The sequence below is a fragment of the Gastrolobium bilobum genome, unplaced genomic scaffold (assembly GCF_033153095.1).
Source record: "Gastrolobium bilobum isolate Gb01-03AN ecotype WA unplaced genomic scaffold, APGP_CSIRO_Gbil_v1 utg18939, whole genome shotgun sequence".
NCBI classification, from domain to species: domain Eukaryota; kingdom Viridiplantae; phylum Streptophyta; class Magnoliopsida; order Fabales; family Fabaceae; genus Gastrolobium; species Gastrolobium bilobum.
In genome coordinates, this window is record NW_026895595.1 from 32,364 (window position 1) to 104,452 (window position 72,089).

The following is a 72,089-nucleotide window of genomic DNA, read 5'->3' on the forward strand; positions in this document are numbered from 1 at the left end:
CTCATTTTTGCAACTAACTAGACATCTATAAAATTATGAGGAAAAACTGAAGTGCTATAGTTGCATTTGATCCCTCCCAAGAGTAGCTCTTTGGCTCACAAGGATCACCCACCCAATTTTTCGAGCTCTATAATTCCCTTTTATCTTCAACAGAGCATTAATTGCAATTAATTAAAATTGTTTGTAAGACATTTGCAAGTAATACCAATTTTTAGTCAAGGTAAGTGTTAGCAGGACAAGACAGTATAACAATATTTTGGCACATTAAATTTTAGCAAAGAAAACATCGTACCATCTTGCTCAAATGTCGAAAGTGCACCGTGTGTCTGACTTCATAAATCTCCACTCCATTAAGAAAGTGGGGAACATTGAATATTTTGTCTTACGAATTAAAACATCCATGTGCCTGACTTCATAAATCTCCACTCAATTAAGAAAGTGGGGAAGGCTTGACTATTTTGTCTTGCGAATTAAAATTTGATGTTTATTTGCCATTAATGATTTTTGTTAAACATAATGGTTGCAAGAAAATAGTGTGGTATGCAAGGTTATTAAGATCGAGATCTTACGCGGGATCGATAGGGGATAATATAATCGTAAATCGTGAGATCGACACGGATCGTAAGATCCTACTACTTTACATATAAAATTATATTCAACTATATATATGCATGTAAAATAACTTATATCAATTTCAAAATTTATAAAAATAATATAAAAATTATAAGATTCATAACTCGTATAATAATTGTTGTTAAAATCTCGATTTATCACTACGATTTTACGTTTTTACGATTTTTTTTCACCAAAACGATTTTACTAATACTCCAAACGCTTTTACGTTTTTACGATATTTTTACATTACGATTTTATATTTTACGATTTTTTAATCCCCTTTCGATTTTACTTAAGATCTATATTTTAACAACCTTGCATATAATAGAATTACACCAAATAAAATATGTTTACAGTAAGAATGGTTTCAACAAACAGTGTTTATTAAATAGAAGCATTAAAAAATTAAAAAATTGCTAGAATTGCTTAAAATAAAAATATTTAAAACATAGTTACGGTTAGAATGGAATAAAATAAAAATATTTTATTAAAAAGATAGAAGACACGACTTTATATACGAAATGGTGTAAAATATATTATATCAGAATGGTTACAACACATCGCTTACATACAGAAGCATTAATAAAATAATATTATTTCTTTAAAAAAATCCAATGATCACTTCACTTGAAAAAATTACGAAGAACAGCAGACAAAGCGAAGAAGAGAAAATTTGTTCGCACAGGGAGATAGCCGAACTCAGAAGAACCATCATCCAGTCATAGCCACCTTTGTTCGTCTCAAGAAAAGGGAGATGACAGGTAGTTGTAGGACTCCCAGACGTTTGTAGTAAGAATGTTGTGTTTCGAGCAAGAAGGTGAGGAGGAAATATAGTCGTTTAGGGACTTTCTAAAGGCTTTTGTGTTCTGGGATCTAAAGCATTTTTGGGTTATGGTTATTTTCTGGATCGTGGGTTACTTTGGGACTTTTAATAAGCGCAGAAACGGAACGATATTACGAGTGTACGAGTTTGCAAGACGATTTTACACGATCCTACCAAAATGCGAATTTTGTTGCTATTTTAAACGTTGAGACAACAAAAATCGTGGGATCGAACGATCCTACGTGTAAAATCAAAATTTTAACAACGCTAGTGGAATGAATGATTCACACAATGGAGATTTATTCCATAGTATATTGAATTTTCTTCTTTGGGTTTTATGAAGTTGCCCCGCTTCAACAAAGTATAAGTGTACATAAAATCTACTATGTTGATAATCTGGGATCTAAGAATGGTGCTTTATAGCCATAGCTACTAATATCTATGGCTAAGGATGTGTTGAAAAAAATCCCAAGACGAGTAACTATAGGGGAACCAAATTCTATCATAAATATCTGGGTATCTGAAATTTCCATCGACTGACCCAATGTCTCAGTGCTTGAGAAGTAAGCACAAAGAAAGTTCCCCAAACTCGATATTGTAAATGGAACTATTAATTGATTAAACATGTATTTCTGAGACTCTAGGAGTTCTTGCTCCCTTATTCACAAGACAAATATTTGTCACCTTTGATTGTGGGAGATCATTTCCAATATAACTTCCTCTGAAGCATTTCTAAACTTCACTGATGTCCTGAGTCTGACATCAACATAAAGATCATGATATGAAGTTATAGTCAAAAGCCCATAAGGATACACAGAAAGTACTCACAGTGATACAGTTCCGGGTGGAAATGAAGTATTATAGTTGCATTTGATGCCCTCCCAAGAGTAGCTCTTCAGCTCACAAGGATCACCCATCTAATTTTTCGAGTTCTATAATTCTATTTTTTCTTATATGCCTCCAGCATATATAGTTTTCTTTAAAAATAGCAAGGATTTAATCCACTTTGAAAGAGATGAGGAGAATCCAATATATAAAATGAAAAAAACCTAATTCTAATTCATTATAAGTTCCATGAGGAAAAACTTACTGATGCGGGGATGAAAACTTTGCTTAAGCTTTAACTTCTCATGCAGGAACAATAAGAACTCTTCAAACAGCACCAACAAAGATGTGTTAAGTTGTTTAGAGGACCAACAAATGATATTCTCATGCAGGAACGATAAGAACTCTTTAAACAGCACCAACAAATGAGATAATTAAAACAGGCGATAACTAGAAATCTCAGTGCATGAATATAAAAAAGGTTTAAATCGCGTATTCAGTCCTACTTTTTTTAGTATAAAAAATATTCAGTCCTTAAACCAACCTCATTTTTGCAACTAACTAGACATCTATAAAATTCTGAGGAGGAACTGAAGTGCTATAGTTGCATTTGATCCCTCCCAAGAGTAGCTCTTCGGCACACAAAGATCACCCACCCAGTTTTTCGAGTTCTATAATTACCTTTTATCTTCAACAGAGCATTAATTGCAATTAATTAAAATTATTTGTAAGACATTTGCAAGTAATACCAATTTTTAGTCAAGTTAAGTGTTAGTAGGGCAAGACAGTATAACAATGTTTTGGGACATTAAATTTTAGCAAAGAAAACATCATACCTTCTTGCTCAAATGTTGAAAGTGCATCCGTGTGTCCGACTTCATAAATCTCCACTCCATTAAGAAAGTGGGGAACGCTTGAATATTTTGTCTTACGAATTAAAATATCCATGTGTTTGACTTCATAAAACTCCACTTCATTAAGAAAGTGGGGAAGGCTTGAATATTGTCTTGCGAATTAAAATTTGGTGTTTATTTGCCATTAATGATTTTTTGTTAGACATAATGGTTGCAAGAATATAGTGCGGAATGAATGATTCACACAATGGAGATCTATTCCATAGTATATTGAATTTTCTTCTTTGGGTTTTATGAAGTTGCCCCGCTTCAACAAAGTATAAGTGTACATAAAATCTACTATGTTGATAATCTGGGATCTAGGAAAATTTCAAAAGTATACTATCATTACTCGATCTAGCAGCAAGCTAAATGACTTAGAATGGTGCTTTATAGCCATAGCTACTAATATCTATGGCTAAGGATGTGTTGAAAAAATCCCAAGATGAGTAACTATAGGGGAACCAAATTCTATCATAAATATCTGGGTATCTGAAATTTCCATCGACTGACCCAATGTCCCAGTGCTTGAGAAGTAAGCACAAAGAAAGTTCCCCAAACTCGATATTGTAAATGGAACTATTAATTGATTAAACATGTATTTCTAAGACTCTAGGAGTTCCTGCTCCCTTATTCACAAGACAAATATTTGTCACCTTTGATTGTGGGAGATCATTTCCAATATAACTTCCTCTGAAGCATTTCTAAACTTCACTGATGTCCTGAGGACTGACATCAACATAAAGATCATGATATGAAGTTATAGTCAAAAGCCCATAAGGATACACAGAAAGTACTCATAGTTATACAATTCCGGGTGGAAATGAAGTATTATAGTTGCATTTGATGCCCTCCCAAGAGTAGCTCTTCGGTCACGAGGATCACCCATCTAATTTTTCGAGTTCTATAATTCTATTTTTTCTGATATGCCTCTAGCATATATAGTTTTCTTTTAAAATAGCAAGGATTTAATCCACATTGAAAGATATGAGGAGGATCCAATATATAAAATGAAGAAAACCTAATTCTAATTCATTATAAGTTCCATGAGGAAAAACTTACTGATGCGGGGATGAAAACTTTGCTTATGCTTCAACTTCTCATGCAGGAACGATAAGAACTCTTCAAACAGCACCAACAAAGATGTGTTAAGTTGTTTAGAGGACCAACAAATGAGATTCTCATGCAGGAACGATAAGAACTCTTTAAACAGCACCGACAAATGAGATAATTAAAAGAGGCTATGACACCTCATATTTTTAATTGTGTAATTATACATGATAATGTGGATAAAGGGGTAGGATTAGTGAAAATCCTGAAATTATGGCCAAAATACGTAAAAAGGGCAAAATAGTAATTTACCAAACACGGAACTCGAGACAAGAAAAATTGAGTAGAAGGTCTCAAATGGTAAAAATAATGCAGGAAATGAATTTAGAACGAAAAATCGAGTAGATATGTAAGTTTCGAAATTTTGATGAATAATGATTTTATGAGTGCAAAATACTGCGAAATAATTATACCGATAAGCGTGAAAATATGATCAATATTTTTAGGAAATAAAAATATGACGTGAATGAGAAAAATACGTAGGTTATGAATTTGTGGGTTAAAATGGATGATTTAAGAAAGTTAAAAGACATGTGGACCCACTTAAGTGGTTTAAGTGAGCAAGTGACCCATTTACACTAAAAAATCAGTTTCTCTCTCCTCTCTTCTCCTTTCTCCTGTCGAGCTCCTTCGCCATTATATGGCAAGTGAGCTTTTCAAACATAAACCTTGATTTAGAGCCACTTTTGAGAGAAACTTCCAACTACAAAGTTGTTCCCCTTGAGATTGTGAGTGACTTTCATGTAGAGTGCACTTTGTGGGGATCATTGTGTGAGGAGATATTCCCCATTTTCAACCACGGAAATATTAATATTTTGGGAAATTTTTGGTGTTTTTTGTGTTGAACCATTGGTTGGAGATCCCTTTGACCATTGGAGGCTATTGGTGGTAAGTTTTCATATTCTAATGAGTTTTTATGTATATCATAAAATGGTGAGGGTTGTGAAGTTGTGAGTTGAGTTATAGTAGTTAAGAACATTAAATGGTATGTCTCCTTTGAAATTAAATGCTTAGAATGATAAATGATGATGATTGATAGAATAAAAATTCTTGTGATTTGGAAAATTGTAACTTAGTGAAATTTGAGTGGAATTTCTATACTTTGTGAATTGGCATGATGATAGGAGTGAATAATTGAGTTGTGGATCGTTGGTATGAGTTAATAATAGGATTGTATGATATGTGGAAGTGTTGAATTGGATTGAATGCCCCTAGGTTGGTGGGCATGAGAAATTCGACCTATTGAGGTCATGGATGGTTTGATGATGTAAAAATGGTATAGTTGATGTTATATGATTGTGAATGGTGTTTAAAATGGGTGGTAGGTTGGTGTGATGTAGTTTAATTGGAAGGAGGAATGTTGGATGTGTTGTGTGTGTGGAATTCCAACCATATGGAACGAAAAAGGAAAATGATGTGAAAATGTGGTACAACCAATAAGTGATGCCTTAGTGCATAAATGGTGATTTAGTTTAATGACTAAAATGGTTGAAGTAATTGAATTAAATGTAGTTTGGCCATTGGGCCTAATTTGTGGGTTGAGAATTATTGTTTTGACTTGAAATGGTATTGATGATCACGTTGTTTGATCATTATAGGTTTCCTCCCACAGACTCAATAGAGGAGGAGTAAGCTTGGAGCTTACGTGGAAGAGCAATATTTGCGGAGATGAGGTAAACTCTTGGTACTTGGGTTTTATCCCTCATGTGTTCCACCACACCTAGTGGAAGGTAGTGGTTGGATTGTGTGCTCTTTGACTTGTATGAAATGTATGTTCATGTATTATTGCTTGATTGTGTGACATGCTTGGAGTATGTTGTGTGACATATTTGTGATCTCTGGTCAGTAGATGTGTGTGGTTTGGACTTCCGCTGGAGATATCCTTTGGGGATTCCGATCGGGTTTTGCCATTTGGGAGCGGCACCAGGATGATCCAAATGTGGGACTTCCGCTGGATAGGGCTCATGAGGTGTTCCAGTTGGGTTTTGCCATGGGGTCGTCTCATCTATGGGAGAGGCACCAGGAAGCTTCCCGGGAGTTATATAATGAGGTCCTTCAACGGAATCCTTATGTGGATGTTCTTAGATTTGTGCCCAGTTGTTTATGATTTTGTATGTTATGCATTTTACATGATGTTATTGTTGCACATTGAGTGAGCCATGGGGTGGAGTGATCCTCTAGTACCCTTGGTTTACTGAGTTATATTTGTATATCTCACCCCGCGTTTGGAGACATCATTTCAGGCTATAACGAGCATGGAGGAGCTTCGGGCAAGAGACCCGCTTAGTGGTAGAGTTAGATCATGATGTGCATATGGATAGCATGGCATTTTGGAGGAGTTTATTTGATGCACATAATATGACATTTAGTATATTGGACTTAGATCATGAACATATTGTATGTTGAGACTTCCATGCTTTTATGGTGTTCATGACTAGATTCTAAGTCTATGTAGTTGATGTACGTTTATGTCTTTTGATTATATTGGTATTTTGTATGAGCATGGGACTTTTCCATGGCCACCTAATTGTGCTTTAAGGCATTGGAAGACTTGTATTGCAAATAGACCATTTGATGTTTAAAATGGCTATGGTATTGCGAAACATTGTAATATTGGTTAATGAATATGCATGATGGAAGGGCCTAGAGCCTACATTAGATCTTGTGTAAGTGGTAAAATGAGTAGTGAAGTGTTAGGGATAGATTACATCACCCATTTTGTGTGTTAAATGCTGCCATCTGTCATTTTTACAGAAGGGTAATCGATTACTTTTCTTTGGTAATCGATTACCTGAAACATGGGACGCAAAATTGAGCCACTGTGTTGTAAGTAATCGATTACCATTCCTTTGGTAATCGATTACCTAGTTCAGTAATCGATTACCAAAAGATTGGTAATCGATTACCAAAAATAGGGGAGCCCAAAATTGGCTACTGTCTTATTCTGGAGCCTTTGGTAATCGATTACCCAAAAATGGTAATCGATTATCACTGTGTAAAATTTTGAAAATGTGTTTTCTAAACTCTAAAATAAATGGTATTGCTTGGAAGGATGATAATTAGTATGTTTTATGCTTCCGCGAGTTCTGCATTTACAATTATGGCGTTGTTTTAATTAGTTACGGAAATGGTTAATTGTTTAACAATGAGGATTTAATAAAGGAAAAAGTTTACCCGTAATTTAATTAACTCAATTATTGTGATTGTAACTGCGCTTAATACCATATGCAATGATAACATTATCGATACGTAATGGGCCGTTACACAGGCGATCACTAGAAATCTCAGTGCATGAATATAAAAAGGGTTTAAACCGCGTATTCAGTCCTATTTTTTTGTGTAAAAAATTTTCAGTCCTTAAACCAATCTCAATTTTGCAACTAACTAGATATCTATAAAATTCTGAGGAGGAACTGAAGTGCTATAGTTGCATTTGATCCCTCCCAAGAGTAGCTCTTCGGCTCACAAGGATCACCCACCCAATTTTTCGAGTTCTATAATTCCCTTTTATCTTCAACAGAGCATTAATTGCAATTAATTAAAATTGTTTGTAAGACATTTGCAAGTAATACCAATTTTTAGTCAAGGTAAGTGTTAGTAGGACAAGACAGTATAACAATGTTTTGGCACATTAAATTTTAGCAAAGAAAACATGATACCATCTTGCTCAAATGTCCAAAGTGCATCCATGTGATGTGCCTGACTTCATAAATCTCCACTACATTAAGAAAGTGGGGAACAATTGAAAAAAAATTTCTTACGAATTAAAACATCCACGTGTCTGACTTCAAAAATCTCCACTCCATTAAGAAAGTGGGGAAGGCTTGAATATTTTCTCTTGCGAATTAAAATTTGATGTTTATTTGCCATTAATGATTTTTTGTTAGACATAATGGTTGCAAGAAAATAGTGTGATATGCAAGGTTATTAAGACCGAGATCTTACGCGGGATCGATAGGGGATAATAAAATCGTAAATTGTGAGATCCACACAGATCGTAAGATCCTACTACTTTACATAAAAAATTATAGTCAACTATATATATGCATGTAAAATAACTTATATCAATTTCAAAATTTATAAAAATAATATAAAAATTATAAGATTCATAACTCATATAATCATTGTTGTTAAAATCTCGATTTATCACTACGATTTTACGATTTTTTTTTCACTAAAACGATTTTACTAATATTCAAACGCTTTTACGATTTTTTACGATATTTTTACATTACGATTTTATATTTTACGATTTTTTAATCTCCTTTCGATTTTACTTAAGATCTCAATTTTAACAACCTTGCATATAATAGAATTACACCAAATAAAATATGGTTACAGTAAGAATGGTTTCAACAAACAGTGTTTTTTAAATAGAAGCATTAAAAAATTAAAAAAATTGCTAGAATTGCTTAAAATAAAAAGATTTAAAACATAGTTACGGTTAGAATGGAATAAAATAAAATATTTTATTAAAAAAAATAGAAGACACCACTTTCCATACAAAATGGAGTAAAATATATTATATCAGAATGGTTACAACACATCGCTTACATACAGAAGCATTAATAAATTAATATTCTTTCTATGTACCAAAAAAATATATATTCTTTCTTTTAAAAAAATCCAATGGTCACTTCACTTGAACAAATTACGAAGAACAACAGAGAAAGCGAAGAAGAGAAAATTTGTTCGCACAGGGAGATAGTCGAACTCAGAAGAACCATCGTCCAGTCATAGCCACCTTTGTTCGTCGCAAGAAAAGGAGATGACAGGCAGTTGCAGGACTCCCAGTCGTTCGTAGTAAGAATGTTGTGTTTCGAGCAAGAAGGTGAGGAGGAAATATAGTCGTTTAGGGACTTTCTAAAGGCTTTTGTGTTCTGGGATCTAAAGCACTTTTGGGTTATGGTTATTTTCTGGATCGTGGGTTACTTTGGGGACTTTTAATAAGCGCGGAAATGGAACGATATTACGAGTGTACGAGTTTGCAAGGCGATTTTACACGATCCTACCCAAATGCAATTTTTGTTGCTATTTGAATCGCTGAGACACCAAAAATCATGGGATTGAACGATCCTACATGTAAAATCACAATTTTAACAACACTGGTGGTAGAGATGTGCAAAAAAATTGGTTCACTTGCCCTGCCCTTGATCTGACTTTGACATGACCCATAAATACTGACCCACTTTTATTTAGGTCAGTTTTAGACCTGACTTGTTTTAATAATGACCCATTGACCCAAATCTTGACCCACACCTATTATGTGAAAAAAGAAAGAAAAAGAAAACCACAATTACATTAAAAGAAAAGTTTTAACGTAAAATAATTACGTCAAATTTTTTTATGAAATCTACAGCTAACCCAAAAACTACGTCGTTTTTATTTATGAAGGGTGTTTCTATAATTTTAGGTGAATTAATGAAGGGTGTTTCCATAATTTTGGGTGTTTCCGTAAAACACCCTTCATTAATTCACCTAAAATTACAGAAACACCCTTCATTAATCAAAATGACGTAATTTTTGGGTAGCTGCAGATAGCCTTATCTAAAATGGCTGTAGAAATTGTTTTTCATATATATATATATATATATATATATATATATATATATATATATATATATATATATATATAGGGTAGGATCCTTTGACACCATTGTCAAATTTAAAGTTTGACAACTCATCTGAGAGCCGTTACATCAAAAAAAATTAATGACTCTGATTTGTAAGTATGCGACACCATTGATTTTTTTTTTATCTAATGGTTCTCAGTTAAGGTGTCAAACTTTAAATTTGAAACAGGTGTCAAATGATCCTATAATAACCCTAATTATGTAATTTTTAAATTAAAAGGGTTATAATGAGGACCTTATGGTCATAAATGGAATGAGAATGAAATTCTAAGAATTTGGATACCCATATTGAGGGTATTCCAGTCAGGTGAATTTTCATCTGCCGAGTTTGACTGCTGACGTAGTAATAGATTGTAGAATAGCTTCAATACAATGAAATTAAGTTAGAGAGCTATCCTAATGATATGAATATCATAAATGATTTAAGCATAAGATTTGATGAAGTTTGATACCTATATTGAGGGTATTCTGAACAATTGACTTTTCACCTGTTTTTTTTTACTGCTGACTTAGTATCAGTCTGTAGAATAGCTCCAATCTAGCAAATTATAGTTAGAGAGTTAATCTAATGATATGAACATCATGAATGAGGTTAGGATATGATTTGATGAAGATTGATACCCATATTGGGGTATTTTTGAAAAATCACTTCTATAGGGTATTTTGTACTGCTGTAGCAGCAGCCGGTAGAATCCCGAAACGGAAAAAAGATGAGAAAATGGAAATAAAGACCAATATATACCTAACAAGTCATAATTAGACAAAAAATTGTTAAAGTTAAGAAGATTATAAAATCCGGGTACAGTTAAGAACACCGATAAAGACTACAGTGCAATTAAACAACTGTTAGTGGATCTGTGATCTACTAATCAAATTTTTAAGTTATGAACATGATAATTAGACAAAATTAATGTTAAGTACTTAAATTTAGATTCTTGGAGGTTTTCGGGTAAAACATTTGACGACAGATCAGTTAAAAATTATACCGGGTCTCACTAAAAGACGAATGCCACTTAAGTGACATGGCACCCATAATTAGGGCACCCTTACCCTTCCCCTTCATTCTGAATCAGTAGCCTCCTCACACTCTCTCTCTAAAATTCAATTTTTGAAATCTCTCTCACTTCTCTCTAAGATTCCTCCACCAAAACCTCTTTGAAACACAAAATCTCCTTCATCGAAGTTGTTCCTTTCACTATCCTCATACCATTTTCATGGTGTGGATCAAATTTTTGAGTTCCTCACACCACCATACAGCCATGGTTTTTCAGAGTTCAAGGACCATGGAGTTGTGTTCTTGAGTTCTCTTGAAGAACAACACTTGGTTGCTTGGTTCCTTTGATTTCTAGTGTGAGTTTTCTTAAAATTTTCTTGAAAATCTCATCTTTTTCTCTTGTGTTCATGAGCTCTAACTCTTGAGCATGTTCTTGAAGGTGTGTTCATGTTTAAAGGAGCATTCTTGGCGGTAAAAGGTGGAGCTTGGAGCTAAAGGTGTGAGCTTGAAGCATTAGTGCTCATTTGAATATGCAAACATGAAACTTTGGAAAAATGGTGACAAAAATTCTACCACCACCATATAAGAACCCGCACCGTAAATTAAGGAAATTAACTAATTATATATGAGAATTAGGAAATAATTTCATAATTGACCCTAATAATTATTATGAGGCTTAATTAAGTACGATAAGTGATTAAGAATGTTGAAAGTCGCTTTTCGAAAGAAAAGTGCAGATACCGGTTCTGCTAGTCAGTATAAATGCGTACCGAAAAAGTATCCTGAAAAATTATAATAAGTGCATGATAATTCCTAAAATAATATATAGGACTTGTAAAACGAGTTTCAAGTTAAATAATAAGAACTGGTGCCAGAAACTAATACTGGCTATGAAAAGCGCGTACCGGAAAGGTGCTCCGAAAAATATAAGAAAAATATGATAATTCTTGTAAAATTGAGTAGGTTAAGAATCCAAAGTTTGGGATTAAAATGCTAAGCGTAGCAATTAAAGTTAATACTGTATGTTTTATGGTTAAGTGGCTATATATACACTCATTATTGGGCACAAAACCCTAGAACCACTACTCCTACGTGACTTATGCGGCTGAGTGCACCCTTGCACTGTTTCATTGCTGTCTTCTTCCTCCTTGAGAGCCTAGGGGCCATTTCTCCCTTATTTTTCTTGGTTTCGTCATCCTAAACACTTGAGTGGGTGTGAGTGAGACTTTGTGAGGGAGAGGAGTACCCCATTGCTGACTTCCAGCCACTGTTTTTAGTGAGGGGTGGGCTGAGTTTCCTTGTCTTGAGTTGTTGGAGCCTTTCCTTGGTTGTAGAAGCTCCAAGTGGACATCCTTGTGAAGGAAAAACCAAGTCTCGCTAGCCATTTTCGTTTTCTGTTCAAGGCAGTACTAGAAGAGTGGTTTGGTGAGCTCCAAGAGAAACCTTTGCTTCTGTTTTGAGCCTTGGGTGAGTTGTTCCACCTTTGATCTTAAGTTTTAATGCTTACAAGAGGTGTCTTTGCATGTAAATGAGTTAAGCAAGTAACCAACTGTCATATGAACCTAAATGGACCTTAAGATGCATGTTTAAGCTTCTGGAAGTGTTAAAAATGGAACCTTTGGTTTGGATTCTCGCAAAATGCAGAATCTGGGTTCTGTCGCGAAATATCCGGATATTTCGTTGTGAATATCCAGATATTGATATCCAGATATGGGTATCCGGATATTGATATCCGGATATGGGGATCTGAATATCCGGATATGGATATCCAGATATTGGAAGAGAGATATCCGGATATTGATATCCGGATACCCCCGACGAATATCCGGATATTCTGGGATTTCGAAGAATAGTAGCTGCACTGTTCATACAGTAGGCTATTGGGGGTTTGTGGACCCTAGATTGATGAAGTTGAACTTCTGTTTTAATTGAACTAAGTCAGAGTCAAGTGATTAAGGGCTTGTGGCTTTGTGTGAGCCTTAAGACGTAAAACGTAAAAGGAAAACGTAGTCCTTATGTTATGCTTATGAGCTATGAATGTTGATATGCTTGTTGGTCCTAATCAGATTGTGATCTGTTGTGTGTTGGACTTGAGCTGTGTGGACTCTTGGCATTGGATAGCGAGCTTGTGGACCCTAGATTGATGAAGTTGAACTTCTGTTTTAATTGAACTAAGTCAGAGTCAAGTGATTAAGGGCTTGTGGCTTTGTGTGAGCCTTAAGACGTAAAACGTAAAAGGAAAACGTAGTCCTTATGTTATGCTTATGAGCTATGAATGTTGATATGCTTGTTGGTCCTAATCAGATTGTGATCTGTTGTGTGTTGGACTTGAGCTGTGTGGACTCTTGGCATTGGATAGCGAGCTTGCAAGGTAAGCTTTCATGTCCTCGGTTTAGCCATGTTGTGGTTCCACCATGTCCCTTGGGGGTATGGTTATATGCATGATGTGTTACATGCTTTTGATGTTTTGGAAATGCTATTGAGCTGTTATATGCTAGTGCCTTTATGATATGCATATGGTGTTCCACCTATACGGTAAGCCTGAGTATGTAGTACATACAATATGGTGAGGCTGTGGGTGAGGTACAAGCGGTGTTCCTTGTACTATCTGTAGGTAATAGACGTATTCCTGCATTTCTCTGGCCAATAGAATAGTTATAACACACATGTCATGAATATCTGTTGCACTGCATTGAGTTTTGGAACTTATGTTGAATTACTGCTTTTAGAACTTATATTGCACATGTAAATGAGCTTGGGGTGGAAGATCCTTGAGGACCCCTTGTCTTACTGAGATTTCTGGTTTAGAGATCTCACCCCACATTTGGGGAATGCTTATTTCAGGTTCAGGTAATGCGGGGGTTGAGACCTCTAGTGGCAAGTTTATGCTGATATGCTGTTATAATTGGATGTGGATCTTGTTTACTGTCTTATGCTTTTAGCTTCAGTTTATGGATTTCTCTGTTAAGACTCTGTTGGTTATGCTATTGATTTGGTGAGCATGGGGATTGTCCATGCCACTTAGACTTGATTATGTCTTGTTTTATTTGGAGTTGTAATAATGTATCAGGATATTGTCCGGATTATGTGTTGTAATTCCGTGACTTAGATACTCACATTTATATCTATATTTTGAGGTATTTCAGTTAGATGTCTTATTGCAATTTACATACAAGCGATATTTTATGAAATTGATCAAGTAATCAACTTGGCTAAGTATAATGATGTCATAATTGAAAAGAAAAAGATATTCCGCATTTTTAATTAAGCGCAACTTAATACGATGATATGTTAACAAACTGGGTATACACAGGGTGTTACATTTTATGGTATCAGAGCAATGGTTCAAGGGAAAAGCCTGTATGTATTGCAATGATTAGGATGTTTGGTTGTGTCTGTCTTGAGTGTTTGCTCCGTTGGGTTTTGTTATGATGATGCATATGTAATCACACTGTGTGGGCCTGATCAACTCATAAATTGTGTAACTTGTGCAGAGTCATGGTAGGATCCAGGAGAACACGGGAGACTGATGATGGTCAACCCGACCCGGTCCTGGCTGCATTGGCTGAGATGCAGGCGGCCCGACAAGCCGACCAGGAGGCCATGAGGATGGCAAACCAGGCCATGCTGGACGCCGTCAGAGAGGCGAACAGGAAGGCCACTGAGGATGTGTTTGAGGCCAACCGTCTGGCGAACATGACGATGATGAGAGTCATGTTGGAGGAGTTGAGGACTGGTCCTGCTGTTGGCCATTTTCCTCCGCCACCACCTCCACCCAGTCTGCTGGACGACAGTCAGAGTCAGATGGGTGATGGCAGTCACCTTACAGGGGCCATGCAGACCATCCCTGTTTTTGTTGAGGATCGAGATGAGATCGATCGCCAGCTGAATGCTTTTCGTAAGCATAAGCCACCTACCTTTGATGGATCTTATGATCCTATTGCTGCGACGCGTTGGCTACAGGCGTTGGACAAGATTTTTCGAGTCATGCAGTGTACTGATCCGCAGAAACTGATGTTCGCTACCTACATGCTAGAGGGCGATGCCCATGAGTGGTGGACGAACACTTTTCATGTCTACGAGATGCAGGGCCATGTGATGACTTGGCCATTCTTCGAGTATTGTTTTCTGGGTCACTACTTCCCTTATAATGCACAGGAGAGGAAGCAGGGGGAGTTTGACAGGTTGGTTCAGGGCTCGTTGTCTGTTGACGAGTACCTGGCCCAGTTCAACCAACTGGTGAAGTTTGCACACTTCCGGATGGCGAGGCATACTCCGGCATTCTTGGCTGCTAAGTTCCGCAGGGGACTTAATGAGGATATTGCTGGTTACCTAGCTGGTTCTGCTTCTAGAGACTTTGGGACACTGGTACAGCAGTGTCGGGATATTAAGGACTTCTACAGCTCGATTAAGGCCAAGAGGGCCAAGGTTGTTGAGGCGACGAAGGTAGCTGGTAGTTCCACTTCTTGGAGAGACAGAAAGTTTGGGAACAAGGGCAAGGGAAAGCAGTTGGCGGCTCGGCAAGCGCCGAATCAGTTTAAGAGGACTTCTGCTCAGGGGAGTGCAGGGAGACCTCCTGCTCCCAAGTGTTCGGGATGCGGGAAGACTCATTTTGGGTCGTGTTCTACCAGCCAATTGATTTCCTTTCAGTGTGGCAAGGAGGGCCACTTCTCTAGAGATTGTCCGTCGTCGACGGCGAGAGCTACTGCAGTGCAGGCAGTGCCACTTCAGATGGTTCCCCTTCCACCTACTTCGGCATCGGCAGTGCCACTGTCTTCTAGGCGTGTTTATACCCTGGATCGTCAGCAGTCGGACCGAGCTCTGAACCTAGTCAGAGGTACTGTTACTATTGGTGCATCATCTGTTGATGTCTTGTTTGACTCTGGGGCTACGCATTCGTTTGTTTCAACCCCGATTTCAGTGGGGCTTGAGTTGCCCATGTCTGTACTTTCTCCACCGTTGCGGGTGACCACCGCCACCGGAGAAAAGTGTGATTCTACCACTGTACATCGAGATGTCGTGTTTCAGTGGGATGGTCGTGAGTATTCGGTAGACCTGATAGGATTGCCGATGGCTAACTTGGAGGTTATTCTGTGCATGGATTGGTTGTCCAGGAACTGTGCTTTGATTGACTGTTGTGTCAAGCGTGTAGTGATGTCTCTGTGTGATTCCACAGCTAGTTCCTCGCCGTACATTTCTTTGCTGCAGAGAGCCTTGAAAGCTGGGGCATTTGGATATGTCATGTTAGGAGGTCTGGTGAGTGGGACACAAGAGGATATCCCTGGCATTCCTGTGGTGAGGGAATTCCTCGAGGTGTTTCCTGAGTTTCTGTCACAGAGGGAGATAGAGTTCTCCATTGATCTGTTTCCTGGTGTGGGGCCTATTTCATTAGCTCCATACCGGATGTCGCCACCGGAGCTGGCTGAGCTGAAGAAGCATATTAAGGATCTTTCAGCGAAAGATTTCATTAGACCGAGTGTGTCTCCTTGGGGAGCACCGGTCATCTTTGTGAAGAAGAAGGACGAGACAATGCGATTGTGCACCGACTACAGGCAGCTGAACAAGGTGACGATCAAGAACAAGTATCCACTTCCTCAGATTGATGATCTGTTGGATCAGCTCAGGGGTGCTTGCGTGTATTCGAAGATTGATCTTCGGTCCAGATACCATTAGATTCGGGTGAAGCCGGAGGATGTCCCTAAGACTGCATTTCGTTCGAGATACAGTCATTTTGAGTATTTGGTGATTTCGTTTGGACTCACCAATGCACCTGCTGTGTTCATGGATTACATGAACTGGATTTTCCAGCCATACCTGGATCAGTTTGTGATCGTCTTCATTGACGATATTTTGATTTACTCCAAGACAGAGGAGGAGCATGTGGAGCATCTGAGGATTATTCTGCAAGTGCTGAAGGAGAAGAAGCTGTATGCGAAACCTTCAAAGTGTGAGTTTTGGATCAAGTCTGTGAAGTTTCTTGGGCATGTAATTTCTGCTGAAGGAGTTGTAGTGGATCCGAACAAGATCGAGGTCGTGTTGGATTAGGAGATGCCCAAGACAGTTACGGAAGTGAGGAGCTTTCTAGGTTTGGCAGGTTACTATGGGAGGTTCATCAAGGGTTTCTCTACGATGGTTCTCCCTTTGACTCGTCTTACCCGGAAGGAGACTCCATTTGTGTGGACTCACGAGTGTGAGGTTTGTTTTCAGGAGTTGAAGGAGAGACTGACTACTGCACCTGTGTTGGTCCTTCCTGATCCTGCGCTTGAGATTGAGCTTTACACCAACGCCTCTGGGAAGGGGCTAGGTTGTGTGTTGATGCAGTTGGGCAAAGTGATTGCCTATGCTTTGAGGAAGCTGAAGCCTCATGAGGAGAACTACCCTACTCATGACTTGGAGTTGACTGCTATTGTGTTTGCTTTCAAGATTTGGAGGCATTATCTTTTTGGTTTAAAGTTTGTGGTGTTTAGTGACCACAAGAGTTTGAAGTATCTCTTCGACCAGAAAGAGTTGAACATGAGGTACAGAAGATGGATGGAGTTTATAAAGGATTACGACATCGAGTTGAAGTACCATCCTGGCAAGGCCAATGTGGTAGCTGATGCTTTGAGCCGGGAGCTCATCCAGTTTGTTACTTGGTTTTCTTGATATGGTTGAGAAGTTTCGAAACCTGGCAATGACCGCTCCGTGTGGGAGTGCACTTCTCGAGATGGAAGCAGCAGATGTTATGAATGAGCTGTTAGAAAGGATCAAGGAGGCACAAGTTCAGAGAGAGTGTCTGAATTATGTGAAGAACCAAGACGGTGTGTCTTGGAATGAGGATGGACTTATTTTGTTTCAACAGAGGATCGTGGTTCCTCGAGGTTCATTGACCATAGAGGTTATGGAAGAGGCCCATAAGGGCCAGTTTTCTATCCACCCTGGTGCTACTAAAATGTATCAAGACTTGAAGAAGAACTTCTGGTGGCCGGGCATGAAGAAGGATGTTGCTGTTTTTGTGTCTTAGTGTTTGGTTTGCCAGAAGGTGAAGATCGAGCATCAGAAACCGTCTGGTGAGCTTCAACTTCTTGAAGTACCGCAGTGGAAGTGGGAAAGTATTTCCATGGACTTCGTGGTGGGATTGCCTAAGACTCAGGCGGGTTGTGACTCTATTTGGGTCATTGTGGACAGACTGACGAAGTCTGCCCATTTTCTTCCAGTGAAGGTGAGCTCCACTATAGAGCAGTTGGCCAAGCTTTATGTTCGCAAGATTGTGAGGCTTCACGGAGTGTCCGAGAGTATCATCAGTGATAGGGACCCGAAGTTCACATCTCCGTTCTGGGAGGCGCTGCAAGAGGCTTTTGGTACGCATTTGAGATTGAGTACCGCCTATCACCCTCAGACTGATGGACAGGCTGAGAGGACCATCCAGACCTTGGAGGACATGTTGCGGGCTTGCACGTTGGAGCAGGGCTTGGCATGGGATAGGTACCTTCCGTTGGTTGAGTTTTCGTACAACAACAGCTTTCATGCTAGCCTGGGCATGGCGCCCTACGAAGCACTGTATGGTAGGAGGTGTCGGACTCCTTCCTGTTGGTCTGAGGTTGGAGACAAGGAGCTTTTTGGCTTGGACTTTGTCCAAGATACCACCCAGCCGATCCTGTTGATCAGAGAAAAGTTGAAGCAGGCGTAAAATTTCCAGAAGAGATACTATGATGTCAAGCATCTTCCACTGGAGTTTAGTGAGGGTGAGCACGTGTTTGTGAGACTTTCACCTGTCACCGGTGTTGGTCGGGCACTCGGAGTGAGGAAGCTGAGCCCGCGATATATTGGGCCATACCAGATCCTTGGTAGAGTAGGACTTGTTGCCTACCGGCTTGCCTTTCCTCGAACTTGGCCAACATCCACGACGTGTTTCACGTGTCTCAGCTTCGGAAGTACATAGCAGATCCTTCGCACGTGGTGCAACCTGATGATGTGGAGGTTCAGGAGAACCTAAAGACTCCCGTCGGACCACTTAGAATTCTCGATCGTGGCGTGAAGCAGCTGAGGAGCAAGACCATTTCGATAGTCAAAGTGCAGTGGACCGGAAGAACTCCTGAGGAGTGTACTTGGGAGCGTGAGGACGAGCTTCTCCGGCAGTACCCCGAGTTTCGAGACAGGTATGTTTCTGATTTTGAGGACAAAATCCTAAAAAGGTGGGGTGAATGTAAGAACCTGCACCGTTAATTAAGGAAATTAACTAATTATATATGAGAATTAGGAAATAATTCCATAATTGACCCTAATAATTATTATGAGGCTTAATTAAGTATGATAAGTGATTAAGAATGCTGAAAGTCGCTTTTCGGAAGAAAAGTGCAGATACCAGTGCTGCTAGTCGGTATAAGTGCGTACCGAAAAAGTATCCCGAAAAATTATAATAAGTGCATGATAATTCCTAGAATAATATATAGGACTTGTAAAACGAGTTTCAAGTTAAAATAATGAGAACTAGTGCTAGAAACTGATACTGGCTATGAAAAGCGCGTACCGGAAAGGTGCTCCGAAAAATATAAGAAAAACATGATAATTCTTGTAAAATTGAGTAGGTTAAGAATCCAAAGTTTGGGATTAAAATGCTAAGCGTAGCAATTAAAGTTAATACTGTGTGTTTTCTGATTAAGTGGCTATATATACACTCATTATTGGGCACAAAACCCTAGAACCACTACTCCTATGTGACTTATGCGGCTGAGTGCACCCTTGCACTGTTTCATTGCTGCCTTCTTCCTCCTTGAGAGTCTAGGGGCCATTTCTCCCTTATTTTTCTTGGTTTCATCATCCTAAACACTTGAGTGGGTGTGAGTGTGACTTTGTGAGGGAGAGGAGTACCCCATTGCTGACTTCCAGCCACTGTTTTTAGTGAGGGGTGGGCTGAGTTTCCTTGTCTTGAGTTGTTGGAGCCTTTCCTTGGTTGTAGAAGCTCCAAGTGGACATCCTTGTGAAGGAAAAACCAAGTCTTGCTAGCCATTTTCATTTTCTGTTCAAGGCAGTACTAGTAAAGTGGTTTGGTGAGCTCCAAGAGCAACCTTTGCTTCTGTTTTGAGCCTTGGGTGAGTTGTTCCACCTTTGATCTTAAGTTTTAATGCTTACAAGAGGTGTCTTTGCATGTAAATGAGTTAAGCAAGTAACCAATTGTCATATGAACCTAAATGGACCATAAGGTGCATGTTTAAGCTTCTGGAAGTGTTAAAAATGGAACCTTTGGTTTAGATTTTCGCGAAATGCAGAATCTGGGTTTTGTCGCGGAATATCTGGATATTTCGTTGTGAATATCCGGATATCGATATCCGGATATGGGTATCCGGATATTGATATCCGGATATGGGGATCTGAATATCCGGATATGGATATCCGGATAATGGAAGAGAGATATCCGGATATTGATATCCGGATATGCCCCCGACGAATATCCGGATATTCTGGGATTTCGAAGAACAGTAGCTGCACTGTTCATACAGTAGGCTATTGGGGGTTTGTGGACCCTAGATTGATGAAGTTGAACTTCTGTTTTAATTGAACTAAGTCAGAATCAAGTGATTAAGGGCTTGTGGCTTTGTGTGAGCCTTAAGACTTGATTATGTTTTGTTTTATTTGGAGTTGTAATAATGTATCAGGATATTGTCCGAATTATGCGTTGTAATTCCGTGACTTAGATACTCACATTTATATCTATATTTTGAGGTATTTCAGTTAGATGTCTTATTGCAATTTACATACATGCAATATTTTATGAAATTGATTAACTAATCAACTTGGCTAAGTATAATGATGTCATAATTGAAAAAAAAAAGATATTCTACGTTTTTAATTAAGCGCAGTTTAATATGATGATATGTTAACAAACCGGGTATACACGAGGTGTTACACACCACCTAAACAATTCAGTCATCATGAGTTCTTAAGGGGGTTAATATGTTTAATTGATAAAAATTGGTTCTTGAGGTTGTTAAAAATACAACCTTTAAGCTTAAAAATGCTAATCTTGATTAAGGAATGGATTTAAACTCTAATGATTATATTATACCAAATATGTCCTAAATAGTATAATTAGGGTTTTATGTTTAAAATTTAATGAAATGATGGATTAGTTGACTAATTAAGTGTAGGACTTAATTAACTAAAGAAATGGTAAAGTTAACAAGTTAAAAACCTAGTTTGTATAACCTAAACAATTTGGCCACCTAAGGATCAATTAGGGTTAGTATGTTAAATTTTGGTTTAAGACCTAATTAGGACATTAATTTAGTGGTTAAGTGAAGTGGATTATGCATAATACATTAATTAATGATTAAACTCTAAGATTAGACTTAAGTAGGGTTTAGGTGCACTAATCAAGCAATTAGTGAACTTTAGATATCATGACATAATGTGACTAAGGGAATTTCTTAAAGTGAATTAATAATAGAAAACTCCAAAAATTAAAGTGAATTAGGATTTATAATCAAAAGTAATTAAGGTTTGTTAAGTAAACACATTTAGGGCTAAATAACCAATTTTTAGGCTAAATTGGGGAGAGCATATCTCCCTCCACAAAGGTCATATAAGGCTGTTCCTTATATCAAATTGAAGCTTGAGATGTTAGCTATGCGGTGTCAAAATTTGGTATAAATTGAATATGTATTCCATTCTGTATGTCCGTTTGAGTTAGGTCTGCATAGGGAGGCCATGTGCAGGGGCTGTACATGGCTGCAACTTCCACGAATTGTTTCTCCCTCAATTCTTACTCAAATTTAGCTCATAATATGTTTAATTAAAGATAAAGATGTCTAGTTGTCTGTATAAAAATTTTATAGCAATTGGTCTAGTAAATTTTCTAGAATTGCAGAAATGGTAAAAGATGTTTAGGGCTCTGTTGAGAGTTGGCAAACAGTTTTGTTTGTCCAACTTCAAATGATGATAACTGGAGCTGGGAAACTCCAAATGAAGCATGTGATACCTTGTTGGAAATTTAATTGAGTCTAGATTAACATAATAAAAGATGAGAATTTTATAACAAGTGAGTTGCGCTCAGTGACTGAAAAACAGAAGCATGTACAGTTATGGGAAAACCGTAAAAGTGATATTTAAGCTAAGTGGGCTTATAGGAACCCTTAGTAACTTATAATAATTAATTATATGACTTGGATGAGTTGAAAATAATCTAAGTTACCTAAGTGAGCCTAGAAGAGGATTCTAAGTTATGTAAGTAATTAAATAATGTGGTGGCTTATAATAATGCACAAAAATAAATAATAAGTAATAATTGGTCTAGACTTGTGATGGGCATATTATTGGCATATAAGAATGTAATGTGGAATCATTAAGTGATTGAGTATTAATAATGTAAATGATTCCTGCTCTAGGTTTGCCTAGAGAACTTGGCACTTGAGAGTGTATGGGAGCATACGTATTGACTGTTGGAGTTGGGTTGTTGATAAGCTCAGTGAGGTAAGCTCCTAGTTCTAGTTGACTCCTCTCTCTTGTGGCCCCACCATGATGGTGGGCATTATGGTTATATTTTATGAAAGTATATGGTATGATGTATATGTGCATTCATTCACATTCATATAGATGTTATATGATCTTGATGTTATGATGATGCACTGATGATATATGTTATGAGGATCCTGGCTAGTGTTTATGGTATGTAGGCTGCCTATGACTTGACTCTGGGGGCTGTATCATACAGAGGTTGTGTTGACTGTCTATGGCTTGACCCTGGAAGTCACACATGTGTAACTGTCTATGGCTTGACCCTGGAAGTTACACAGGTGTAACCTTTTATGGATTTGACCCTGGGGTTACACAAGGATGATATGATGATGCTATGTTTATGCTGTATGTTTGTATTATATGCTTTATATCTGACTTGTCATGCAGGAAGTGGGCTCAGGGCATTTTAGGATCCTCTATGAACCTTGAGCTTGCTGAGATGTTGTTATCTCACCCCGTTTGGGGACATCATTTCAGGTACCCAGAGCAGTGGTGATGCCTCTAGGGGTAAGGCCCCCGTATTAGAGTAGTTGATGATGCAACTAATGATTTGATATTATGTTTAGATTTGATGTTGGCATGTAGACTTGTTAACATGCTTAATTATTTTATGGAGATTACTGTATGTAAGTATTTAGGCTCATGATTGTATCTTTAGAGCCATGGATGATTTACTGATGCTTTTATACTTTGAATTAATATAGACTTGATGCATGTATTCAGTTAATTTGGGTATGGAGCCTTATTGTTTGTATTGACCCATTGAGGGGATTGCAGTCCGTGTGAGACTTGCAAGCTATCTGTTTAAATTATTGTATCAATTAGGTTATCTGTATGTGTGGGACCATGTTCTCAGTTATCCGAAATACAATCGTTATGTTGTCCGTGAGACTCCGTCAGGAATGACACTTGATGTCATAATCTGATGTCAATGGCCACTAATACTGGCTCATGGGATTAATTAGTAGATGTATATTTAGATTAACGCTTTCGCAGTATCTCATGTGAACGTTTTTATTAATGATTTCAAAAAATGTTTTTAAAAAAGTTTACTCGTATTTTTATAAGACGCTTTATTTATTTTTCCAATAAAGTCTTCTGTTGTGTATGCTAAATATCATGTATCTTAATAATCGGAGTACTACGGGGTGTTACAGATCCTACCTATATATATATATATAAGTTTTAATGTTTCTACGGTGAATTTAAATAAGTTATCTATATTTGCTCTCAAAATGATGTCATTTTTAAAAAATTAAAATATTATTATAATCCTGAAATAAATTATAATTATAAAAATACTTTAATTTATATCTCAAGATGACATCATTTTGAGTTCAATATAGATAAGTTATTAACTAAAAAAACCAACCCATGTATATAAGTCATAATATGGTAGAAGTGAATAAATTTTTAGTGCTACTGTTATATCAAAGATTTCGTACATCTTACTAATAGAAATATTACATGTGAACTTAAATTTTCTTTACTCTCCTACGATGTGTAATAAATCCATAGGTGAGATAAAAAATTTATTCGGTGGGAGGGGTCACTTGAGGCCAACGTGGCAAAGCTTCCTTGGATTTCGAGAAGAGATTATGTGAAGGAAAAGCGAAGATTGAACAACTTGGAGTTGAAACATAAGATAGTTTGAGACAGACAGAACCAGAACTATATCATCTACAAGGTTCCGGTGACCATGTTTAAGCATTTCCTAAGTTCATTATACTAGATTTCCTTTGTCTTACATTTCCCATGACCACACTTGTGCAACTCTCCATCAAATTTTCACACTTGAAGCCCAACTTCTCCTATGATGGCATATACAAGAGACCCGTTTTCTCTTTCTCTCAGTTTGAAACAAAGTTTTCTTCTTTTCATCAGAGTAGCTTCAAGCTGAGAGCATACAGGGAGAGATGGTCCTACATGGGAGGTACAGTGTTTAAAAATGGGGTTTTGTTGGAAGAGAAGGGGTGCAAGAGGGAAAAGAGAGTGGCTTTGGTGAAGAATAATCAGGGGTTTGGCTTCAACGGTGGTGGTGGTGATGGAAGAGATGATGGTGCTACTGCTAGGATTTTGGGAAATCTTGCTTTAGCTATTGGGTTAACATATCTTTCAGTGACTGGACAGCTTGGCTGGATTTTGGATGCTATTGTATCCATTTGGGTATTATTCTCTCTCTTTGTTTGCTTCAATTAGTCATATTTAGCTTATTCAGCTTAGTATATATGCTATATACTTCTATTCTATCTTGTTTTTGAGTACTCCATCTTTCTGTGCTGAGTGATTTAGTCCATAACTTCATATTTAAGCGATTTTATTGATGGTTGGTGCCATGTCCTTTTTATGTTTTAGTTCAATAATTAATCAGGAATTATTACCCAAATTCTTGTGTTATTTAGAAGCCATTAGTTTACCATCATACATAAAGGAAAAATGCACGAGGGACAAGGCTATGCTAGAGTGAGTTTGTTTATAAAAAAGAGTAACTAATGATGTATTCACTCTTGATGTAATTTAAAATGCATCATGATCTTAACCCACTAAATTTTTAGGGTGGATGCATCTTTACTTGTTCACTTTAAAGACAAATTCACTTTGCTTGAGGCTCCCCGCCATTGTAAATAGAGAGGCTGTTTTTGCAAATAGAACCAATTACTAACCATTGTGTCAAGGCTCACCCTCTTGCTATTGTCATGCAATATATGAGAATTTTACTATACATGAATTTTAGTTAGTACACCACCTTTGAAGAAGAAAGCAACAAGATAGATTAATAACAGATTAACAGAATAACCACTATGAGACTACTTAATCTATTATTTAACTTATCATGGCAGAGGCTGGCTGAAGTAGAGCCAACCAAATAGGTTTTCCAATCCTTGTAGAATCTTCCTCTCTCCTGGTGTGGCCTCCTGATTACAGTATTCTTCCCATCTTCTAATAGAACTTTTGTTATAAATTCAGATCTCATGTAATATTAAAAAAAAGTAAGAAATACAATACACATCAGTGTGGCAATTGAATAACGAATAGGTGAAGGATAATTTTCCAAGACTTTTTAAGCAATCAGCACCAGAATATTAAATTAAAGTTCTATGCAATCTGTGCCTTTGTGGTTAAAATAGGCAGTCACCAAGGGGAAAGTGTTACATCAGCAGATAAAACATGCTAAGTGATTAACCAGAAAAAAGAATTGAATTCTCAATCTGTAAAGAAAAGCTCTTGAGATTATTTTAGTAATTACTATCCTTGGTTCCTGTAACATTTGACACCAAAATGGTTAAATAGCTTTCAACGTCTAAGTCTAAATTGCCTGACTAATTATTTGCCACAATACATGTCCATACTACCTGTCTCAGGAGATGGGGATCAGCTCTTGTTGCCTGCTTTTGTATCATTTCTTGTTTTTCACCTGTGTAAACACCATCATTGTTTGATAGTATTTCTTAAAAAAATTGTGATATAAGTTCTTCCTGTTCAATTCAATGTAAATTATTTGTTAAAAGAATTGTCTACTAAAAACTCATTCCTCCAAAATTAGTATATGTAATTTGATTATCTGACTGCCTTGATTTTTCTTCTCTTTTTTCCTTTTTCATATACAGATTTTTGCAGTGTTAATACCGATAGTGGGTCTTGGTGCTTTCCTCTGGTGGGCAGGACGAGATATAATGCAAGGCACTGTGAGGCTTCTTCAAAATTTAACTCTGAAACTTCTTGCTTCTTTAACTTACACTTTTGTGGGATATGTTGCTTACAGTTATATTATTTAATTGCTTTTACATGTTTCCATATTTGAACTTAAAAGTCATTTTTTCCCAACTGGGAAACTTGTGAAGAAATTTATTTTTAAGAAAACTTAAGGAGAAAATACTTATTTTATATCAAACTAGCCTTTTAATTACTTTGTATCAATTTCTTGATTTTTTGCTATCCAGTTATTGTGAGTGCCTAGAATGTAGAGAAGTACTCTATTCTAAGGTGACTTGTACCTTTATTGACTGGTTTTTTTTTTGTGTGTGTGTGGCGTGCACACATCACTTGTATATGCAGTGTCCGAATTGTGGAAATGATTTTCAGGTTTTCAAGTAAGATTTGTTTGCACATCTAATTAAGCTACTTATAGATGATTGTTTTGAATTAACTCACACTAGCGACGTGTACTTTATAATGTCTAATTATCTGTTTCAGATCCTCTCTAAATGATGATTTGCAGCTGTGCCCGTTCTGCGGTCAACCTTTTTCTGGTAAGAGTTGATTTATTTGCTGGTCTGCCCATAGATTTTTCGTGTTGCATTCTGTCAGTATTACACTGAACTCTTTCTCTCTGTGGTTAGCAAATTAAGTGACACAATTTCTATTACAGATTTTTAGTCAAGGGTATTAATGTACATTCTACAAATGTTTTGACTTTGTTTCTTAGCAACACTCAAACCTACTGTTACTTGCTAAAACTATTACTGTTCTTAGTTCCTTTCTAAACTAAGGTTGAGACTTGAAAGGATGCCATGCTCAACAGACATTTGCTATATTTATTGCATATATAATGTTCATGATGTCTCATTTAATTAATCTACTTGCTATGCTTCATACACTTTCATGCGTAGATGCTTGAATTTTACCATATACTTAAACATGCTAGGATAGTTTTACTTTCTCTATCCCTGTGTTAGTTATGTATCTTCTTATGGATTTTGGTCTGTAAATAATTAACTCTTTTAGCTGGTTTTAATGAAGTATTAGCTCTGATTGTTGCTTCTTCTCTATGATTCTGATTTCTGAAGTACAAGTTAACAGCTATACAATGACAACTGTGGATTTCTTCCCACTCGACTGAAATTTAATTTTTCTTTTTGTCTTTAACCATGTCAAAGTGTCAGTCTTGTAAAAAAATTTAGTTAGTCCTGTATTTTGGTTAAATGATATTGTAAAATCTACAGGTTGCAGAAGACATGCAACCCTGAAATAGGATGATTGATTAACCGATAATATGTTTCTAATAGCTTTAATTTAGTTTGTCTTTTTGTCCTGTATTTTTCTTTTTGTCTTTAACCATGTCATACGTCATTTTAGTTATCTCGTTATCTTTTAATGTTCTGATAGCTTTAATTGCCTGGGTGATAATGATAGCCTTTTCTTCTACATGAGATAACACCTTTTGATTCATAGATATGCCCACCACCAATCTTTGTCATACTTCAATGTTACTTCCACATAGTATTTTATGATTGATTAACCGATAATATGTTTCTAACTGTCAATTCATACGTCATTTAAGTTATCTCATTATCTTTTGATGTTCTGATAGCTTTAATTGCCTGGGTGATAATGATAGCCTTTTCTTCTACATGAGATAACACCTTTTGATTCATAGATATGCCCACCACCAATCTTTGTCATACTTCAATTTTTCTTCCACATAGTATTTTGAAAGTAGTATGTTAGTTAGAATGCTTCATATCATTCACTGTCCTTTTATTCAGTACTATTTCATTTTAAAAATCAGACATGCATATTTCTCGCTGTTGAATAAGTTTATTTTGATATCAGTTGTTGGGAATGAGTTTGTTAAGGACTCTGTCAAGTTTTCAAACCAATCTACAACATTTGGACAAGCATTCAATAATTTCACCCGTTCTAAAAATGGTAATCTGCACAAGGCTTGTTACCTTTCTCCCTAGTACATTTTGTTTGAATGCAACTCTCTTCCTTATCCCCCTTCTTTTTATTGTTCTCAATCTTTGTTGATGATGCTGTGTACCATTGGCAGAAAAAGATTCTGGTAGAGCAATTGATGTTGAAGCTGAAATTAAAGATGCAGACTGAGTCCCTATAGCTATAACATGTTGGTAAGTATGTTGTAACTAGCAACTGTTGGTTGACTATAGTTACTTAACCTATCAATCATGATCTGTATGTCATTCCTCCACCTTTCTGGCATGTGTATAACTGACTCTTACTGAATTGAAATTTGCCAAGTAATGTTTAGCAATCACCTGAAGATAGACAACAACACTTTAGATATTTCCTATACATAATATCCACCTTTATAAAACCATTTAGGATGAGGAATAGTTCATTTGATAATGATGCATTAGTTAACTAATATGACTTAAGATGCCTTAGCATTTAGAGTTGGTAAATAAAATTAAAATTTCAGGATACTAGATCTGAATTCTGAAGTATACTTTTTTCAATGGTAGCATTGTGATCTGAATCATGACTTCAAGTAGACTATTCAATCCCCTCACTACTAGTCCACTCAGAGTAGCTTAATTTCTGAATAATATGAACAAGTGAAAAACTTTTCCAGTAAAATCAGAGTTACGAAGAGTCTGGAATATGTTAGGACCATCTCAGTGCATTTTGTAAATCTGGACTTTCTGCTAGTGATTTGCATATTTAACTACTTGGGTCCTAGTCCTAGTTTAGCATGTCATTAATATTTAGTATAGATAATATAGAGTGTCTTTTTTTTTTTTTCTAATAATTGTTTCTCTATTTGGCTGCCAAATACCTTTTGAAATTTGCATTGCATTTTCAGGATGAATACTCTTAAGACATATCTTATTCAATCAAAAACAGGCTGCGGCTTGCATTTGGCTTTGTACTGAAGACACAATGAATGAAATGCATTCTAGAGAGAGGAGTGTGGTGAGCAGAGTAACACATTCTTGAGAGGAGAATGGTGAGGAGAGTAACATTGCAATTGTAATATAAGTTTTTGACTGTGATGTTTCTCATGTCACGCCTCTAGTATTTTGGTTTAAACCAAAATACTGCTTCATTTTTCATTTTTTAGGTACAAAAAAGGTTATGGGGAATAAAGGTTACTTCATTTCAATGTTAGGGAAAGCCTTGACAACTCTTTCAATTATAAATAACCCGTTACACGACATAGAACTAAAGTAACACAACGTATCTCAATGTTTACTTCAATTTACATAAATCTAAAAAACAAACTGTGGAGTAAAAATCTTGAAATGAGAGAAATAGTGACACGGGATATAGCAAGGTTTAGAAAACTTGACATAACGACTGCAAGTTTACAACATAATAGAGAAATACTCATATCTTTAGATTCAGTTTGGTTTCTTGTGCTTCTCAAATGATATCAGGAAATTGACCAAATTGAGCATTTTGATTTTATGTCTAATCATTCATCAAATTGATAGGTTATTTGTGAATGACAAAGCTGACCCCAGAATTTAGCAAGACATATAGCAATGAATCCTCTCATATATTATTCAACATGATCAACAAGTTATTATTTTGTCGTTTCCTATCCTAGTCTTTTGTCATTTCCTATTCCAACGGTTTTTTTTTTCTTTCTCATCTTTATCACCATGAATAATTAAGATCTATTTACATAACTTGATTATCCTATATATATATATATATATATATATATATATATATATATATATATATATATGAGACAAGATTCTTTGACACCAGTGTCAAATTTGAAATTTGATACCTCATCTGAGAGTCGTTAGATTAAAAAAGATCAACGACTCTGATTTGTAAGTATGTGACACCATTGATCTTTTTTGATCTGACTGCTCTCTCAGATGAGGTGTCAAATTTTAAATTTGACATTGGTGTCATGATCCTACCTCTATATATATATATATATAGTTTACATTTTTGCAGCTGTTGTACGTGCAGCAATCAAATACTTGTCAAATATATACTTGAAAGCATTAAATGCTGGGAATTATAACCATACAAAAGATGAAAGCATTAAATGTGAGGAATCATAATCATACACATGTCGTTGCTGTACATAAAGCGGCTGCAGAAATAATTTTACCTATATATATATATATTTGGATGCACTCAATTTCACCTTGCCGTTTATATATACTTCCTCTATATATACACACAATGTCATCTTTCATTTCTGTTCTGGGTAATCATAGGAAAGTAATTTAATACTGAATTTTTTTTTAAAACTGTATTAGTTGCACATACAACTAATATGAGACTATATATCTCAACACGCTCCCTCGCCACAAGAGAAAGTGGAGGGCGGCGAGGCTCTGGTACCATGTAAAAAATCTTGGGATACACCATCCCAAAAGCTAGCTCAAAGGGTGGGAGTGCCCAAGATCTTATAAACTCCACATTAGTTGCACATACAACCAATGTGGGACTATATATCTCAACAAAAACAAAAATCAGTCCTCGTAAAATAATATGAAGGATTAACAGAGATACATACACCCATGCAACCCAAGGTTCCAGGTTAAGAGATCTGGAATATGTTGAAATTGACCCAACATCCATCATCAAAAAACGTGTTCTCATGATACTGATAATTAACCCAATTTACAAATTTGTTTCGTCATTGTGTATCTTTTTCTTCGTACGTTGAAGAATTAGTACAAAAATTACTTAATTTTAATTTTTCACTTTCTTCGATTATTTGAGATTGATCTTCCCAAATTCTATTGGCAAATTATTTCAATTGTTGCTAACGTAATTGGAAATTTTACACTACCACGAAACTTGCTGAATCAACAAATGAATAAATGTAGTTAAGGACACAAAAACAAAGCATATCATAACAGAAGAGTGATTACAGTTGGAAGATACATTTGTATGTAGTCCGTTCATAATGATTTTTGTGGTTCGGTTCAATTTTTTAAATTGAATTAAATTGCGCTGGTTTTGTTTTTTTCAAACCAATTAACTTTTATAAATTAATTTGATGCCGAAAACGCTTAGAAAAGTGGCTAAATAGTTAAGATTTCATAAAAGAGTAACCATTCGTTTCTCAATTTCAATTACAAAATAAAAAAATTCAACTCCCACGATAAGGGTCATAAACACCATTTTATAGATAATTACAAATTGATCCAAAATTCAAAATTCAAAATCTAAAATACTAAGAATAAGGAAAACACCTAAAATAAATATAATAGTAATAACTTCTAAAAATTAATAAATAATTAAAATTAAATCATTCAAAACACGTCTCAAATCTTGTATCTTAAATCATGCTAAAACTGTTGCTTTTCTTTTCTTGTCAAACAATTTATAATCATATCTACTGCTTCATTTGGACTTAGATTTGATCGTAATTTGTTATATTTCAAATTACTGCTTCTTTTAATAATTGAGCCATATTTATTGGGGCACAATTTTGGTTGACTCCGAGTTTCTTGAATCAATGGTTAAACCATGTGTAATGAGCCAACTGTAAGTGCATCATTATCCCTTGCTAGAAAAAGATTCGTCTTCGAATCTTCTTCATCTTCACTGATCTCAATTTTTAGGTAGAAACTCAAATAATAATTCTTCCTCTATTAGATTCTCATCATCTGATTCTCCATCAAAATGGTCATCATAGACTGGATGATCATAATAAACTGAATTTTCATCGTAAGTTGGATTATCACCATAGATTGGATAATCATCATAAACAAGATTATGATCATAGACTTCAAAGTTAGGAATGTTGAATTGCATCTCGATATCTTGAAAAGTGAACCGATTTCCAGGTTATGCTCCCCAATTTCGTCCATGGTTTACAATCCCCAGAGGATTGATGTCCTCCTCTTCATCATCAGATGCGTTCTCTAATTCCATTCCTTATTCGGATTGAATGCCCAACTTTGTTCTTGCAAGTTGCCGTTCCAAATCTTGGATTTTCTTGCACTGCGCCTCTACAAATTATCGCTTCAAATTTTGAATTTTCTCACTATGCGCCCGCACGAGTCGTCGCTCTAAATCTTGAATTTTCTTGCTTTGCGCCCGCACAAGTAGTCGTTCCAAAACTTGGATTTTCTTGTCCAACGCCTGCTCAAGTTGTCGCTTCAAATCCTGGGTCCGTCTTCTTAGCTCTTCATTTTCTATGTCTCGCGGGTCAATCTGACGCGATTGTCTATCTTCTTTAGGAACGAATCCACGTTCCCTACCCTCATGATTCTGCCATCGTCGACCTCCAAATTGGTTGAAGGCAACCTAATGCTCTGATACCAAATGATGCCGAAAATGCATAGAAAATTGGCTAAATAGAAAGTTAGGATTTCATAAAAGATTAACCCTCTCAATTTTAATTATGAAATAACAAAATTCAACTCCTACAATAAGGGTTTCGAGTACTCTTTTATAGACTAATTACAAATTGATCCAAAATTCAAAATCCTAAAAATAGGAAAAACTTTTTGTTAACATTTTCAAAAACTCATCTTCCCATCATATTTCTGGAAATCGTGATTCCCAGATAAAAAAAATTTCCTCTACCAAAGGTCCCCTAAGGATTTGTAAACAGTAATAGGATAAAACAAGGCATAATCATAGCTATGAAATTACCACTATAGCAAAAAGGAAAGGGACAAAACCAATATATTTGCCCCATTTTCGCCTCATTTTTACGATAGAGAAGCTTGATTATGCTTCTCTGAAATTTGAAGTGCGACGAAAAGAACTAAATTTGATGAACAGGGAGGTAGAAAATAAGGAATATCAAAAGGCAAAAAATAAAGGGTTTGTAATAGGGTTGGCTCGTAACCCGCCAAAAATGAGCCGGGTTAGGTTGGCAAAAATGAGCTGTAGCCCGAGCCGACTCGGCTCGTTTCAACCCGTGAACAAACGAGCCAACCTGCGGGTCAAACGAGCCAGCTCGCGGGTTGAGTTTTTTTTTTTTTTATAAAAATTACAAAATATAATATACAAAAATGGACAAAACTCACACATGTTGTCATCATTTTTTTTTCTTCTCTAAATCTAAGTCTCGAATCTTCTCACATCCCTACCAATTTTATATTGTTAGGCTGTGCTGGCTCTGTTTGGTTTAAATATCTTACCCACTTGGTAGCAAGTGGTTCTGATTGTTTCTTGATGTTGATGCAAATTTATTGTGAAAAAATTTGAAACTAAAATATTTTGCTTTTATTTCTCATTTTGTAACGCTTTGTTTAAGCTAATGAAAGCCACATAGCTGGTGCATTAATACTACTAGGTCATTTAAATAGGCTGAAAATAAGCCAACCCGCAAGCAATTTTTGAGCCAACCCATGAGCCAATTTTCGAGCCAACTCACGAGCTATTTTTTCAAGCCAACCCACGAGCTATATTTTTGAGCCAACCCGCGAGCCAACCCTAACCCGACTCGTTTTTTCGGGTTGAATGCGGGTTGAGTCGGGTCGGGCTGGGTTGGCCCGTTTTGCCAACCCTAGTTTGTAAAGCAGCAAGCAATCAAATGGAGAAAAAGCAGTATTTGCTAGCTTTAAAATAATTGAAAATGAATTTTTTCACGTTAAAATTTTATTTTCAAATTTTTGTTTATATTTCTTTATTCATTAATAATAATTGAAACCCATCTCTTTAATGCATTGAAAGAGAGAGATAGAAATAAAAAATTTACATAACCAGTTCATATAAAATTTTAACACGAAAAAATCCACTTCCAAAACCATTAGATTAGTTTGATTTGTGTGCCTGTTTATCTCAGATCTACTATTAACATAGTATGAACATAATTGACTATATCATCTTCTAACTTCTTTTTTACTATAATATTTCTCTTTTGACATTTTTATACATAAAAAATTCATGTAAGCTATTAAATTAACATAACATTAGACTAGCACATTTTCAGCATTATCACTTGGTAGCCTCTTCCCATCCTCTATAGTTAACACTTTCCTGTAATTAATGTTTAGCAAATTCTTATAATAATAATAATGATAATTTAACACGCTTAGCACTTCCTACTTAGGAGCAGTCAATGCGATTGATGAAAGGAATGTGGTTAATTACTCAAGGGCCATAAAAGAATTGAACACTATTTTGAAACAGATGATTTGTTCTAATGAAGCTAGTCAGAATCAGGGGTAGGATTAAAACCAATATAACGGTGTCATGATTTTAGTGATATGCTAATAAATATTAGTCTCTGGATGTGATTAAGAGTTGGTGTAGAACTGTTTGGTGCTATCAAAAAGAGTCCTCAAGTGAACCCAGAGTTCACGTTGGAAGGTCATATTAGGGAATCTGGTAAAGTTAATCGGCTACAATCTGTCAAAGATGTCCATATCCTTGAGATTTCATAAATGGCTTTACTTCTCTCATGTAGTAGGAGAGAAGTTATCTTATGTTGTGAGATAAATAAAGTAGGGCTCATCAATTTTTTTTTTAAATAAAAAAAAAAAACACATCTTTTTATGTGAGTGTAACATGAGAAATATAATTTCTCTTTTATAAATTATAACAACCACAAACCTTGTTTGATGCTCCAACTTTCTGCAGCAAGACATGGCAAACTAAAATTAGTAAGAGAGTTCCATACTTATTATAAGATGCAAAAAAAAGTCATCTTGTAAAGTTAACAGCCAACAGCCAACCAAGCAAGTACTTATGATGTACAAAGAATATACAAAAATAAAATTTTGTAAATGATACATGGATAGTATATGCATGTAGTCATCTGGACATGGTAATAGATACTTTTTTTTTCACTTGTCCTTTTTCTTCACTAAGTATTGTTAGGGGTGTGCAAAAAAATGGTTCACTTGCCCTGCGCTTGACTCGACCTTGACCTGACCCATACATATCTATATTTTTTGAACTGGTTTAAATACTGACCCACTTTTATTTGGGCCAGTTTTAGACCTGACTTGTTTTAATATTGACCCATTGACCCAACACTTGACCCATACCCATTATGTGAAAAAAAAAGAAAATCACAATTACATTAAAAGAAAAGTTTTAACGTAAAACAATTACGTCAAATTTTTTTACGAAAAATATTTACATAAAAAATTTTCGCAAAATTTTTTGACGAAAAATATTTTCATCAAAATTGGTGACTAAAAGCATTTCTGTAAAAACATTTGACGGAATATTTTTTTGTCAAACTTTTTTACGGAATCTAAATTTCGTCAAAATATTTCATCTAAATTCTTTAAAGATTTCGAAATTCGGCGAAAGTTTTCGACGGAAACATTTTCATTAAACTTTTTAACAAAAAAAAATTTCGTCGAAATTTTTAGCGAAACACATTTCTATCGAAAATTTTCGACTATATATTTTGTCAAGTTTTTTGATAAAAATATTTTCATCAAAATTTTCAACGGAACACATTTCTGTAAAATAATTTCGTAAAAATTTTAGACAAAAAATATTTCGATAAAAATTTTAACGGAAAAAATATTTTGTCAAAATTCTTTAGAGAATCTAAAATTCGTCAAAAGTTTCGAATGAAACATTTCCCTCAAAACAATTTCCATCGAAAATTTGGACGAAACACATTTCCATCAAAAAAATTTGACGGAAAAAAATTTCATCAAAATTCTTTACAGATTTCAAATTTCGGCGAAAGTTTTCGACGGAAACATTTTCATTAAACTTTTTGACATAAAAAAAATTTCGTCGAAATTTTTAGCGAAACACATTTTCATCGAAAATTTTCAACTAAATATTTTCATCAAGTTTTTTGATAAAAAATATTTCCATCAAAAATTTCTATGGAACACATTTCTGTAAAAAAAAAATTTGATAAAAAATTTTGACAGAAAAAATATTCTGTCAAAATTATTTAGAGAATCTAAATTTCGTCGAAAGTTTCGAATGAAACATTTTTCTCGAAACAATTTTCGTTGAAATTTTCGTCAGAACACATTCCCATCGAAATTTTGAACGAAAACATTCCGTCAAAATTTTTTATAGAATTTTTTTTTCATTTAAAATATTTGATGGAAGAAATCACTTTCATCAAAACTTTTGACGGAAACTAAATTTCGATAGAAAATTTATTTTTGTAAAAATTTTCATTAGCGAAAAATTTCGTTGCTTTTCGACAAAAAGTATTCCGACGAAAAAATAATTTTGTGACGAAATTCTCGTCATTTGCAATGTAGAAATTTCGACGAAATTTTGTAAGGAAACCAAGTCAAAAACGGGTCAGGTCAGATTTGACCCACTTCAGAAACCAAGTCAGGTCAGATCTGATCAAGTTCTGAACTAGTTCAATAAAATCCAAACCAAGTCAGACCTGACTTGGATCAAATTAAAGCGGGTCAGATCAAAATACCTGACCTATAAAAATCAAGTTGGGTCGAGTCGGACAAAAACCTGACCCGACCTGACCCACGCACCGCCCTAAGTATTGGAAGCAAGGCATCTAATTAGAGTAGAAAAAAGTAACGTTGGAGCACAAGCCGAACTTAGTGAAAATTATGAGGGGAAAAAAGAAGAACCTGCAAACAAGCCCGTGAAGGAACCAAGTTCATGGAACTTAAATTACATATTTATCTTTGACTTTCCAGTATTAACTTGTGAAACAACAAACTATCATATAAGCAAACCTCACTAGATAAGCCCAAACCAAAACATAATTTCCCCCAATTCATATCTTGATTAAACTGTTCAGGAATTATTTTACTCTCTTATTTGGTTTTCATTCTGAGCCTAAAACAGTGGTCACTCTCAACTATGCTCTTTTTGCCTCTTTCATTCCTTGAATAGAGGGCCGTGCCAGCTGAGTTGCTCCCTTTTTTCAGCAGTGTGCTATTGACATTGACATTGATGAAAGCAATGACGATCCATGGGAAATGACTAATGAATCTGAACTAATTTGCTCTCTTCTACGAGCATATCTTACACCTATTCTCTTAATAACTTTTTCATTTCTAATGCTTAATTACTTTTCCATTCCTAATGCCACCTTTTTTCTCAGCCTATGCGCGACTCTTTGGCTAATCTGTTCTCATATTGTATGAGTGGAGAATTTGATTTGATTGGTTTTTATCTACTTTCACGCCAATTGTGCATTTATAGTGGCTATACTAATAGTGTATCTAGCACATATACCCACACGTGACACGATATGACACGATACTCCAACACGTTAATTTAAAAAAATGTTAGATTTTGACACATTAGAACACGTTTTGATATTAAATAATATTTTTAATTTATGTAGTGAATATTATATTTAATATTCAATAATTTAACAAAAAAATGAATCTAATCTTATAATATTCATAAATTTTGCAAAGAAACGTAAGATATATCAAATATTTATATTAAACTCAATAAAATGGTAATCGTAATACAACCAATCTAATAGTTAGAACTAAAAACTCAATGCAACGCAATATTTGAACCTTTTTTTCAATTCCTATAACGCGTGTTGGAGTGTCGGAATGTCTGAGAGTGTCGAGAAGTGTCGGACACGACACGTCAAGAATTTTGAAGTGTCAGTGTTTTATAGCTAATAGCATTGATTACCCCGTATGTTATAAAAAATTATGTGTAGGATCCATGTTGGCACGGAAACCGAAGTGTGTGTAAGAAAATTCAAATTATCATGTTAAATGAGAATTATAAAACCTATTAATTTATCCAATCACAGTACATAATATAACTAACCATTTACTTAACAAAATTAACTATTGTTTTCTTTCATGTCACTTAAATTATGTCTGTAGGTCACGACGTCCACATCAATCACAGTAAATAATATAACTCTTGGAATGTAAAGATTCTACAAGTACCAGAACTATCTGATGACAATTTACTTGCAAAGAGCCATTGTTTTGAGAAGTTCCCTTGGACATGCGAGCTCCGAAGTAATAGCAAAGTGAACCAAATAACAATAACAAGACAGAGGCGCCAAAAATAGAGACCATAGCCTAGTAGTTATCAACTGAAGTAGTTATCAAGTAGTTATCAACTGAAGTATTTTGAAACATTCTCCAGTGTTACAACTAGTATTTTGCGAGAGTAAATACCATTTTCAGTTGTTACTGTTTACGATATTCGTTTTAGTCCCTAGCAAGTAAAAAGGCTATTCGTAGTCCTTAAGAAATTTAAAATGAACCTATTTTAGTCCTTTTGAGGAACTAATGTGGATCTTTTTTGAATTTGTAAGGGACCACGATTTCAACTAAATGGGTTCATTTTGAATTTTTTAAGGACCACGAATATCCTTTTTATTTGATAGGGACTAAAGCAGGCATCGTGAAATTTGTCCAACCAAAAACGGTATTTACTCATTTTGCAAAAGGTTTCAAACTTTGCAGTGGCGTTGCAGTAGAAAGATCAAACATAGCACAACAGGTTATGAGAATGATGATCAAACGGCATCTTTTCATCACATAAAATAGAAATCAAGAAACTGAAATCATATAGGGGAAGTGAGAAGCAATCAAAAATGAAAGTGGGCAAAATAAAAAATAAAAAACTTTTTCTCTGATCAAAGTCATGATACCATGAATACATAAGATATATATAGTAATAGCAGAAAACAAGGCATCATAGCCATGAATGTAATAATTACCACTACACTGTGGATCAGACATACAAATTTGTCTCAGCAAACCAAGAAAAGACAGCTTATTTAGCAGTGAAAAAAGTGGTCTTACCCTCTTGGTTTCTCCTTATTAAGGTTTAGATCTAAGCTTGATTAGTCTGTAATTAGTTTTAGAGAATAAAACCTCTACTTGTTCGGGAACCAATATCTACACAAGCATTGCAGGTGGAGGCCAAACAGAGTTTAATGGCACAAACTTTCTGATCTCTGCACAGGAAAAATCCCAATAACATTGAAGATTATGCACTTTTCCAACAGCATTCTATTCTAACAGATGAGGGAAGGGAAACAAAGTATACTACTACTCACAGAGCAAAGGTCAGATCTTTGAGAAGCCTCTCAGAAACTTCAAAGAAGAGACGCCACTTCAAACACAAACTCAGGGTTGTTCTCATCTCGTAGCAGCTGAAGTTGCACAAACTGACCATCCAGGAAGCCCTTCTCTCATCATAAGAAAACAAGAAACAAGACCCACAAAATCAACAATTGAAAACAGCCCAACATATCTAACAATTACAACACCAAACACACACACAAAAAAACAAAAAATCCTACTCAAACATCCTATAAATTATAATAGTCAATTTTCAATTGTGCTTCTCATTAATTATTCCAAAATTAAAGTAAAATGCAGATATTGGAGACAAGTCACATCCAAGGCTACAACTCCTTTCTTGTGTTTCTGATACATTTGTTGATTTTTTTATTTATTTTTTCATTTTTCAGTGCTGAACCCATTTTAGCTATAATTTGTTTTCTTCTGATTTTCCTTGTGCAGAGTTCACAAGTCATTCCAATTTAATATTCCATCTTGCTTGTCCCAATTGCATCTCAATTCTGATTAGTTTTTAATGCATTCTTCTTATAGTTTTGGCTGCCTGGACTTTGCATTTGGCAGACGAAAAACTCTAGCCACATTTTTGTCCATGCTGAAGATGTGTCATTGTCTCACCTTTCATTTTCTCTCTGCTTCTCGTTTCTTCTTCTTTGTTTGAATATTAAATCAAGAAGATAATAATGAGATGAGGATAATACTACCAACAAAGGAGGATATTATAAGAGTTATGTTGTAAGAAAAGTGGAGTGATTATGTTATAAAGATTCGTACTCTCGTGCTTTAAATTTTTTTTTTTTTTTTTTTTTGCTTCAAAAAATATTGGGCCCATAAAATGTTGAGTGTAGAAAACTCCATATTTTCCCTATTGCATGATGGATGCAAATCCCATTTATTAATTAATGAAAACATAATAATTAAATAAGAGTATTAATTTATTTTGGCATGCTGAAAAATAGAAAGAGAAAAAAAAAATTGGATTGTCTTTGAGTCATACGGTGGCATAGCCTATTTTAAATTGTCTTGGAATAATTTTATCTCATATTCAAATCTATTAAAGATAGCATGTGATATAAACATTGTGAAAACTAAATTTCAAAAGGGACAAGAAAATGTCATATAATTCACTTGTACTCTTATCATATTTCAAATGTTATTAGTACGAAGGGTGTTAAATGCAATTGGTTGTGATGCGGGTTGCTATTCATTGTCAAGGATGTGCTGGAAAAGTGAAAAAAAACTTGTCTAAGATGGAAGGTATTCATCAATACTAGTTATATACCTTTCAGATTTACAGGGTTAAAATAGGAAAAAGAAAACCCTTACATAAGTCACTTATTAGACAACATTAATATATTATACATTTTCGTAATCTGAAATAAAAAATATATATTATTTATTGGAATATATGCACTAAGAACAGCGGATGGATGTCAACATTTAGAATTTATTGTTTGTCATTTAAAAGGATGGTCCTTTTATATGAATGTAGTGTGTTTTTTTAAATTTTAAATTACAAATTTTTCTCTCCACTTTCTCTTCTCCAAGTTTGTTCTTTTATCTCTCTTAAAAGAATATAAATGTGTATATTTTCCCCAACATTTAATGAAGAAGAATGGTCCATTTTACTTTTTCATGCTTTAAAAATTCTTTTAACTCATTAAATTGACACATGTTAGACTAGCACACTTTCGAGATGGAGCCTCATCTCCTCTACTATAATTTATGCTGAGCACTTTTTAATAATTAATGCTTAGCGTGCTTAGTACTTCTCAATTAGCAACACAGTTGATGAGAGGGACGAGGTTGATGATTTAAGAATGAAGAAACCATAATTTAACTCTTCTTTTTAACAATCTTTTTTTTTTTTTGGTACACCCTTTTTAACAATCTTAAACTGTACATACAGGGAGTTATATATGGATCTCCACTTTCTCTCTATCTCAAAAGCCAAAACAACCCATCGAATTTCATATATATTCCAACAACCACTTAAAATTAGTCAACGAATTTCATGTTATGAGGACACTTTTTTCTTTCTTTTTGCCTCTATCTATGGCAACTTCTCAAAACTCAGGAGCCAGAAGTTGGTGCTGGACAACTTCTAAATGAGAAAAGTAATAGAACCATATCACAAAATGGTTTAATTTATTAGAAGGCAGGCTTGTATCCCACAAAATGCTGAAATATTACCAGAGATGATGATATGCATAAGTATGAAAATACCATAGCAGTCGTAGAATTCCAAAAGGTGTAAAATTATTCCTAAACCATTGCTTTAGGAGTCATGCAAAAGCCACTAAAACTAACCAGAACTGGCATGTCTCATTACAAAGATAAAAATCAAAACCCGGTGACCTAAAATCAAGTAGGGCAGCTTATTGGAAGATGTTATAACTGATAACAACCTCAAGCCTTGTCTGATGCTACAACGTTCTGCAGTAAGACATGGCAAAAGAATTTGTAAGAGTTCCATACATATTTTAAGATGCAAAAAAAAGTCATCCGGTAAAGTTACAGTCATCTAAGCAAGTACTTATGATGCACAAAGAATATCCAAAAATAAGACTTGTGAATGATACATGGATAGTATATGCATGTAGCCTTATCAAGCATCTTGCTTTTTTAACTAATCGAAGAACCTAATGAACTGTAATAGAGCTTAATAACTAGAATGAACTGAAGAGAGAAAATAAAAGCTTAGCAATATCAAAGCCAGTTAAAAGATAGAGATTTTGGACGTAGCAAGCAGAAAGCCATCTTGGCTTCTATTGCTTACTACATAAACGTATAAAATGAAAAGAAGCATGAGCTTTATTAAGTAAAATCATGAGAAGAAGGCAGTACATGTACATAAACATATAAAACGAAACAAGTATGAGCTTTATCAAGTAAAACCCAAAAAAATAAAAAAGCCGGTGTATGTCCCCTGCTAATCCAGAGTGTACAAAGTGGCCATAAAACTCATCAAATTTCCAATAAAGGTAAACTTATGTACCTCTTCCTTCTTGTCCTTGCCTCTAGTGAAGAACTTGTAACCACTATAGAAGAGTACACCCCATCCCGTCAACGAAACAATCACAAACTGCAACAGCAGAAGAGAATTTCAATACTTTAGCATGACCAAAACTCAGAGAAGCATGTCTATGAAGTCATGAGGTGACCAAAATGTTCCCAAATGGCATTTCTCAATCCCCATCCTCACTAGTAGTTCAATTGCAAATCACTTTTATCAACATAGTGAACTAAAAAAACTGAGTTTATGTTCTTTTCTATCCCACTTTGTGTATGTATATAGAATTATATCAGAAAAGTGTGTCTGTGCCCGCTGTTCTACAGGAGCAAGTTCCCTTAAATATCAATGTCAATATAAACTTGTACAGAGAGACTGGTTTCAGTCACAGGTCTTCCTCAAAAAGAAAAAGCAAACATGCAAAGAAGATACTAAAATGACGCAACGCCAGAATTTTCTTACTAATACCAAAATGACACAGCATCAAAATGTGGTCAATCTGGAAGATCTTAAACTAACATATGAGAGAGCTTCATATAAACCTAAAGTGACTCACATGTTCTTCTTTCCACTTAGATGGACTCATCGGGTCCTGCCAAAAGTTCACCTTTGGAGGTCCATGAGGATCTGCAACATGTCAAAGTAATACACGCAAGTGATTCTTCAATAAAGATAGGACAAATATTTCACTTCATTAATCACTCCACTTGTATCAGTGGTTTATATTCATTCTTAACCAATTTTCAGCACATTAAGTTCCATAGCCTAACAAAGCACATTAGCAAACTAACAATCAGTGAACTTTCCTTCTTGTTGCACCATCATAAGACCGTTGCCGTTCCATTCAAGTACCATCTCATAATACCTCAATGGCACAGCAAACTGTAAAATAAAATGTTCTTCCCACAAACTACAGCCTAAATTGCAACGTCTTACTAAAACATCATGAATATAACTCAACATGGCACAGATTAGAAAAGTCAGACACTCCCTTTTTCTTTTCCACAACTAGGATCACACTCAAATATATAGTATTATACCAGAACATAAGATGCAACAACTATACAATTATGATTTTGGATCTTCGGAGGAGCATAGACTTGGATTGAGCTGCAGTACTGCATGTTAATGCAAGATGATACTATACAAGTGTGGTCATTATAAAGGAGTTAAAAAAAAAAAAAAAATACTCCATTCTTTCAAGAATAGTTGTTCTTACCATATCCTTCAGATGGAGACAATTAAATCATGAACATATCACAAGATTATGAAGCTATGCGTTTTATTTTATTTTTATTTTAGAATCTCCTAAGTGCCCAACTTTATATTACGAAATGCTAAAAAGGTAACGTATTTGCAATATTCCGATGCCCATTTTCCAAATTTGAAAAAAGATTTGAACTTTTCAGTAACGAATTATAAAAACGGATAACCCTTTTAACCAATGGAACCATAACCAAAGTGCCGAATAAGAAAGGGAAAATCAAAATACCACCACCGCCAGCCATGCCACGCCGATGAACGAGGGAAACCGCTTTTGGTGCAGAGAGCCGACCCATATTGGTGGCTTGTCGAGCCACAGCAGTCCACGCCGCCATGTTTCGGTGATGATTGATTCTGAGTTTCAGAGTGCGAACTGCGAAGCACAAGAATATACGAGAAAAAAGGAAAACAACAAAACAAGACCAACGAGGTAATTTTTATGGATTAATGTTGGAAAAAAATGTTTGCGAAGGACACTACCTGTTAAAAATTAAAATGGGTAATCCCCATATTCCCCTCCATTAGGCAATAGTCCGCATAAGTTAGATAAAAAAGTAAATGACACTTAATAATAAGGTTTATATCAACCAAAAATTCTATGGAACGGGGCTAGCCTATCGAAAATTCAAAATTATAATTTTATAAAATTTTATTTTTTAATCATATTAAATATATTAAAATTTATTTTAACAAATAAATATTTAACACTTTCTTAAAATATTTTGTATATTTTAAAAAAAAAATTGTAATTTAATTTTTTTTAATAAAATAGTATTTGTACACAAATATTCAAGTGAAAATGTAAACAAATTTTAATATAAGCGAAAATTTAATTACTTCCTTTACTAAATTCGTTATTAAAGGATGTCATTAAATGAATATTTTCTCATCGATAGTCGTAACAGAATAAAGTAACTCTAGCAGAAAACCAAAAGTAGCTATAAAAAAATGATCTTAGTACGAATAATTGTTCTTAATATGTTATATATTTAAAATTTAAATCATTAATTTTCTTCGATCACTACTGTTATAAAAATATTTTTACTTATTATTATTCATAAAATTACCAAAGTGCATTGTACACAATATGTTTCGGTGAAAATTTAGATATACAACATGATTAGACATCAATAGAATTTTTTTTTATTGATGCGCGGATGAAATTTTCTGTTGGAATATATCACCCCTGAAAATTTTATTCTTTACTTACATTATGTTTATAATTTATTTTATAAATATTAAATTTATATTTATATTTTTTTATATTTTTAAATAATGAAAATTTTTATTAAAGAAAAGCTTGGCCGGCGGCCAACCCTAACTCGACCCGCTAAATTATAGAGTTTTGAGAATTAAGGCCGAAAAAGTCCTTATCACAAAAAGATCTTAATAAATTAAAAATAAACTTTAAGGATTAGCCCATGGGCTTCAGCCAAGTTTGACACCTCTATTAAGTCTCTTTCCTTCACAATATTTTTATATTTTTCTCCTCTTAATTTTTTAAAATAGAGAATATAAACCCACTAAATATGCATCAGAATACAATAATTTCATGAAAAATAATATAAATTATATTATTTAAAATAATAAATATTTTCTCCATTAATATTTTATCTTTTACCCACATGAAAATGTGTGAGATTTATGTTTTTTTTTTCTATCCTCCCCTCAATTTTACGTGCGCCCAATATACTTTGTAGAAGATGAGAAATATTAAATTCTTTATTTATTTATTTGTTTTGCTATTAATTTTTTGAAATCTTTTTAATAAATAGCAAACTTCCCAAATTCTAAATTGGTAACATCAAATCATTGTTTGGTCCAATATTTGTAAGCATATTCTTTCTTCTAGGATTATTGTGCTGCTCCTGGGTTGATTGGAACAAAGTTTAAGGTTTAAGGCTTTTGTTTGGTTACCCAGACAATTATTCTCAGCCCAAACAAAGTGTCAATCATCCATCACGTGCCAAATTCTCACCTAGAGGCCCAACTTTTTGTGTACGAGAACATGGCCCAATTTTTACTTTAATTTGTATCGTAATGTACATTACTTTAAGAGGGTTTGGTATAAAAGAAATTTTTATTGATCCAGAAAATAAATATTATTGGAATATAGTGAAAAATATATTTTTGTTGGAATATTATAAAAAAGGTGTTTAGAAGGATCAAATTTTCTCGGAAAATTATGAATAAATTTACTAAGTGTGTGTTTGGTTGGTTGTGATATATTTGTGAGAATATGAGGTTATTTTACGAAAATAACCCCAGTCGTACGTTATGTTAGCAAATATTATATTTTTCACTATTGGAAGAAAACAACGAAAGCTCTGGGTTTGTTGTGAGAACAAAGACATACTTTTTCAAAGAAGCTGATCGACATCTGGGCGCGTCTGTGGTTTCACTATTGGAAGAAAATGATGAACATCTGGGTTTGTTTGCAAATGCTTTCACACTGTATGAAAAGGAAGGTCAATTCCGTCAATAATTTTGCGCCTAATTTTCCATTTTCCTGGGCAAGAAAAGGTTCCATCTAATCTATGGATTTTTTTGCTTACAGACCGTACCATTACTTACACATACTACATCATTGCCAGGATTCTTTACCATTTTTGTCAACCAAACATGGGTTTCAAATTTCTCCAACCTTGATTTCCCGAGAAAGACAAATTAATCCGGATACCAAACGCTCCTAAGGTGGCGTTTGGTTGAGGAGAAATTTTTTGAAAACTAGGGAAATAGAATTGATAGGAAAATGGTAAGAAAGTGAGATAAAGTGAGATAGATAGGAAAATGTAAAAAAAAAGTTGTTTGGTTGGATAAAATTTTACCAGGTAAATATATCCAAATTTTGAAAACCTATGTTTGGTTTTGGAAAAAATATAGATAGGTAAATGTTATAAAATTACAATTTGATCCCCGATACCCTTATCCTAAACAAAAAAAAAGTGGATCGTATGCCATTTGTCCTCAATCAAAGATATTTTCAAGCTTGAACATCTTCCAGATCAGGTGGCTTGTTGTATACCCCGGTTGTGTTGACAAATTTCTTTGGATGCAGTTCCACTCCTTGAGTGCAAGTGCCGGTGAAAAACCTTGCAAGCAACCATATTTGATTTCTTGCAAAGATTCTTTTACCCTTTTGACTGGAAAATTGAGTGCAGCTTTATGGCCTCTCATGGAAAATGCAGTTTGGTCATAAGCTAAAGCAGCAGACTCTGCACTATCAAAGGTTCCAAGCCAAACCCTTGTGCCATTCCTCGTTGTATCTCTAATCTTTGCTGCAAATTTTCCCATGGATACTCCTTTGCAAAACGGTAGAGCAGATACAACCTACTGACGCCCTAAGCTGACCACACACATCATCTCTTGCATCGTATTATCTGTCTTGCCTTTTCAAAGGGTATATTGGTTACAAAAAAATGAAGTCAACAGTGGTTTACCCATGGTTTTACAAAAAACCACATAGCAAAACGCTGTTGTAACGGTGCGAAAAGCTGTCTTTTTGCTTACAAATTGAAAAAGCTATGTATTTTAGAAAAGTGACTTTTTGTATGAATCTATTCAGCCAAACACTGGCTTTCTGGAATCCAATGATCACTTGCCTAGGTAAATTTTGTAAAGAGGCCAGCCAAACACCACCTAAGAGATCATCAACAGTCTAAAAAGTTACGTGGTGCATTTGAGTGGAGAAGCTAGTAAGTTTTTATCACCAAACTGAGGGGCTATCACTGGTGGCTTGCATGTACAAAATAGATCTATATAAATATAGTGAAGACGTGTGAGGACCCAAATATAATTACTTTAGGTTCATTTTACTCATTCACTGAATTTGATTAAACTTTCCTGATTTGATTGAATTTTACTGGAATAATCGAATTATCTATTCTTTTCCCTCGATGCCAAGAATGGGGTATACACTTTTTCACTTCATTTCTCAATTCAAATCCTGACCATTAATTTTTAAACTAAGAGCTAGGAACACGATGATATAAAGTCGAGTTGTCGAATATAATGGACTCTCCATCCTACGTAAGTAAATATGTCTCACAAATAACAAGCACCACACACAACGGCGGACCTACATATATTTTTATGTCTGCAATTGCAAACATTAATTTTTTTTTTTATGGTTGAAACTGATGATTTCGGTAGTTGACATTTGATGATTTATAGTGCCCATGTCTACATATGATTTGTGTTAAGTTGAAGGTGTTTTTTTTTTGTTTTTCAATGCGTCTCAAATTTTTATTAAAAAAAAAAATTCGGGGCGCAACCCCAAACGCACCACTAAATATGCACACACAAATATAATTTTCTGAGTTCATTACTGAGTACATTTGTGAATCTAACAGAAATTGGTAGAAAAGTTATTTCGGCCAAACATAACTACGATAAAAACCCATATTCTTCTGCAATTATCAAGCACACCCACTCACTCATCTAGTGGTTATCCTCACTATTATTACAAACTGGACCACTTCTCAAGTGGTAATAAGATAGCCAAAAAATCTCTTCTAAAAAAAATAAGAAAAGCACTCTTTCTGGAAGATAATAAAGTGACTATTAGTTGTTAAAAACTAGTGTAAAATCACTCTTTACGTTTTTACTAAGGTGATATGTTTTAAAACGCAAGTAAAAAATTTTCTTAGTAAAAACTGGTAAAAACTACGTGTAAAAACACAAGTTTTTACGTTTTTGCTTAAACCAAAAAATAAAACCAGGTCAACTTTTAACTCATGATTGGTTTTATTTTTATATTTTTAAAAGTAAAATAAAATAAAATAAAACCCTATTTTCATTTTCCCAAATCAGATGCACAGTATCTTTTTCTAGTTATTTGAAAAAAAAAAATCTCACATGAGACCGCTGTATTTCCATTTAAGAGTTGTTAAACTTTAGTCTTTTTATGTCGTGGAACTTGGTTATTGGCGTTGTTAAACTGTTTTTGTGTTTTTAGATTTATGTCTTATATAGTTATGTGACTTATATCTTTTTAATATGAAGTTATTCATTGAATTTTGAGTAGTGACTTATGTGATATTTTTTTTATATGTACACACACACACATATATATAGAGGTAGGATCCTTTGACACTGGTGTCAAATTTAAAATTTGACACCTCATCTGAGAGCCATTGGATAAAAAAAAATCAATGGTGTCACATGCTTACAAATCAGAATCGTTGATCTTTTTTGATCTAACGGCTCTCAGGTTAGATGTCAAATTTCAAATTTGACACCGGTGTCAAATAATCCTACCTCACACACATATATATATATATATATATATATAATTTCGATCTTGACCTTAAGTAGTAAAAATTTTATGTTTCGTGTCGTTTTTACGATTTACGTTTCTATTATTCCCTTCCGTTTCTACGTAGAAACTTGATTTTGACAACATTGATTACAACCAATATACAAGCATATCTTTCCCTGGTACGGTTACATTCCTGAGGTACTCCCTTCATATGCTTCTATCCATTAATTATAATACACATTTTTTCCTACTATTTTGGTACATAGGATAGGATAAAGTCTGATAGTACAAGACCTGATAGTATAAGGCATGATTGTATAACACCTGATTAAATTTTAATACTATCCAGTGTTGGCATGATATTGTATAAGATAATATATTGTATAAGATAATATCATCCAATATTTGATAATACACTGTATAATACTAGATAGGTAAAAATAAATATTTTTGTCAAAAATACCTTTTAATAATGAATTTACATAATTTTTTCAAATATATCAGATGATAATATTTTTATAGTAATATGTTTATCAGTATGTCCAAAAAATATATTAATTTTTATAAAAATAAAAATCTCCAATATTTAAAAAAATTATATATTAGCTTACCAAAAAAAAATTATATATTGAAAAATTTATTTTTTATTTTAATATACTAATATTAAAATAATATATTAATTATTGAGAATTGCATTGGTTAATACATCAACCCCTTATCAGGCCTAATTCTACCCTCCTATGCCTAATTAAGTTATAAATCATTTTGATGTATAAAGGGATCTGTTGTATAAACTTATACTATACAATGGTCACACCAAATAACAACTAAAAATATCGTAACGTATAATATAAACTTATACTAACAAATTTTATACATCATACCAAACATGCCCATTGTTATTATTTTACAATCGTTGTGTTACTATTTCTTAATAGAAAAATTAAAGCCCAAGATTTGAATCGAGAATTGATTTAAAAAATTGAGACCCCGTCTATGACTTTCGAGTGGAAAATAATTGATATTTCGATTATGGGATTATTATTTTTATCTGCTACAACCCCAAAGCAATATTAAATTTCGGTCAAATCAAGAGGGTTGAATCAAATAAAAATTCAATTAGTTAATAAAATAAATCTAAAAGCATTTAGTTTTGGACCGTCACTCTTCATCATTATATTTACATAGATATATTATACACTCAAGCCACTAAAGATAACAAACTTTAGATATATAAGTTTTTATTTTAACATTTTATTTTAGGTTTTTTTTTCAATAACTTAGTTTAAACTTTAGATTTTATTAATCTCATGTTAAATGAGATAGTTATCTCATGTCATATAGATAAATTTGTGAGCTTCACCACTTGAAAAAATAAAAGAAAAAAAAATGTGGCACAATTATCGAAAAATGTATAAGAAAAAAAATATCTTATGCAACATAAGAATAGTTTTGTCCTTAAACTTTAGATATGTAAGTTTAACCTCGTTTTTTTATTTAAAAAAAGCATGAATTTGTTAGAGATGTATATCATAATAAACTGCTTTAAAAAGTAAGCATTCACTTTTGCTCTCAAAATTCTATTTCAAACTTTCACATGAATACTAAATAATGGTAGCTCAATTGACGCATGGGAGCTAAATAAATGGGGATAAGAGTATGTGTTCGAATTTTTTCAGTACCACCTTTAAGAGAGGTTTAAAATCTTAATCTGAACCCGTCTCAATCGGATTAGTTGCGAAGCAATGAACCGAATGGAATATTTCTAAAAAAAAAAAAAAAAATCTTTCACGTGGATAACGTAGTTATGAGCATAGTGGGCTTGTAACTAATGTCACATTTCCTTGATCATCAAAGAGTTGTGCTGTTCAAAGTAAAAGGTTGGATCTCCCCACACTTCACGCAATTCTCCACCTAAAAAGAGCCTCTGCCTTTAAATAAAGTGACTTATGAATATAAAGTTACATCACATATTTTGTATCATATCATAGACACAAAGGTATTGTGGATTTCATTGTATAAAAAAAAATCGAATGGGTCTCACACCTTTTTACATGAATAGAAAAAAGAAATTATGTCATTTAATATAGGGTTTGCTTTGTCTACGGTCAATGTAAATAATTTATTTACATTGAGTCCAAAATAACGTTGTTTTCAGGTAGAAATCAATGTATTTTTATAATTAAATTTATTTCAATATTATAATAGTCTTTTTTATATAATTTTTTAACTCAAAATAACATCATTTTGAGAACAAATGTAAATAACTTATCTACATTCACTATAAAAATATTAAAGCCTTTAATATAACACTTCTATTTTCCTTAAATGAAATGATTCAAATAACAGGAGAAAAAGGTCGGGGGTTACAAATAGACATTAAATACAATCAAACAATCACAATAGGGACTTTGGTCCAAAAAAAAAGGGTTTAATTTTTTTTTTTCAGTTACGGCATAAAGCAAAATTTTGCACAGACACAAAAAAATAAAATTCACTAATTTATTTTTAAATAAAAATATCAGGATAGAATCCTAGTAAATATATATCTGCTGCGGAAGAACTCTTTTTGCATCAACATGAAAAGTATAATTGCCCCAAAAAAATCATAAAACAAAATTATGAACATTGTCCGTTTGAGATAAGTGGGGGCCTTGGAATAGTGATAAGTTACTTACGTGTGATTGAAAGGTCACGAATTCAAATATGAGAAATAATTTTTTTACAAAAAATAAATAAGAAAATGCAAGATAGTAATGTATAAACAATTATTTCTTATTTTTGTCAATTTGTATTTTTGGGCTACGGGTTTATTCTAGGGGGAAAAAATAATAAATTAATTTTATTAAACATTATTTCTAACAATTTATATTCTCCAGATTGAAAATAAAAAAATTAAACATTTTCATGCACACCCCAATTTACAAATAATAATAATAATAATATACCATTTTGGAAAGTTGCCTACGTCTCTCATGGCTGGACTGCACTAAATACAGGTCAATAAGCCCCTCTCAAGATATAAGCTGCTCGTGAAGCTTTTGTCATCGCTGGAAAGCACAAGGTCAACTACTACCATTTGCTCTACTATAATGTAGTTGACAATTCAAAAGATGCCACAAAGATTTCAAGAAATCATCCCTGACACGTTCATGGAATTGAGCCACAAAACAAGTGGTGTCCTGAATGTCAAAATATAGTAGAAAAATGACTACTTGCTAAGTTTTCTGTTAACATAATGAAGCCAAAGAGAGTATATAAGGCGAGGTTACATTGATCTCCATGTCTATCAAAGAGGAAAGTCATGGATGTCTCAAGTAGCAATGGCTTAACATTTGTCCTGCTGTTATTTGCATTCTATGTGATGCATATTAATGCAGAAACTCAAACCTGCACCAACCGTTGGAGCCCATGTTTTCTCAAGAAAATACCATGCCCTGCTGAGTGCCCTTCAACATATCCAACTAACCCAAAAGCCAAAGTCTGCTATCTTGATTGTGATTCTCCCATATGCAAAACTCAATGCAAAAGTAAGATCATTTTTATGTTCAGTAACATGACTTCAAAAAGTATATAAAAACTGCATATTCATTTAGCACATTCTTTTGGGTGACATCACCCTAGCAACTAGGGGTGTAAATGGGCTAGGCCGGCTTACAGGAGTCTACGGCTCTAGCCTATATTAGGTCAAGTTTGGCCTATTATAGATAGTAAAATAGAACAGGCCTAGGCTTTTAAAAAAATCTATTTAGAAAACAGGCCACAGACTTTTTAGTACATGTCGGGCCTATAAGCCTACAGGCCGGCTTATATCATATTATTTATTTAAAATATAATAAATAAAATTATTATTTTAATAATTTTGAATAATAAAATAATATTGTTTTAGTTATTCTTTTAATTCTTGAATGTTTCATAGGCTTAAACAGGTTAACAGACCTAAGTCAATGCTTTTATGTTTTAAATATAAGTCAGATCAAATTTATAATTTGGGGTCTACACAGGCCAATAAGCCAGGTCATATCCAAATTTTTTACACAGGCCTGGCCTATTTAAGCCAAAGCCTAGCCTAGCCTATTTACACTCCGACCAGCGACAACCAATTTTCCCACAGGCTTAAGGAGTAGCTGTTAGCTAAAAACATATAAATGATTTATATTATATCTCTGACATATTCTGTATTTGATAATAACAGGGCGGAAACCAAATTGCAATGGCCGTGGATCCGCATGCTTGGACCCCCGCTTTGTCGGAGCAGATGGCATTGTTTTCTACTTCCATGGAAGGCGCAATGAGCATTTCAGCTTAGTATCTGATATCAACCTTCAAATCAATGCCCGTTTTATTGGCCTTAGGCCAGTAGGGAGAACAAGGGACTATACTTGGATTCAAGCACTGGGAATCCTCTTTGATTCCCACAAATTTTCTATTGAGGCCACCCCATCATCAATTTGGGATGATGAAGTTGACCATTTGAAGCTCTCTTATGATGGAAAGGAACTTGTCATCCCAGAAGGTCACCTCTCTAAATGGCAATGCCAAGAAAATCAACTTAGAGTAGAGAGAACATCAACCAAGAACAGTGTTATGGTTATTCTCCCAGAAGTTGCTGAGATATCTGTCAATGTGGTTCCTATCACCAAGGAGGATAGTAGAATCCATAACTATCAGATCCCTGATGATGATTGTTTTGCTCACTTGGAGGTGCAGTTCAAATTCTATGGTCTAACATCCAAAGTTGAAGGAGTTCTTGGCAGAACCTATCAGCCAGATTTTCAAAATCCAGCAAAGCTAGGTGTGGCAATGCCAGTAGTTGGAGGGGAACACAAGTATAGAACTACCTCACTTGTTTCTGCAGACTGTGGTGCTTGTATATTCTCTCCTGCTAAAGCTTCAGAGAAGGAAGACTCAGTCATGGAATCTGGGATGATGGATTGCACTGGTGGTGCCAACAGTGGTAATGGTATAGTTTGCAGAAGATAAATTTGACAGTTTCCATTGATCTACTAGCCTGAACGAAAGTTTAATTCTGAGAAAATAATTGTGAGTTGTGAGTCTGTGGCAAAAAAAAAAGGTGTGTTTTTATACCCAAATTTCCTATAGAATAAAAAGTGTAATCTTTATGTACCAAAAAAAAAAAGTGTAATCTTTTGTATGTTTAACTCATAAATTTGATTCTTGTAATGATATTATGTTGTGGCACCGAAGGTTTAGGAACCCAAATTTAAGTTACCTTAAAAAATTGTTACCAAATATCTTTATCCATAAAAAACCTAGTGACTTTTCTTATGACATCTGTCAGTTAGCAAAATACTCTCGAGTATCCTATCCTATTAGGAATTATAAAGAATCATCCCCTTTTACTCTTGTTCACAGTTATATATGGGGTCCATCTCGTGTCAAAAATATTTCTGGCTCGAGATGGTTTGTAACATTCATTGATGACTATTCTCGAGCGTGTTGGGTCTATCTTCTCAAAGAAAAGTTTGATATTGTCCAAGTTTTTAAAAAATTTCATGTCATGGTTCAAAACCAATTTGTTACCTCCACAAAAATTCTGCAGACAGACAATGGTAAAGAGTATTTCAATTCTGTCCTTGGTGAATATTTGTCTCATCAAGGCATCCTTCATCAGAGTTCATGTCCTGATACTCCTCAATAGAATGGTGTAGCAGAAAGAAAGAATAGATACATTCTTGAAGTTGCTCGTACTCTTATGTTCAGCATGAATGTCCCTAAATATTTGGGGGGGGGGGGGAGCCATTCTAACTGCCACCTACCTTATCAACTGAATGTCTTCCCGTGTACTTCAGTTTTACTCTCCACTATCGAGTTTTTTAAAAAGCTATCCATCTCTAAGTTCTATGTCTTTATTCCTCCAAAATTGTTCGGATGTGTTGTGTTTGTCCATATTCCATTACACTAATAATCCAAACTTGATCATAAATCTCACAAGTGTGTATTCGTTGGATACTCTCCCACTCAAAAGGGATATAAATGTTATTCCCCATCTTCGTAAGGTCTTTGTCTCTATGGATGTCACCTTTTTTTTCCTTGACTTCTCTTTAGGAGGAGTCTATAGGAGCAGATGAAGATCAGTCATAGGAACCTACTGATACCATAGTGTTACCTCTACTAATGGAGACAGGGGGAGCTACAGTACCTTCACCATCTGAGACAGGGGGAGCCTTCTCAAAATGGGGACAAGTTTATAGCAGGCGAAAGCTTCTTCAAAGTATGAATAACTCAGAGCCTCTACACTGCCAGAATTCTGAACCAAGTTCTAGTTCCAGCACCCCGACACTTGAGTGCCATGACAAAATTGATCTAAACTTGCCTATTGCTCTTAGAAAAGGTACTCGGTCTTGTACTACTCATCCTATTTCTAATCATATTTCATATGTAAAGTTGTCCCCAGGATTCCGTGCTTTCAACACTACGTTGGATAGTACAAAGATACCGAAAAATATACATGAGGCCCTCAAAGATCCCAAATGGAAAGATGTTGTCTTTGAAGAAATGAATGCACTAGAAAGAAATGGAACTTGGGAGACAGTGACTTTACCAAAGGGAAAACAGGAAGTAGTATGCAAATGAGTGTTTACAATAAAATTCAATGCAGATAATAGCATCAACAGATACAATGCAAGATTGGTTGCGAAAGGTTTCGCCAAACTCATGGGATAGATTACCATGAGTCTTTTGCTCCAGTTACTAAGGTCAATACCATCTGAGTACTTTTATCACTTGTTGCCAACCTAGATTGGCCTCTGCAACAGCTAGATGTAAAAAATGCATTCCTAAATGGTGATTTACATGAATAGGTCTATATGGATCCTCCAGCTGGCTTTGAAAAGGGAAATGGATCAGTGTGTAAACTAAAAAAGTCTCTCTATGGGTTGAAACAGTCTCCTAGAGAATGGTTCGACAAATTCACACAAGCTGTCAAAGGAAGATGTTTCATTCAAGCACAAACTGATCACACTCTTCCACAAACACTCTAAGGATGAAAAAATTGCTATTCTTATTGTTTACGTAGTTGATATAGTTCTCACAGGTGACGACAATGAGGAATTGAGCTCCTTGAAAGGGTATCTAGCAGCTCAATTCGAGCTTAAGGACCTTGGAGCTCTTAAATATTTTCTTGGTATGGAAGTTGCTAGGAGCAAAATGTAACACTCTGTATATATCCGGTTTGTTATCATATCATCGTATTAAGCCACGCTTAATATAAAAATGCGGAATATCTTTTTCTTTTCAATTATGACGTCATTATCATTAGCCAAGTTGAATTACTTAATTCATTTCATAAAACATCGCCTGTATGTAAATTGCAAATGACAGCTAACTGAAATACCTCAATATATAAATAGCATAAATGTGTCTCTAGTCATGGAACTACAACACGTAGACCGGACAACCCTGATAGTTTATACAACTCAAGCTAAAAGGTACTAACATCAAAGCGGCATGGACAAACCCCATGCTTGCCAAATAAGGCAACACGCCCAACAAGAGTCTCAAATCAAATAACATAAGCATGACAGAAAACATAAACAGCATCCAATATCATGTCATGTCAGCATACAACATAAAATAGTCAACTAAGCTCTGGCCTCCTGCCATTAGAGGCATCCGCCCCAGGGTTACCTGAACCTGAAATAAGCGTCCCCAAACGTGGGGTGAGATCTCTAAACAAGAAATCTCAGTAAGACAAGGGGTCCTCAATGATCTTCCACCCCAAGCTCACTTACATGTGCAATATAAGTTCCAAAAGCAGTTACACAGTATAAGTTCCAAAATAGTGCAATGCAGCAGATAATCATGTCATGTGTGTTATAACTATTCTACTGATCAGAGAAGTGCAGGAATACGTCTATTACCCACACAGTACCAGTCCATGCTGTACCCGCCCCCAGGACCACCCCATGGCTTCCTGGCTAGGCGAAACACCACATACATATCATAAGCATTTTGCATTTAACAGCTCCATAGCATTTAAATAAAACAGTACATGAAAACACATCATGCATATAACCATCCCCCCATGGGACATGGTGGAACAAAGAATGGCTAAGCCGAGGACACGAAAGCTTACCTTGCAAGCTAGCTATCCAAGCCAAGAGTCCACACAAGCTCAAAGTCCAAACACAGCAGAATCACAATCTGTTTTGGACCAATCATCATATCAATAATCATACTTAACAATTATACGACATAAAGACAACGTCTTTCCTTACGTTTCATGTCTTAAGGCTTTTCACAAAGCCACAAGCCCTTAATCACTTGATTCTGACTTAAATAAGTTATTACAGAAGTTCAACTTCCACAATCTAGGGTCCACAAACCCATAACCTGTATGAACAGTACCGTTACTGTTCCTCGAAAACCCAAAATATCCGGATATATGTCGGGGGCATATCCGGATATCAATATCCGAATATTTGTCTGGAAATATCCAGATATCATTATCCGGATACTCAGAACCTCATATCCGGATATCAATATCCGGATATCCATATCTGGATATTTCGCGACAGAATGCAGTTCTGCATTTAGCGAGATATCTTTCCCAAAGGTGGTTCTTTTCACGATTACAGAGGCTTAAACATGTATTTTAAGGTGTGTTTAACCTTACCCAACCTTAAGTTATCAATTTTAATCCATTACATGCATCAAGGATTCATTTTTAGCTAAGGAAACTCAAGTTCATGGGTGGTAAGGCTTACCCAAGCTTAAAACAGAGGTGGATGATGCTCTTGGAGCTCACCAATCAGCCTCCAAGGTGCTGACTTTAAGGAACCACGAAAATGCAACACAAGGTGGGTCCTTTACATTCAAAGGTGGCTTCTTGAAGCCTAAGATGCCATGACAATGGCCTTAACCAACCCAACTCTCAAACTCAGCACAAAAACCCTCATCAAACAGAACCCAAACTCAGAAATGGTGCTCCTTTCTCACTCACAATGATGATTCACACTCACCCAAGGTGTTTAGGTGAAGGAAGATGAAGAAAAGGTGCTCCTTTGGAGCTTCAATGGAGGTGGAAGAGGAGGGCAAGGTGGCTGACTCCTCTCTTCAGAAATCTCACGTAGCAAAGCATAAAAATGACCTAGGATCATGTGTCAAGGCTATTTATAGGCCACTTAAGTCTTAATCGCACTGTATTAGCGCTAATAGCTACGCTTAGCATTTTAATCTCAAACTTAGGGTTCTGAACCTACTCATTTTTCTAAGATTTTTCATATTTTTATTTTATTTTTCGCAGCACCTTTCCGGTACGCGCTTTTCCATAGCCAGTATCAGTTCTGGCACCAGTTCTTATTATTTTGACTTGAAACTTGACATACTAGTCCTACATAATATTCTAGTGACATATACACACTTTTCATAATTTTCCGGGATACTTCATCGGTACGCATTTATACCGAGTAGCAGAACCGGTATCTGTACTTTTCGTCAGAAAAGCGACTTTCAGTATTATTTCACGCTTACCATAATTATTTAAGCCAATATAATTATTAGAGTCAATTATAGAATTATTTCCTAATTTCTCATAATTAATTAATTAACTTTCTTAATTAACGGTGCGGGTTCTTACACAAAACTGGCATCACTCTCACACAAAAGAAGTATGTTCTAGATCTTTTGCTGGAAACAGAAATGTTAGGATGTAATCCTGCCGAGACGCATGTGGAACCTAACACCAAGTTAGGTATTGAAGATGGGAACGAGATGGACAAAGAGCAATATCAGAGATTGGCTGGCAAACTAATTTACTTATCCCACACGCGACCTGACATTGCCTTTGCGGTGAGTATGATTAGTCAATTCATGCACTCACCCAAGGAGAAACATCTAATTGCAGTCTATAGGATGCTTAGATACCTTAAGAACACTCCAGACAGAGGATTATTCTTTAGAAAAGGTATAATATGATAATTGAAATCTACATTAATGCAGATTGGACAGGTTCATCAGTGGACATGAGATCTACCTCAAGCTATTGCACCTATGTGCGGGAAAATCTTGTAACTTGGAGAAGCAAAAAACAAACATTAGTCGCAAGAAGTAATGCTGAAGTAGAATTTCGAGCTTTAGCTCATGGAGTTTGTGAGGGAATCTAGTTGAGAAGGCTTCTTGAAGAATTGAAGATTTTATATTCCCTACTAATAAAACTGTTGAGATATATAAAACCATTAATGTAGCCTCACCCAATAGCTTAAGTTTTTGGGTTGAATTGGTTCTTTACATGGTATCTGAGCCTCAGTGTACCGGGTTCGATCCTCACCGCCTCCCACTTTCTTTCTAGTGGAATTTCTTTCTTCGCATAGGTAGGTGGGCTTGTGCATTGTCCACTCTTCAAGCCCAATGGGCTCTCGTGTGAGGGGGCGTGTTGAGATATATAAAATCATTAATGTAGCCTCACCCAATAGCTTAAGCTTTTGGGTTGAATTAGTTCTTTACAAAAACTATATTGTGACAACAAGGCAACTGTTAGCATTGAAGTTCACCATGATCGAACAAAGCATGTGGAAGTTGATCGCCACTTTGTCAAAGAAAAATTAGATGATAGAAGTGTAAGTATAATGTATATTCCTACCAAAGAGCAGACTGCAGATATCCTCACTAAGGGCCTACATAGTCCAGCCTTTGAAGACTTGATTGGCAAGTTGGGAATGATCAACATTTACCTCCCAACTTAAGGGGAGCGTAGGAAATTAGTTTCAAATCTTTCCGCTTTTGTTTCCTATTAATTAGTGTTTAATTTTTTCTTTAATAGGATTTTGAATTTTGAATTTTAGGATAGGACTGATGACTCATTGCCGAGTCATTCTTATCTATTTTTTCTCATTTACTCTTGTATAAATATCTCCTATAAGTGTAAATCGAATATATCAATTCAATAAACTCTTTGTTTTACATCTTACAATAGTTTTCATCAATTTCAATTTATTGGGTTAAAGCACACAATCCAAAAGCTTAAGCTATTAAGTAAAGACACATTAATGGTCTTATATTTTATATCATATTTCTTTAACACGCCCATTCATAAAAGAGTCCATTGGATTTGAAGGGTAGACAATGCACAAGCCCCACCTACCTATGCTAAAAAGATATTATATAAAATACTAATTCAACCCAATAGCTTAAATTGTTAGGTGAAAACACATCAATATTCTTATATTTTATATCACATTTCTCTCACCGGTATCATACTTACATATTTACACAATAAATTCAGTGTTTTAAATAAGTCTATTTAGCAGCCATATGAAAAGAGCAGAACAGATTCTCGATCGAGAATTACTAAAAACGGGGAAAGGAAATCAAGTCAATTTATCCGAAGCAGTACCTTACTAGCTGTATAGTTTAGTCATTTTCTAAAGAACTTTTATTTAACGTGTAAGAACAACTAGTGGAGCTGAACTCCTAATTCACTTATACAAAGTACAACAGAAACTTATGGGTACATTACATAAAATTTCTACCCAGCTAATTGGCACACATAAGTACCACTCAACTAAATTACATAGTGACTTGCTTACTGGTAAAAAAAAAAAAAATGGTTTACAAAAGCAATAACAAAATGGAAAATAACCATCATTCATCAATCAGGACTTTTCAATTAGTCCAAGGCCAGAACAGCCACTGTACTTAATGGCCTATGGCCAGAATCAAGGACTCATCTTCCACGAGGATTTACCAATTGGGAGAACACTGCACTTGTAGCAGCATCTTCTGCATCATCATCCGTGGCAGAGTTTACCCCATCAATCATACTCACACTGTTATCAAACGGCTCGAGACGAGTTAACTGAATCCCAGTAATGTGGTTTGTGCTGTTATCTTCAGGTTCCATAAGTGCTGATGAGGTCTCTTGGAGCTGCAAAGCATATTCAAGATTCCACAAAACATCTCCCATAGATGGCCTATCCACTCCATACTCAGCCAAGCATTTCTCAGCTGTCTCTCCAAACTTCTTAAGAGAAGCAGGATTGACAATCCCTACCAGATTTTGATCCATGATTTGATCAAGCATCCCTTTTTTCTGCCAGCTCATTGCCCACTCAGCTATATTAACCTGCTCCCTAGGAAGGACAGGGTTCAAGGCTGGTCTTGTGCACAACACTTCCATTAAAACTACTCCAAATGAATAAACATCCGATTTCTCCGTAAGTTGTTGCCTTCTGAAGTATTCAGGATCAAGATAACCAAAACTACCTTTAACAGCAGTGCTCACATGTGTCTGATCAAGAGCAGGACCAGTTTTGGAAAGGCCAAAGTCAGCAACTTTAGCAACAAAGTTATCATCTAAGAGGATGTTTGTTGTCTTTACATCTCGGTGAATTATGCTTTGAGATGCACCAGTGTGGAGATAATGAAGACCTCTTGCTGCTCCAATGCAAATTTCAAGCCTCTGCTTCCACGATAGAGGTGGTAGGTCTGTTCCATACAAATGACTCCTGAGGGGTCCATTAGCCATGTATTCATACACAAGAATCATTTCCGACCTCTCATCACAATAACCAATGAGAGACACAAGATGACGATGGCGAAGCTTGGATAACATTTCAATTTCTGTTCGGAATTCAGCAAGACCTTGTTCAGATCTAGGGTTCCCCCTTTTAACAGCTACATTGGTTCCATCTTCAAGTGTTCCTTTATAAACCCTGCCAAAACCACCAACGCCAAGAAGCAGCTTCTCATCAAATTTGTTGGTTGCATCTAGGATTTCTTGGAAAGTTAAGAACCGTCCATGGTTTGATGAAGCTAAAGAAATGCAGCTTGCAGTTCCACTCTTCTGCGAAGTTGTTGACATTTTTGTCATGGTCTGGGAGTTTCCGTATAAAGGTAAAGGAAGCCATGTATGGCCTTGTTGAGTAGACTTTGACTTGCATCTCAACAAGCAGCAATAACACAAACCAACCAAAGCTATGGCAACCACAGCCCCAACAACAGAACCAACTATTATTCCTACCATGTTCTTGTTTGATGAAGAACTAGGAAGGAGAGTCTCAACTGAAGAAAGTCCATCCAAGCTCTTCAATGCATTGCTGATTTTCATTATCTCCAGTCCATTCATGGAGGCATTTGTGATGTCTGCCATTGTATCAGGACCAACACTTATTGTCAAAGTGTCTGCTGAAGCATTGGAAACAAAGTCCTTATAGTAAGGCACAGCCAAATCCCCAGTTATGGATGAGAGGTCAAGGCTTCCAAGAGCAATGTCAGAATTTATGAATAAATTGAACACTAAAGTGTTGAGTGACATGCTAATAATATCACAAAAGTGCACCCGAATAAAATAGGAGAAGTTTGGATCCACAGTAAAGACCCAAGTAATGTTGAAATTTGAATTGGCAACATTTGCATCCCCCATTGCTTCAGCCGTGGAATAGACCCAATTCGGGGCAGTCTGCGGCGTAACACCTGCCCGATACTTAATGCTGGAAGGGTTGACTGACACATCAATAACTGAGCTGTTCACATGGAGGTATTTCAGATCATTCTCCCAATTCCTTCCAAGGGTATCATTTTGGGCAGTGAGCAAGGGACCTCCTATGTTTAAACGGTAAACAGTTTCAAAAGCAAGTTCAGAAAGGCCACTGAATGGGGCTGATGGGTTAAGAGCATATGCCTGATCAACAAACAAGTCATCTGGCATTGACACAACTTCAATTGCATTAACAAAGGCAACTGAACCATTTGAAGGAATGAAGGTAACAGTCAAGGTTTCAGAGGTAACATTGATGGCATACTCCCGGAACATATAAGAACCATTGTAGTTCTTAAATGTGAAGTTTCTCAAGAGAACAAAATCATCAGTAACCACTGTTAAAACAGCAGAACTCAAATTATGGCCAGAGTTGGAAAGAGGAGAAAAATATAGCCTAACCCAGTGCCGACCTTGCTCAATTTCAAATCTATAAGAAGCTTTCTCAGTGAAAATCCTAGCTGATTGGTAGATTGGGAATGGGACACTAGAATTGGAACTAGCAACAATAGAATTCCCGGTTTTCAACACAAGTGAAGAATGCTGTGAATCAGGAACAAAAGTTCGATCTTGGAAGGTGATGTTTTGGGAGGAACCACAAGCTATTAGATAATTATCAGAAGGAGTATATGCGGCAAACGACCCATTCACCAAAAACATAAAAGCAACAAAAACAAAGGAAACCCACTTTCCAAGTTTCATCATCACCATCATAGTTTCCCTAGTCTTCACCAATCCATTAACAGATTGTAAGCAACACCCTTAACTTCCAATCCCAAGCCACACAAAAAAAAAACCTGCACCAACCTCGGATCTATCAAATTCAATGCACAAAACCAGACATTTCTGTTACAAGCAACAGACAAAATACCATGATTCTAACGTCAGTACTCAGAACACAACACAAAAACACACAACACTTTGCTCCCAACAAGGGTCTTAAATCTAGTTAGCTAGAATTATGTGACGCAAGTACATTCAAAAGAGGGAGTTATATTGGAGTATTACCTTTTCTTTTCTTTTTAGGTTGTGGATGTGGAGGAAGCAAAATGTGAATAACCTGCTACAAAAGTGAACAGTGATGAAAGAAAATCTGAAACAGAATGAGACCCAGTTTAGATTACGTGAATCCCATAACTGAAATCACATCAAGTTGTGAGCTTTTTAGTGTGGCTGCAATGCAAACACCCTTTTCCAGGCCAGGCTGTTGATTAGGCTGTCATTTACATGGGAAAAAAAGAGGACCCCACAAAATAAAATAAAAAAGTTTATGAAACTTCACAAAGTTCAAACCCTTACAATAAGTTGCTTCTAGTCACATAAAACCAGCTGTTTCCTGAAGATTTTGTGGTGGGATTTTCAAAATTCAGAATCTTTGAGGCTTACAACTCTAAAAAGGTTATATTTTACAGAATATTATTATTTTTTAAAAGTTTAAAAGGGAAACAAAAATAATTAAGAACAACGTGGCTTGGAGGTTGGAAGGGAAAAAGTTGATGCTCTGGGTTACATGGGACCCGCTTTAACGCGGCTTCAAGACACAGAAGGGGCAGGGGTTAGTATCATTCAAGACACATCCCTGAACATAGTTAGCTTTTCACAATGGTTAAAAGGTTTATTTCAGGTGATTAATGTTTAGGAGTTTTTTTTATACGGAGAGGATTATATTTATAAATTTTTATAAATTATATCACGTACTCTCGAAAATATACTAGGTTATACTATGTATTTTTAAGAGTACATAATGTAATTTACAAATAAAAAATTGAAAAGAGATTTTTTCCCCTTTATATATATATAAAAATATGTGAGATGAAATTGAGGTAGAGCTATATGAAAAAAAGATAAAAAAAAAAATATAGCTTCACTTATTTATATATATACATGTAAAAGATAAAATTATTTCATAAATATTAATCTTCATTCAGAGTAACTACTCCTCAAATTTGTTTTTTTACTGTCTTTTTTTTAATATTATTTTGAAATTGTCTCATTCTACCAAAAAAAAATGTCTCTTTCATTATCTGACGGTAAGCCTGGTAAATCTGTAGTGACATCCACCCATTCATCCTTCTGGAAAGTTTTAGAAATTAATTAAATAAATTGATTGACGAAAATAAATAGTTATATTTAAAATGACACATTTATATTTTTAAGAGAAAAGTATATATTATTATTTTTTTATAGAAAAAGTATATATTATTTTAAAGGATATAAAGTTGTATCATTTTAAGTGATAGAAAGAGATAAATCATGGGAGAGAGTAAAGAGAAAAAGTTTAAAAAATATAAATCTCACATCTTTACGAGAGTGAAAATATGTAAGGTGTGTCATTAAAATGACACACATTTTCTACTATTTTTAAAGAATATTATTTTATGTCCTTTTAGATCATAACTGTTAATTTTCGTCAATTAATAGTTATAATTTATTATTCGCAATAAATTATAATTGTTGATTAATGAAAATTAACGGTTAAGATTTAGAATGAAACAAAGTTATATCTTTTAAAAAAAATTAATGTATTAATATATTTTATGAGGTAGGATATTCATACAATTATTTTTTTATTACTAATCTACTATCACTGTAATTATTATTGAATCAAAATTTTCAGTAACTTTTTTGGCTCTCTTCAGCCCATTTTTTGCTAAAACAATTTGATCCAATAATAATTAGAATAATAGTGGATTGATAGTAGAAAAAATGATAAAAAAAACCTACACATGATCACAAAGTAGGTATTAGTTTTTCTTAGTCAAATCATTAAAACTGCTAGATAAAAGGGAGCTTAATAATTTTATTACCTCATATAAAATTTGATTAAAAAAACCACAAAATGTGAACTTTCAAATGACATAACATGTAGATTTTTAATAAAGTAATTTTATCTAAGACACTGATAGGATAACAGGAGTTTTAGTGATCAAATCATGGGAGTTATGTCTATTTTCTCTTTTGATGGAAGCTAAGTGCCATTGGACGTTACAAACATTCGGGACAAATTGAATGAATGTCCATTTCGCTTAGTTTATCACATTGGATTGTTTGAATGAGTAACTTTTAATATTGGCCATAGTCATAGCATGATTTAATTAGGATTTTAATTTTATTTTATTGCAATTGTACAATTTTAATAATATTACTAGCTATGTGCTGTGAATCTTGTCATGTTGATAAATACCGTAATTATAATAATAATTACATGATAAATGTATTCATTTATATTTTACATGACAGGCTAACTACATTAGAAAGAAAGTTTTATTTTTTGAAAAAAAAAATTGCTTCCTACTATAATAAATGAAAGAAAATAATATGCTGTCCGTATAAATTTTGTGACAAATGAGACCAGATACGCATAAAACGGTAGGTCCAATATTGATATATTCCACCGACAAGTGGGACTCATTTTTGTTTTAAAGGTAAAGTGTGTAGCATTTTAAACTACATAAAGTTATGTCATGTTAAATGAAAGAAAGAGATAAATTATAGGAGAGAAAATGAGTGATTTTTTTTTTTAAATGTGAGTCTTACTTTTTTATAAGAATGAAAAGATATAAAATATGTCATTTAAAATAACACACCTTTTTTCCAGCTTCTCGGAGTTGTTCCGTGCTTAGTAGCAGTACTCATAAACGAAAGGAAAATGTTTAAGAAAAAAATAAAATTATCCTGCTAGATAACTTTTATAAATAAAATATAATACTTTAGATCAATGTGTGAATCATAAAAGATAATATGTGTACTCAAACTGATACATAGATGTCTCATGTGAGGGTGAAGTATGTTGATATAGGGAGTGTTCATAGTGGTAATGGTAGAGACCAAGCACTAGTGGAGCTTCCCATGGTGCATAAAGGGGGGGATGTGGAAGTGACTAAGATGGCTCTCCATGATCACAGCCCTAGAGGCTAAGTGGAGAAGAAGAGGTCCTGTCCCTCAATGTGAGGTGGGGTATTTAGAGCAAGAGCCCTAGTCAACCTAGTCAGCCTAGCCTTTTCAAACTAGGCATGTTGAACCCCTGCCCTTGTGTAGGGGCAGCTGGTGTGCATGGGGAAGAGGGGAAACCCTAAGTTGCCTTCTAGAAGAGGACTCTTTAGGCTGGGTCTAACGGTTGAGCCCATGTGAGTAGACTATCCAGAACAATATGTAAAAGAAAAGAAAATGAGATTGAAATGAAGAAAAGCTTTTTTATTAATTGGCCTAGTGATTAATGTGTGTGTAATAATTTTTAGTTTACAAAATGTGAGAATATTTGACTGTGGATACATGTATAAGCATTTTCCAAAAATAATTATATGATTGTACTTAAATGCCATGACATTTTTAAATAACCGCCGCGTTGGAGCACATGGCCTCACCATCGAACGCTAACGTCGCTATCTAATATTCTATAAGACTAAATATTTATATTACACCTTCTGTACGTGAGTATATTCTATAGTCCCATTTCTTTATTTCTAATCTATTTTCTCCTAGAATAAAATATCTCAACTTTATAACCTTACCTTCAAAATACCTTGTGTAACCTATTTCCAAGGATAAGTCATGCAATCTAATTAACATTTTTATGTTAAAGGGAAATATGTATGTCTCTATTCCTTTTGTCTCATAAAAAAAAAATAAGAAGAAAGTGTAAAAAAATTTGATATGAAAATGACATTTTCTCTTTATTTTCATAAAAAGAAGATATAAAATAAAGAAATAAAAATTTTGATGTTGAAATAATCTCCGATCCCGATGGATCTCATTCAAGAAAGCGAAAACAACTTTGTGCAGCAGCACGGATTTTGGTTTTAGGTGGTGTTTGGTTAGGAGCTTTTCAGCGGATATCTATCTTTCTCAAGTATGGCTTTTAGAAATATCATGTTTGTTTCAACGTTTTTCACCAAAAACTCATCTATCCAATTTGTCTGGATTTATGAGAAACATAGATATCCGCACTGTTTAGAAACCCAATTTGAAGGTGAGATTTTTCGGAAAACCGGTTATCTGGCTTTTAATGCACTGTTGATTTCATAAAGTTATCTAATTTTTCCAGTAAATTTTTTCCCCACCAAACAACTTTTTTTTTACATTTTTCTACCTATCTCACTTTATCTATCTTTCCAATCATTTCTTTATCTATCTCATTTCCCTATTATTCCAAAAAAAATTCCTGAACCAAACGCCCCCTTAGGGTTTACTTTATGGGATATATTTTTCTTATGATATAGGAAAAAAATTATTTCATGTTGTAAAAATAAAAGTATAAGTGGGATCCACATGTAAGAGAAGAGAGAAAAAAGAGTGGTGGAACCCAATCTTTTTTGTGTGTGTAGGAAAGTTATTTATCTCATATAAAATGAGATAAACATAACCCTTACTTTATAAGCGAAAGAAAATAATCTAAAAAAAATTAAAGGAAAAATTTCAAAAAACCCCATATGAGTTTTCTTAATTATCACTTACCCCTCTCACAATTTTTTTGAATCATTTACACTCTTATTTAGATTTTTTTTATCACTTACACCCAAGTGATAAAAAACTTTAAGTCAGGAAAATAAATGATTCAAAATTTTAGAAAAGAAGTAAATGATTATGAGAAAAGTTATAAGAGGGTTTTTGAAGTTTTCTCAAAATTAAAAGAGTGATGGCATAACAAATTATAAATTAATTTGAATTCACCCATTTATTTATGGGTTTTATAAAAGTTATGTCGTAGGAAAAGTGATTGTGTTATGTTATATAAATTTGTTTTTTGTGCCGTAATTTTTATTTTTATTTTGCTTCAAAAAATGCGAACCCCACAAATTGTTGTGTGAATAAAAACCTTTTTGTTATCATGTTGCATGTAAATTCCTTTATTTATTTATTAAATAAATCCACAACTGAGATAATTTATTTTTATTTAAAATGGAATTTTTTATTTTAGTGGAATCATATCCAACTCGTGATTTTGTTGTATATGTTTCGCATAGAACTTCCTTTTTCGTATGGATGTGGTTTCGGTCAAATCCAATCTTGGATTGACGACGACTTCAGTTCTTATACCACATTGTTATAGCATATATGTATGGTATTAAAGTCACTTTAACCAAACTCTGGGTTGAAAACTGTATTTGGATTTATTTTAATTTTTTTGGTCAAATTCATGTTTTTTTAGTATTATTATTATGGGTTCATGTTTTTTTATGTTGCATGAAAATTAGGGGTATTCATCAACCGATCCAAACCGATTCAAACCGAATAAATCGAAAACCGGAAAATCGAAAACCGATTAAAAACCGCAAATTTTAATTGGATTGGATCGGTTTTTGGATGGGTTGATGAAAACCAATCCAATCCAAACCGATCCAATATATTAATTTCTCTCTACTTACTTGGGTATTTCTTTAATCATAGCCTAAAAATTTCTAAACTCAAGACCCATTAACCCATCAACTAAACCCAAGAAAAAATTTAGTCATATCTCACAAAATTTTATCTTTGTAGAGCTTCATATCTCATTGCCAAAATTAAAAAAATTATATTAAAGTTTACTAATGCTTTTGTATTTCAAATTTTTTTTTTACAAAACTAATATATACAAAATATGTTATTTGCACAATAATCATGAAATAAATTTTAGGATTTTCAAAAAACCGAAAACCGATCCAATCCAAACCGAAAAAATTGGATTAGATCGGATCGGATTTGAAAAAAAATAAAAACCGAATGGATGATTATATGATCAAACCGAAGGGATTGGATCAGATGATTTTTGCTTCTAAAACCGATCCAATCCAGACCGCGAACACCCATAATGAAAACATGAGAGAACAAAAGTAGAGACAAATTAAATGTGGGTCCAATATTTTATATTATAAAAGAAAAGAAAAATTAATTGACACGGAAAACGAATTTGTGTAGGAAAATTTTTTGCTCTCCTATTGCATTAGAGTATGATTTCCCCATTATTATTTGGTGTCATTTCATATATTGTCTTATGATTTAAACTTACAACATTTTAGCTTTTGTAATTTGTACTGTTATTATATGGTTATGTTAAATTTTTTTATAATCATGTCTTGTTATATCATTTAATAAGTTTAATAAATATAAATCATTAAACTCATTAAATAATATAACAATACATTATATAACAGTATATAAATTTTTTATAATGAATTAAAATTAAACGCTAAAAAATATGGTATTCTTTTATCTAGTTTTTAATAAACATGACGCTTATAAACTTCATGCACACAAAATGAAGTTGTTTTAAGTACTTAAAAGTTAAAACAATCTGTTCCGAAAATTTCACGAGCGAATCAAAGGGAAATGAAGTTTCAAAAAATCAAGTGTTTAATTTTCATAGAAATGTAAGCATTTTACCCAAAATCTTTCTTAGTTATAAAATTAAGGCAAAACTTTTATATTTATCTGTTCCGAAAAACACTTGCACAAAATATATATTTGTAAAATTTTTTACGAAAAATTCATACATATATGAAGTTTCTAAACACAGCAAAACTATATAATGATGCAAAAAATGTACAATGAAGATACCAAAGTGATAAAATTATAACAACCTTATAAAACTGTTATCAGATAGAATTATTGAAACTTTCAATTTGTAGGTGGCATAAAACTCTAGATTTTGATATATTCATTTCTAGTAGAGAAAAATATGACTCTCTTATATTTATGACAGCTTTTGTCATTTGGTGAATGCATAGTAATTATACATTTGGCAACCTCAATATTATTAAAGGTGTTTGACTTAAGTAGAATAATTTTTATTTTATTTTTGGGTACATAAGTAGAATAATTTAATCATAGTACAAAAATTATTCAATATAATGAAAATTATTCAATATAATGAAAATTTCTATGATTTTTCTTTTAAAAAACAACAATAATATTATCTTCTAATAGTTGCTTCATGATTCGTTTAGCATTTTACTATCATGATTCTTAAGCAAATTTCCTTTTAAAATCAAGGGAACTTTAATATTGTGAATCCGTGTCATTTATCTATATTTAGCATTTCTTAACAGTTTTAATATTATCGTATATCTCGCATTCTTACCTTCTAATATATTTTATGTGTGTCAATCAATAAAATTTATTTTTAATCACTAAAAAAATTAAAAACAAAATAATTTCAGGTCGTGCAATCCAAATTGTGGGTGTGAGAATGTTGAGTCGAAATATTTCTATTGAATTTCATTTTATTTAATAGTTTTTTAATTTACGTGGACATAACAACAACCATCGTAGACAGCATCACTTGTGCAGGACTTTGACTTTGAGGCCGTGTCCGTGAATGAAGGCGATGATTCCTTTCCCTTTTAAGGGTTACTACTCTTTTCTTTCTTTCTTTCTTTTTTGTTTTTTTTTGTTAATGCATTAATAACTACTTTGTCTTCTCAACTCCCAAGTCACACGTCAACGAATAGTGCGCTACCGTTACCATGACCCACCGTGTGAGGCTCGTCACCCATGACCATGACATTTACCTCTTTGCAGTTTTCTTTTTACTAAAATTAAGCCTAATAATAGCAAATACACATATATAGGAGAAAATAAACATTCAAAAATCTAAAATTCATATTTTTCAATGTGAAACAAAGTATGGTGTCTAATATGCAAATTGATGAATGTTGAAAATTCAAGTGTAAGTGATCTATGTTAATATTAATTAGGAATCAATTAAGTGACAACCATGTAAATTGAAAGACTTATAAGCTTAATGATATAAGATTATATGTTTATGGATTTTATTTATCTCAAGTAACAGGAAAATCACACTATCTCCTACTCTCACATCGATACTCTCTTTTTTTCTTTTTCTTTTTCTCTCACCTGGTGGGTCATGCTTTTGATTGAGCGTGCATGAACAAGTTTTTGTTTTCATGTTATTTGAGACTAATAAACCCCTATGTTTATTGCACTTTGAAATTCTTGGCCTAATTTCTATCTGGTTATTATTTCTAGCCTTGGCCATTTATTTCTTTTGTAGTTTATAATCACTGGCCTGCCCTTGACCATTATTTGTATGTTTTACTTTTTTATATTTAATTTAATTGTGAATATGATTTAAAAAAAGAGAGAGCCATGTAGTACATTATTGACATTCATAACCCTAATCATCTATTAATCATTCTCTTTTCTCCGGTACATTGACTCTCAAAACCGTCGTTCTTTTCTCTATTTTTTTATAGAGTTCTCTATTTTTACATTGATAGCATGAATGGTTTTGTCTAATTTTGGTGGAATAAATTTAATTTTTAATTTTTTCAATAAATCTTTGATTATAAACTAAGCAAAATAAACAGTAAATCTTGGAGCATGCCCATAATTCCGGGCTGGACCCAAACATTTTTTTCATCCGAATTGGGATGTAATTTGTGATTTGGGTCTCAGGCCCATGTCAAGAATACGGAAACTCTACAACTAGTTTTTAAGCCCAAAAGCTCTATCTAGATCCCAGTAAGTAATGCAAAAAAGTAGGAAGTATAATCTTACGAATCAAATAAGCTGCATTTGTAATGAGGGATTGCGACTTGCGAGTGTGGTTAGGTCTCTATTTTAGGGATGTAATGAGGATTGGGATGTATACCCTTTTAAACCCATAAGAATTTTATATATTTGGATATGAGCCTTCATAATTTATAAAAATTTCCTTCTCATTTCTTTATTAATTTCACGAATACCCAATTATCATGACTAATTTCACTTGTTAAATTATAATATGATACAAATGATTTCTATATATAATAGCTAACTATATTATTAGCAGTTTTTTTATCAATAATACAGTATTATTATTATTGTTATCAAATATGTTTACTGTGTTTATTATTAATTAGTTATTAAAAAGATAAATTAGTTGGTAGCGGTACAATAAATTTTCATATAAATAAAATTATATAACATATGTTGAATAAGTGTTTAATGTACTCACTCTCGATCACTTTCTTCCAGATTTTTTTATTTTTTATTTTTGTGTATTGGTGAAAGCAAAAGTACTGATGC

The 72,089-nt window shown here is 34.4% G+C and overlaps 5 protein-coding genes across 6 annotated transcripts; 2 read left to right on the forward strand and 3 right to left on the reverse strand.

Moving 5' to 3' along the window:
• The first annotated feature begins 23,997 nt into the window (after positions 1 to 23,997).
• Positions 23,998 to 29,265, forward strand: LOC133318541 (uncharacterized). 2 transcript variants are annotated; one of them, XM_061520552.1, is made up of 7 exons: positions 23,998 to 24,552; positions 25,995 to 26,072; positions 26,443 to 26,477; positions 26,581 to 26,636; positions 27,940 to 28,035; positions 28,160 to 28,238; positions 28,975 to 29,265. In XM_061520552.1, exons 1-6 carry the CDS (start codon positions 24,142 to 24,144, stop codon positions 28,213 to 28,215), a joined length of 732 nt encoding a protein of 243 aa, XP_061376536.1. In that variant the 5' UTR covers positions 23,998 to 24,141; the 3' UTR covers positions 28,216 to 28,238; positions 28,975 to 29,265. The 2 variants fall into 2 exon arrangements, with proteins under 2 accessions (XP_061376536.1, XP_061376528.1); XM_061520544.1 differs by having other exon boundaries at positions 28,934 to 29,262.
• Positions 29,266 to 41,181: 11,916 nt separating this feature from the next.
• On the reverse strand, positions 41,182 to 43,768 carry LOC133318591 (uncharacterized). The gene is made up of 4 exons (XM_061520604.1): positions 43,556 to 43,768; positions 42,620 to 42,690; positions 42,049 to 42,135; positions 41,182 to 41,486 (listed from the first exon to the last, which is right to left on the reverse strand). Exons 1-4 carry the CDS (start codon positions 43,659 to 43,661, stop codon positions 41,460 to 41,462), a joined length of 291 nt encoding a protein of 96 aa, XP_061376588.1. The 5' UTR covers positions 43,662 to 43,768; the 3' UTR covers positions 41,182 to 41,459.
• A 2,525-nt stretch (positions 43,769 to 46,293) lies between these two features.
• Positions 46,294 to 46,620, reverse strand: LOC133318571 (ethylene-responsive transcription factor 1B-like). The gene has a single exon (XM_061520585.1). The coding sequence runs from the start codon at positions 46,618 to 46,620 to the stop codon at positions 46,294 to 46,296; it is 327 nt and encodes a 108-aa protein (XP_061376569.1).
• A 5,270-nt stretch (positions 46,621 to 51,890) lies between these two features.
• Positions 51,891 to 53,569, forward strand: LOC133318609 (uncharacterized). Its single transcript, XM_061520629.1, has 2 exons — positions 51,891 to 52,116; positions 52,782 to 53,569. Exons 1-2 carry the CDS (start codon positions 51,891 to 51,893, stop codon positions 53,567 to 53,569), a joined length of 1,014 nt encoding a protein of 337 aa, XP_061376613.1.
• A 6,702-nt stretch (positions 53,570 to 60,271) lies between these two features.
• On the reverse strand, positions 60,272 to 63,189 carry LOC133318531 (receptor-like protein kinase THESEUS 1). Its single transcript, XM_061520535.1, has 2 exons — positions 63,093 to 63,189; positions 60,272 to 62,881 (listed from the first exon to the last, which is right to left on the reverse strand). The coding sequence occupies exon 2, from the start codon at positions 62,796 to 62,798 to the stop codon at positions 60,273 to 60,275; it is 2,526 nt and encodes an 841-aa protein (XP_061376519.1). The 5' UTR covers positions 62,799 to 62,881; positions 63,093 to 63,189; the 3' UTR covers position 60,272.
• Between the last annotated feature and the right edge of the window lie 8,900 nt (positions 63,190 to 72,089).

Bases quoted from the DNA above. Each gene is read 5' to 3' on its own strand.
- LOC133318541 (XM_061520552.1), top strand. From the start codon at position 24,142: ATGACCACACTTGTGCAACTCTCCATCAAATTTTCACACTTGAAGCCC. The intron at 24,553-25,994 runs GTATTATTCTCT...TTTCATATACAG, and splicing joins ATGCTATTGTATCCATTTGG to ATTTTTGCAGTGTTAATACC. The intron at 28,036-28,159 runs GTAATCTGCACA...TACCATTGGCAG, and splicing joins TTTCACCCGTTCTAAAAATG to AAAAAGATTCTGGTAGAGCA.
- LOC133318591 (XM_061520604.1), bottom strand. From the start codon at position 43,661: ATGGCGGCGTGGACTGCTGTGGCTCGACAAGCCACCAATATGGGTCGG. The intron at 42,691-43,555 runs GTATTTTGATTT...GACATGTTGCAG, and splicing joins TGGCATGGCTGGCGGTGGTG to ATCCTCATGGACCTCCAAAG. The intron at 41,487-42,048 runs GTACATAAGTTT...GTCTTACTGCAG, and splicing joins GCAAGGACAAGAAGGAAGAG to AACGTTGTAGCATCAGACAA.
- LOC133318571 (XM_061520585.1), bottom strand. From the start codon at position 46,620: ATGGGAAAATTTGCAGCAAAGATTAGAGATACAACGAGGAATGGCACA.
- LOC133318609 (XM_061520629.1), top strand. From the start codon at position 51,891: ATGGATGTCTCAAGTAGCAATGGCTTAACATTTGTCCTGCTGTTATTT. The intron at 52,117-52,781 runs GTAAGATCATTT...TGATAATAACAG, and splicing joins ATGCAAAACTCAATGCAAAA to GGCGGAAACCAAATTGCAAT.
- LOC133318531 (XM_061520535.1), bottom strand. From the start codon at position 62,798: ATGATGGTGATGATGAAACTTGGAAAGTGGGTTTCCTTTGTTTTTGTT.